Source organism: Rhinoderma darwinii, chromosome 7 (assembly GCF_050947455.1).
Source record: "Rhinoderma darwinii isolate aRhiDar2 chromosome 7, aRhiDar2.hap1, whole genome shotgun sequence".
NCBI lineage: Eukaryota > Metazoa > Chordata > Amphibia > Anura > Rhinodermatidae > Rhinoderma > Rhinoderma darwinii.
In genome coordinates, this window is record NC_134693.1 from 102,311,735 (window position 1) to 102,383,823 (window position 72,089).

A 72,089-nucleotide genomic window follows, 5' to 3' on the forward strand; every position below is an offset into this window, starting at 1 on the left:
ACAAAAAGTAAATTGCTTGGTCATTAGGGCCTAAAATAGGCTGGTCACTAAGCGGTTAAACAAAGTTTTATTGGAAAAAAAAAAAAAGTGTACACAGTAAAAGTGTTTACATTTTTTTATTGGAATTCAGCAACATAAAACAGATTTTTTTTTTCATGAAATCTGCTATTGTGAAAAGTAGTAAAATATAAGAAACTATACAGATTTTTTATTACTGTAATCGCACTGTCCCATAGAATAAAGCTAATACGTCATTAATGCCGTACGTTGAACGGTGTAAATTTAAAACGCTAAAAAAATAAGGGTTTTTTTTTCCCCACCACTCCCCAGAAAGACTTAATAAAAGTGAAGCATTAAAGGGAACCTGTCACCAGTATTTCACCTATTGAACTTTACTTATCCCTCACTGGCCGCTGCTATCAAAAGTTCATTGCCGTTATCCCCGCTCCTAAACTCCTTCGACTATAAATAACGGTCTGCAAACATTTTGCGCCTTTTATCGTAATAATCCGGTGTCCCCTTGTACGCACACATTAGAAGAGGACATCAATGCACAAGTGCGGGATTATGTGGGCTGGGGCGAGGACCTGTCAATCAAAAGTAAGGAGGCGGGGTAAACTCGGAAAGACTTGAGGAATGAAGATTTGACTCTTTTCAAATGAAGATTTGACTCTTATGCTCATTAGCATACGGTGCGGGAACACTAAAAAGCTGAATACTAAAGCTACAGAGCCGACTAAGAAGACAATTATAGGTTATATAGAAATGATTTTTCACCCACTACCACTAGGTAGTGCTGGTTTAGTAGGTGAAATGCAGGTGACAGGTTCCCTTTAAGTTGTATGTACCCCAAAATTTTGCTATAACAAAATACAACTCATCCTGCAAAAAACAAGCCCTCCTACAGCTACGTCAACGGAACGATATAAAAACTTTGGGTCTCGGAAGACAGGCCAAAACTGGCTGTAGCGGGAAGGGGTTAATTACATATTTTAGGTTTGTCTTTTTTTGTTCTTTTCCTTTTTCCTCTGTTGGGATTGGTTACCATTTGTAACGAATGAGCCCTTAAATATTATTTATAATTTGGTTTTATCTAATTTTTCATAACTGACAGCTAGAATTCAGAAAATGATCCTTTATGGTATTTCCCCAACAACTGATACAGTGCAGAATCCTTGCACGAAGTGTATGAGCTTGTGTGGAGATGGTGATCGGTCAAACCATTTTTGAGATGTTCATCTTATTTACAGTGATGTTCTGTTTTCTTCTTCAGGTATGGACTCCATTAGATTACAGCTGGGGAAACAAAAAACAGCGTGCATTGATATCCAAAGTAGTAACCATTTCTCTTTTAGATCAGCAGATGATTAATACAGACAACACAGATTTGCCCATGGTAGTATTTGGCTGTACTATTATAGAATTGAACAACTATTGGCACAAAATTTCTTCGCAGAAAATTGTAAGGAAATTAGCCATGGTGAGTAATCCAGATAATAAAAAAATATTGGAATTGTCATCATATTGTAGTGTGGGGGAATCTTAATATGCATGGCCATTTAAAATATGATCTAACGTTATTGATTTACAATCGAGAACCTCTTTGGATCTCACTAGGCCCAATTGCTCTCCTTCGTCATTGAACAAGTGGCAAACCAATTCCATGTGGTCAATGCTGGTAAGATTACATTGAAAACCCACAGGACACTGCTGCATATAGACACATGAAGGCATTATAAAACATAGCTTACTTACACTCTCTGACAAGTAAAAATAGTTAAGGAAAATAAATACACATTAGTATATTAAAGATTTGTTCTCCCTTAACTTATCATTAAACTTGAAATTTCCTGAGTTGTATGGCGCGAGATGTAAAATGAAGGCTGTGTGTCATCATGATTTTGGTTTACGTTTAGCATGCATGATTGGTACATGTCTGTGATGGATGACTGTGATGGATGCCATCTGTCGGCTGTCAATCGCCCATAGATTCCTATTTTTTAAAAATTATCAGTATACTTTATTTACTAGACGTTTCCATAGGGCTCTATTGTCAGATGTCACCAAAAGAGTGCCTGAATGGTGTATACGGAGAAAAAATAAAAATAAATTAGGATTCTTGCTAAAAAGTCCATGCGTCTTATAGTCAGCAGTCAAGGGACCCGGCAGCGCCAGGCCCCCTGACCGCTTCTTACTTAACCCCTTCCCGACCCATCATGTGCCAGCACATCATGGGGAGGTCATGATGTTTGCGCTGAGCCTGCTTCATACACTGCAGGGGTCATCTGTATTTTAGAGCTGACACGCTGCTCTAACAGCCAGGAACTGCTATCATCTCTAGAACGGGGCCACCTAAACTCCGTTCTATCTTGGAGAGAAAGAAGGTATGATCCAGCGTAGTTTGATGATAAAAAGGAAATCGATGTTCCCACTTTTATTAACATAGAAAATTAGGTGGTCTCAGAGTCGCATGTGTCAAAAGCCTACGCGTTTCGAACACTGTCTGTGTGCTTATTCTCTTATTCATCGCAGGTGTTTTATCTTACTCGGCTTCGTGTCTCCCGGCCACTTCCTGGTTAGGTGGTCGGGAGTTATGGAAACAGCCGAGCGCTCGCTGAGCTACACTGTTTCCGTAACTCAAATAGAAGTAAATGGGACTTACGGAAACAGCGTAGCACCGCGAGCTACGCGGTTTCCATAACTCGGTAGCTACGAAAACGCTGAGCTACGCTGTTTTCGTAACTCCCATAGCACTTAATAGTAGTTACGGAAACTGCGTACATGGTCGAGTTATGGGAACAGCGTATCAGTGAACTAATGATCGTTGATTCAAGTCCCCTAGGGGAACTAATAAAATGTGTATAAAAAAAAAAAGTTAGATCAATTTTCAGGAGTGTAAAAAAATATTAAAAAGTAAAAAAACAAAAACAAACAAAACCTTTTCCCATTTTTCCCCAAGCACAATGTAAAAAATTGGTATCGCTGCATCCGTTAAAGTCCGAACTATTACAATATAGCATTATTTGACTCGCACGGTCAACGCCGTAAAAAAAACAAACCCCCAGAATCGTTTTTTTTGGTCACCTTAGCGCTAAAAAGAATGAAGTAAAGACTGATAAAAAAAAAATTGTATGTACCAAAAAATGGCTCCAATAAAAACTACAGCTCGTCCCACAAAAAATAAGCCCTTACACCGCTCAAACGATGAAAAAAAAAAATAAGTTATGGCTCTCAGAATGTGGTGAAACAGAACAAATTATTCTGACCAGTTTTTTCTTTGTAAAAGTAGTAAAATATGATTTTTTTTCCTATTTTCTGTTGTCTAAAACCTCGCTGCGTCTTATAGTCAGGTGTGTCTTATAGTCCGAAAAATACGGTACATCATAAGCTTTTAAATCGCTTTTCATGACAAATCCATTAAACAGATACATCTTGAAAATGGACATGAGAGTTTATGACGTATCTGTTAAATGGATGCCATAATAGCCGATGTGTGACGGCCTATACATCAAATGTAGGACGAAAAAAGTGATGTGAACACAGCCAAATATGTAAAAAATAAAAGGAAACCCCTGATGGATGCCTATAATGGATGCCACCCGTCAGTTATTTGATGCCTACAGGCTTCTATGTTAAAAAACATGTTTAACGTTTTTTACTGGATGTCTGTGATGGATGACTGATGGATGCCATCTGTCGGCTGTCAGTCGCCCATATATTCCTATTTTGTTTTTTTAAATATCAGTTTCACGTATACTTTATTTACTGGAAGGCGTGAGCTTGTATCGAATTGGTATCGTAAGAAATGATAGAACACCATTGGTGTCGCTAGGTATTTAGAACCGGGGCTTGTGCCCCAGATAAAAAGTCGGGTGCCACGAACCTCTGGCAAGCACCTTAAAAAATAATAATAATAATATAACTATATATTTTCCTCTAACACACTACTGCTTACGGTTTGTCGCAGCGCAGCAGTGCGTAGTGGGTACCTCCTCTCAGACGCGGCGCTCGAGGAGCGGTTGAGAGGAGGGTAGTGTCACGTGGTGTCAGCCAGTCATCACCATCATCTAATGGCGGGCCAGTGGCTCACCGCATAAGACGCAGGCAGGAGGCAGCAGTGATAGGAACAAGTGTCCACTCCAGCCACAGGCAGCATCTTTCTTGAAAAGGCCAGTACTACTTGCCTGGTAGGTTAGATTAAATTATTTTTTTTTTTTTTGAGTCCCTGCCCATGCACAGCTAATTAAAATGAGGGCATAATAAATGTTCATGAGCTAGTTACTGGTTAATTAAAAAAATAATTTAGTCATATGAAACTGAATATGAAAGGGGTTATCCAGTCCCTAAAAATTGATGGCCTATCCTCAGTATAGGCCATCAATAGCTGATGGGTCGTGGTCCCACTGCCGGGACCCCCACCGATCAACTGTTTTGAAGGGGGTGCAGCGCTCATTTCTAGTTGCTCACTGTAAACAGTCGACACACATGTAGCAGGGATTCACAGTATTACAGCCTTCTCCCATTGAAGTGACTGGGAGAAGGCTGTAATACTGTAAATCGCCACTACATCCGTTTTGATGATTCACAGCGAGCAGCTAGAAAAGAAGGGGAAGCAGCGCTCAAGCAAGCGCTGCACCCCCTTCAAAACAGCTGGTCGGTGGGGGTCCCGGGAGTCAGAGCCCAACCCATCAGCTGTTGATGGTCTATCCTGAGGATAGGGCATACATTTTTAGGGACTGGACAATCCCTTTCATATTCAGTATGCCTCATTTTTTATATTCTAAACAGAATTAATTTAGGTACATCTTAGTGTGAGCCTCCTAACTTATATGGCCCAAGAAAAAACATATTACTGGAGTTGTCCACGACCAGACAACTGATGACCTAGCCACAGTATAGGTCATCAGTATATGATCGGTGTGGGTTTGACACCCGGACCCGCTCTGATCAGCTGTTCTGGCTGCCTCTGGGCACCGGATGTCCATGCCGGAAGTAGATGGAATAGCGGCCAAGGTATTCACGGAATATCGGCCTAGCTGCAGTATTGCAGCTCTGCTCCTGTTCAAGTAAATAGGAGCATAGCTGCAGTTCTGCAGCACGGCCGCTATGCAGAGTACGGAGCCATCTCCGGAGCCGGCTCTGTACACTGCATACTGTGCAATAACATCCTGTGCCTGCAGGCAGCCGGAGCAGCGGATCAGTGTGGGGTCCGGGTGTCGGACCCACACGATCATATCCTGTGGATAGGTCACCAGTTGTCCGTTCGTGGACAATCCCTTTAAAGGTTATCCCCTAGCCACAGGATAGGTGATAACATGCTGATCGGTGGGGGTCCAACGGCTGGCACCCCACTGATCACAAAGGTCAGTTTCTCCGAATGGAGTGGCAGTCGAACATGCGCCCTGCTCTTCCATTCTCTATCGCTCCAGTCTCTATCGATTCCGCTATCTCAAGCAGTTCCATAGAGAGTGAATGGAGCTGCAGTGTGCGTGCTAGACCGCTGCTCTATTCGGAGTCACATAGCTGAAGCCCTGCTCATTTGCTGTGGTCAATGGTTGCACGATTTTGCCTGGTTTTACTGTCAAAAACATGGTGCCATTGACAACAGCAAGCGAACAGGGCTTCGGCTGCATGGAGACTCCGCTATGTGGGACCGTGCCATTAGGGCAGGGGCGGACATACCGCATGTGCAGCCGGTGCAGCTGCACAAGGGCCCCGCGTGGGAAGGGGGCCCGTTCCTCTGCTGGCCGACTCAGTTCTCAGCTGCGCGATGCTGAGGACTGAGACAGAGGCCCGTGGACCACTGGCGTAGCTATAGGGGTCGCAGCGGTCGCAATTGCGACCGGGCCCCGAAGCCAGGGGGGCCCACGGCCCCCCGCACCACATCAATAAAAAGTTACTATAGTAACTCGGGCCGCGGGCCCCTGTTACTATAGTAACATACTTTACTTACCTTCCTGGTTCCGGATCGCAGCGGAGGTCCTGACGTCAGGCGCTGTGCGCAGCACATGACGTCACAGCGCTATGCGCCGCGCACAGCATCGAGACGACAGAACTCCCGCCGCGGCCGAAGAGGAAGGTAAGATAGCCCTGACTGGCGGGGTCCGACTCCTGGGACCCGCCAATCAGCTGTTTTGAAGGGGCCGCAGCACTCGTACGAGAGCTGCTCCCCTTCATTCCTGTCACTTCATTCCGGTCACACTGTGAATCGGTTTCGGCGATTCACAGTGTGGGCGAGTAGTGAAATGAAGGGGAAGCAGCTCTCGTACGAGTGCTGCGGCCCCTTCAAAACAGCTGATTTGCGGGTCCCGGGCGACACATCAGCTATTGATGGCCTATCCTGAGGATAGGCCATCAATGTTTAGGGACTGCACAACCCCTAAGCCTACGATGTAGCAGGCTTAGGGGGCCCATGAGACAGGATCACAGATTGTGTGATGCTGTCTGCTGGGCCCTGTATCTAAGCCAATCACATGGTAGGCTTAGATACATGGCCCATGCGTGATCCTGTCTGCTGGGCCCTGTATCTAAGCCTACCACACTGTAGGTTTAGATACAGGGCCCCAGCACACAGTAATCTTATACTGTATAAGATTACTGTCTGCTGGACCCTGTATCTAAGCCTACCTTGTGGTAGGCTTAGATACAGGGTCCCACAGACAGTATCACACATGGGCCCTGTATCTAAGCCTTAGGGTATGTGCACAGACACTAATTACGTCCGTAAGTGACGGATGTATTTCGGCCGCAAGTACCGGACCGAACACACTGCAGGGAGCCGGGCTCCTAGCGTCGTACTTATGTACGACGCTAGGAGTCCCTGCCTCGCTGTGGGACAACTGTCCTGTACTGTAATCATGTTTTCAGTACCGGACAGTTGTCCGGCAGCGAGGCAGGGACTCCTAGCGTCGTACATAACTATGATGCTAGGAGCCCGGCTCCCTGCAGTGTGTTCGGTCCGGTACTTGCGGCCGAAATACGTCCGTCAATTCCGGACGTAATTAGTGTGTGTGCACATACCCTAACACATGTGTTACTAATCATTTTTTGTGTGTTTTCTTACAGGTTCGGTCGTTGGACTACGGCGGATTCCAGGACTACTTCGATGACAGCTTTTTTTTTTATTAATAAAATGGTTAATGAGGGTTGTGTTTTTTTTTTTTATTTCAATAAAATATTTTTTCTATGTCTTTGTGGTTTTTTTTAAACTATATTACTACCGCCTTAGTAATGGCCGCCGGCTGATTGACAGCATCCATTGCTAAGGCAGGGCTTAGTGTTAGCCGGTGCAGAGGCTAACACTAACCCCCTTTATTACCCCGGTACCCACCGCCACCAGGGGTGCTGGGAAGAGCCGGGTACGATCCAGTACCTGACCATCTGTAGTGATGGTCGGCCACTGGGGTGGCCGCAGGCTGGTATTATCAGGAGGGGAAAGGCCAGATACAGTGGCCCTTCCTACCCTGGTGATGCTAGGCTGCTGCTGCTTTATTGTATCTGGCTGGTTATGAAAATGGGGGGGACGCCACGTCATTTAAAAAATAATTGGAAAGAACGATGTCGGGTCCCCCCCAATTTTCATAACCAGCCAGATACAACACAGCAGCAGCAGGCAGCATTACAAGGGTGGGAAGGGCCACTGTTTTTGGCCTTCCCCAGCCTAATACTACCAGCCTGCGGCCACCCCGGTGCCTGCCCGTCACTACAGCTGGTCGGGTACTGGTTTGTACCCGGCTCTTCCCAGTACCCCTGGTGGCGGTGGGTACCGGGGTAATAATGGGGGTTAGTGTAGACTCTGCACCGGCTAACATTAAGCCTCGCCTTAGTAATGGAGGTTGTCAATCAGCCAGCGGCCATTACTAAGGCGGTGATAATAAAGTTTAAAAAGATACAAGCACATAGAAATTTTTTTTATTGAAATAAAAACACAACCCTCATTAACCATTTTATTGAGAATAAAAAAAACGCCGTCATTGAAGTCCTCGTATCCGAAGTCCAACAACCGAACCTGTAAAAAAAACACAAACACACAAAAATAATCAGTAACACATAAAGAAGCAAAATTATTATTCTTACCTTTCCTGGGTCCAGCGCTGGAGCCGCAATGTCAGCGAGCTGGGCCCTGTATCTAATCCTATCATGTGTGATACAGTCTGCTGAGCTGTGTATCTAATCCAATCATGTATGATACTGTGCTGGGCCCTATATCTAATCCGATCATGTGTGATACTGTCTGCTGAGCCACTGTATCTAATCCTATCATGTGTGATACTGTCTGCTGAGCCACTGTATCTAATCCTATAATGTGTGGTACTGTCTGCTGAGCCACTGTATCTAATCCTATCATGTGTGATACTGTCTGCTGAGCCACTGTATCTAATCCTATCATGTGTGGTACTGTCTGCTGAGCCACTGTATCTAATCCTATCATGTGTGGTACTGTCTGCTGAGCCACTGTATCTAATCCTATCATGTGTGATACTGTCTGCTGGGCCACTGTATCTAATCCTATCATGTGTGATACTGTCTGCTGAGCTGTGTATCTAATCCTATCATGTGTGATACTGCCTTCTGAGCCACTGTATCTAATCCTATCATGTGTGATACTGTCTGCTCAGCCACTGTATCTAATCCTATCCATAGTTTATAGGGTCGTAGTGCTATAGATATGCTATGCTGTCTCCTATACACACACTTTTTTTTGGGGCGGACACATATGTATTGGGGCTATTTCCCGGACATTTTAAGCCCTGAGGGTATGTTCACACGGCAGCGTCTGTTACGGCTGAAATTACTGTGCTGTTTTCAGGAGAAAACAGCACCGTAATTTCAGCCGTAATGGCATGTGCAGGCGTCTTTTGCTGCGTCCACTACGGAAGTAATTGAAGCTGGTTTTCCATGGAGTCCATGGAAAACGGCTCCATTTACATCTGAAGAAGTGACAGGCAGTTTTTTACGCGCCGCCTTTCGACAGCGGCGCGTAAAAAAAAATGACCATCGGCACAGAACATCGTAAGACCCATTCAAATGAATGGGCAGATGTTTTCCGACGCTTTTGAGCCGCATTTTCGGATGTAATTCAATGCTAAAACGCCCAAATTACGTCCGTAAATAGTGTGTGTGTGAACCCAGCCTTAGTGACGCCCCGGCTGCTAGTGCTGCATTGTTGGGTCACTTAGGAGACCCAGCGATGCAGCTGAAAGCGGACCGTCGGCCATGAGAAGTTTGCGGGGTGGGGGGGGGGGCCCTGGCACATTATCTGCACAGGGGCCTTTTGCAGTCTGTGTCCGCCACTGCATTAGGGTACCCACACAAGTAGCAGATTTGTTGCGGATTTCAACCCTTTTACATTGAAAAGGGTGTTACATCCGTAACAGAATAAGCAAATCCGCATCATGCTCTGCTTTATGTGCAGAAAATGTTCAGGAACATGTGGAGGAAGTTTTTCAAATCTCCTGGCCTGCAACAGTCTTTCACTGAGGATTTTCAACTTGCAAATCCAGACGAAAAATACGTAACAAACATGTGCAGGGGACATTACTGCTTCTGAGGTAATACAGCGGCGTAATACAGCGGCACGTAAAAAAAATTACCGACTGCACAGTCCATCGTAAAACCCATTCAAATGAATGGGCAGATGTTTGCCGACGCTTTCAAGCAGTATTTTCGGCCGTATTTCCAGGCGTAAAACGCCCGAATTACCTCCGTAAATAGTGCGTGTGAACATACCCTTATTCTTGCCGTCGAGCAAAATCAGATACATGATGGAACATTACATGTTAAAGGGGTTGTCCAGTCCCTCAAAATTGATGGCGTAGCCTCAAGATAGGCCATCCATAGCTGATGGGTTGGGGTCCAACACCCGGGACCCCCTCCGATCAGCTGTTTTGAAGGGGGTATGAGCGAGGCTTCCCCTTCTTGCTCACTGTGAATCTTCAACACGTATTTACCTGCGATTCACAGATATGCTGCCTTTTTTCCCATTGAAGTGACTGGGAGAAGGCTGCAATATCTGTGAAGCGCTGCTACATCTGTGTCGACGATTCACAGTGAGCAACTAGAAATGAAGGGGAAACAATGCTAGTACGAGCGCTGCAACCCCTTTTTTAACAGATTGAATAATGCAGCATGCTACACTACACAAAAACCTGAAGGAAAAGAGCTAATGCACATGTGAACAGAGGCAAAGGCTCTGTTCACACTTAAAGAGGCTCTGTCAACACATAAGTGGCCTATATTGTACATGATGTGATCGGCACTGTAATGTAGATTACAGAAGTTTTTTTTATTTACAAAAACGATCATTTTTGACGGAGTTACGACCTATATTAGCTTTAGGCCAGATTCACACGAGCGTGTGCTTTTTGCGCGCGCAAAAAAACCTGCATTTTGCGAGCGCAAAAGGCACTTGACAGCTCCATGTGTCAGCATCATATGGTGCGCAGCTGCGTGCTTTTCGCATTACTGCAGAGAAACTCATTAGCAAAAAGCGAATATAGGTCATAACTCCGTCAAAAATAATCATTTTTCTAAATAAAAAACACTGCTGTAATCTACATTACAGCGCTGATCACATCATGTACAATATAGGCCACTTATAATGTGGTGATAGAGCCTCTCTAAGGTATGCATACAAGCCAAAGTAAAAATGGCTGTAAAATACTATAAAATTCTCTTGAAAATAGACTGATTTTCAGCCGTTTTTAAAACTTCAAGCGGTTTTTTTTTATGCCTTTTTTGGAGCTGTTTTTCTATTGACACAATGAAAAACGGATCCAAACACTGCTCAAGAAGTGACATGCACTTCTTTTTACGAGCTGTATTTTATGTGCCGTTTCTGAACGAAACACAGTTTTTCCCATTGAAATCAATGGGCAGATCTTTGGAGGCGTTCAGCTTCCGTTTTTCAGGCGTTTACACCCCGAAAAACGCCTGAGAACACTGCGTGTGAACATACCCTAACACATGTCCTTTTTTTTTTTTTTTATCAGAAAAACCTGTTGGACCAATTATGCAATAGGGGGAGAAAGACGAATAATAATGGCTATCTAATGTATCCTGTAAAGATACAGAAGTCATGATGCCAGTGTGAACAGAGCTTAATTCATTTATACTAGTGTATATCACAGTGCTAATAGAATGGGCATACTCTAACCTATAAAAGTGACCTTTAGGCATAATTTACACGAGCGTAATATACGCGCGTGCGACGTGCGTGCTTTTCACGTGTGTCGTACGCACCTATATTAGGCTATGGGGCAGTGCAGACAGTGCGTGAGTTTTGCGCAGCGCGAGTGCGTTGCGTAAAACTCACGACATGTCCTTTTTTTGTGCGCTGTTCGCGCATCACGCACCCATCGAAGTCAATGGGTGCGTGAAAACCACGCAGGTCGCAAGGAAGCACTTTTCCGTGCGAACTGCGTGGTTCGCGTAACAGCTGTCAAACTCGGAATGTAAACAGAAAAGCACCACGTGCTTTTCTGTTTACAAACATTCAAACGGAGTGTCATAATGATGGCGGCTGCGCGAAAATCTCGCTGCCGCGCATCATACACTGATGACACACGCAGCTGTTAAGTGCCTTTTGCCCACGCAAAACGCTGCGTTTTTTTGCGTGCGCAAAACACACACGCTCGTTTAAATCAGGCCTTAAAGCGGATTTGTCAGCTCCTTTTGCTACCCTGTCTTAGAGCAGCAGAAAGTAGTGACAGACAGTTATTCGTTAATGTGCAGGAGTTTGTGAGAACTTTTTTTAGGTTTGCAGTCTGCTCCGTCAGATTGTCTGATGATTTTTTTTAATATAGTGTGAAAATATTTTTTTATGTTTTGCATAGTATTTTAGATGTTTAATGTATGTATTAAAAGTGCGATTATAATATTTAATGGAAATTGGCTAGAATAGATCTGAAATCAGTACCTCCTTTCTTTTCATTCAGTCAGCGGAAACCGCTTATTGCGACAACGTATATTAGACGGTTTTTTCTGGTAAAGACACAGCCAGAAGCAACCTACCCTGAGAGGAAGGAAGACAGAATGTACAACAGCAAAACAACTCCACCTCCGAATTCGAGGCAGTGGAGATAGAGGAAACTGTTGCCTCAACGCTTGATACAGAACAACCATGCAGTTCCAAAGCAATGCCCAGCACAGTCATGCCTTCAGATCTAGGACAACGTGAAAATGGTCCTGTGTAACCAAAACTAGCACAGTTTCCATATGAACGTTATGGCATAAGTGAACGAGCTTTCCAGTACCAGTGGTTTGAGAAGTATAACTGGCTTGAATACTCTATTCAGGAAAATGCTGCATTTTGTTTTCAATGTAAGCACTTTGGAAATCAGCAAAAACGGTATAACAAGGATGATTTATTCAGTTCTGGTGGATTCAAGAATTGGAAATGAGCATTGGATTCCTTTAACCACTTCCGGACCGCCCGTTGACTATAAACGTCCAGGCGGTCCTTAATTAACTCTGCAGGGCCGTTCCAGGACATCCTGCAGAGATAGCCCGTTTGCCGTTCTGAAGCGGCATTTAGCTCCGTGATACACCTGTCTCTAGATGTATTCAGTTATGGCAGATGAGGCCAGGGATGGTCGACAGAAACTATTAGCTTTATGTGTAAGATTTGTCACTACTGAAAATTGCACAGTTGCTGAACATTTTCTGGGATTCAAAGAGCTTAGAGAATTTGATGCAAAAGCTAAAATCAGAGATTCCATTGAAAACAGCCTTCGAGAACATGGATTAGACAAAATTATCTGTGTTGCTCAAACCTATGATGGGGCCGCAGTTATGAGTGGGGCAAGTGGTGGTGTACAAGCAAAATTCCAAGAGAATCACCCTGAAGCCATATATGTGCATTACTAGGCCCGTGAGCTAAATCTAGTCCTTTGTTACACCTGCAAGGCAGTACAGGATGAGCTTTCTTAATGCCCAAGTGGGCGTACTTTTACTTTCGACCAAGTGGGCGTTGTACAGAGGAGTGCATGACGCTGACCAATCGGCATCATGCACTCCTCTCCATTCATTTACACTGCACTAGCGATATAGATATATCGCTATGTGCAGCCTCATACACAAGCCCTAACATTACTAGTGTCCTGATAATGAATACACATGACCATCCAGCCTGGACGTCATGTGTACTCAGAATCCTGACACTTCTGACTTTTTTGTGAGATTCCGGCAAGTGAAACCAAATCTCGCGAGATCACGGAGCTAAACGAGATTTGGTTTCACTTGCCGGAATCTCACAAAAAAAGATTCAGAAGTGTCAGGATTCTGAGTACACATGATGTCCAGGCTGGATTTCATGTGTATTCATTATCAGGACACTGTAGTAATGTTAGGGCTTGTGTATGTAGCTGCAGATAGTGATATAACTATATCGCTAGTGCAGTGTAAATGAATGGAGAGGAGTGCATGATGCCGATTGGTCAGCGTCATGCACTCCTCTGTACAACGCCCACTTGGTCGAAAGTAAAAGTACGCCCACTTGGGCATTAAGAAAGCTCATTAGCATAAACCAAAATCGCTCCTAACGTTGTGAAAAAAGATCGTTTTCTTAAATAAAAAGAATTACTGTCACCTACATTACAGTGCCCATCTCCTTATATAGGAGACAGGGCACTTATAATGTGGTGACAGAGCCTCTTTAAGGGAAAGCCAACTTGTACAACTTTCAGACACTCGCTGGGCTTGTCATATCCGCTCTGTCAATGCAGTTGTTTCCAATTACTCGCCAATAATTCAATGTCTCTCAGAAATTAGATCCCCTGTGGCCACTGGTTTACTAATCAGCTTGGAAAAGTTCTCTACAGTTTTCAAACTTTTTGTGTTTCAATCTCTACTTTCTACAACTGAAGTTTTCCATAGATTTCTGCAGAAAGAAGATCTGGATTTAGCAAGAGCCATAAATTGTAAAGAGGCAGTGTACAATACTTTAAAAAACATATGAGAACTCCTGAAAAGGGAATTGAAATATATGACAAGTCAGTACTGTGCTTTGTGTCAACAATATACACATTCCAGAAGCTGAGACACCAAGGAGGAAACGGAAAAAACTGGCCGACTTTGTGGTTGAAACACGCTGTGGCATGAGGGAAGAGCTTTGTGCCCCAGATGGACTAACAAAGAAGTTGCTTTACCCATGCTTAGACAGGATGTTGTGAGAACTGGACAAAAGATTTTCCAGCATAGAACCAGCGCTCCTAAATGGGATACAAGCCTGTAATCCACAGTCCCAACATTTTCTGCCATCTGATTTACAAGCATTATCCAAATATTATAAAATGTGAAGAAGTGCTCGTTCACATTTTATAAGTTTATAATATTTGGATAAGTGTTCCCATCTTCAACCCCTTAACGACATGTCACGTACTGGTACACAACAGCCGTTAAGGGGGACATATGGAGCGCGCTCATGGGCTGAGCTCGCTCCATACACAGCGGGTGACGGCTGTGTTATACAGCCGACATCTCACTGCAACGGCGGGATCAAAGATCACTTTGATTCCGCCTGTTTAAGACCTTAAATGCCGCGGTCAATCACGACCGCTGCATTTAAATTGTTAGAATCAGGAGGGTGCCCCATCAAACATGCCATCGCACCACACCCCCCCCCCCCCCACCCCACAGTGGTTGTTATGGCAGGCTGGGGGGCTAATAAAGGCCCCCAGGTCTGCCATCTTTGTATTCCTTCAAAGGAGATAGTCAGAATTACGATATACTGCAGTACATGAGTAAACAGGGGGAAGTGCTACCGACCCAATAATAATGTATGGGGACGAGCGATCGTAGTAACGAGTGCTCGTCCCCATACATAGCTCCTTGTGACAGGAGCAAACAAGCGCCATTCAACGATCTTCAGTTCTGTTGATTTTGTGAAGATATGTGCATGACAACATAAGCAAATGTGGCATGTATGAACTCTGCACATCTTCATCTTGTATTATTAGAAAGTGCTGTGTGTTTAATGTTCTACTTGAGTTAGACTTTTTATTACAAACATGAACTTTTTTGTATTTTTGGACAAAAAAAATAATTTACACTTTGACGCATAAAGAGGTCTGTGTATGTACACCGTGCAGAGCTGTATTTTGACACTAAATAACATGGCTGGTTTCTTGCATAAACAGAACCACTTTTGTCCGTAAGCTGCAATACTACACATGGACAAGAGTAAAACCCTTTCTAGAAGAAAATCAGCCATGTTTTTATTTTTTATCGTATACAATTCCTGTAAGTGCACAACTAGATACAATAATGTATTACTATATTTTGATTTTAAAATGTTCTTTGTTTTTCAGATGCATTACTTACAGTTAGATGCGCAGAATTGGCAAGCTAAACAGCAACATTTACAGAAACAAGCGACGATACCACCGACAATCAATAGTAAGGCAACGAGGCTTCCTCCAATGATGACATAAAGGCTGTTGAAGAAATAGAGATAAGTATGTTTGCAATCAATCAGCAGCGTGGGCTTAATTTACATAAACTGCAGACAAACAGCGGAGACAGTGCTTGTGGCACCCAATCAAATTTAGGCTACACACACCACACACACACGGCGGATTTGCTGAGCAGTTCCCATCTTCTATAAACCAATGGGTAAAATATACTTGTCTTAAAGAGGCTCTGTCACCAGATTTTGCAACCCCTATCTCCTATTGCAGCAGATCGGCGCTGCAATGTAGATAAGAGTACCGCTTTTTTTTTTTTTTTTTTTAAATGAGCATTTTTGGCCAAGTTATGACCATTTTTATATTTATGCAAATGAGGCTTTCTTAAGTACAACTGGGCGTGTTTAAAGTTATGTACAAGTGGGCGTGTATTGTGTGTGTACATCTGGGCGTTTTTACTTCTTTTACTAGCTGGGCGTTGTGAATAGAAGTGTATGATGCTGACGAATCAGCATCATCCACTTCTCTTCGTTAACACCCAGCTTCTGGCAGTGCACATACACACAGCGTGTTCTCGAGAGATCACGCTGTGACGTCACTTCCTGCCCCAGGTCCTGCATCGTGTCGGACGAGCGAAGACACATCAGCACCAGGCGACAGAGGCTACAGTTGATTCTGCAGCAGCATCAGTGTTTGCAGGTAAGTCGATGTAGCCTCTGTCGCCTGGTGCCGATGTGTCCTCGCTCGTCCGACACGATGCAGGACCTGGGGCAGGAAGTGACGTCACAGCGTGATCTCTCGAGAACACGCTGTGTGTCTGTGCACTGCCAGAAGCTGGGTGTTAACGAAGAGAAGTGGATGATGCTGATTCGTCAGCATCATACACTTCTATTCACAACGCCCAGATAGAAAAACAAGTAAAAACGCCCAGATGTACACACAATACACGCCCACTTGTACATAACTTTAAACACGCCCAGTTGTACTTAAGAAAGCCTCATTTGCATAAATATAAAAATGGTCATAACTTGGCCAAAAATGATCATTTTTGAAAAAAATAAAAAACGTTACTCTTATCTACATTGCAGCGCCGATCTGCTGCAATAGGAGATAGGGGTTGCAAAATCTGGTGACAGAGCCTCTTTAAGTTGTAAACTGTACCATATATTGGGACTCTATTCTTTATGTTAAATGGCATTGATATTAAGTGCCAGAGACTGACATTATTCATCTAATATTTTCATCTGTTCAGCCTCTCCCATTGCCTGGCATCCATTCCATCACATTGTGGTAATCATCCCTGTTTTATACAGTATATGTGCTTTTATCCTTGTATCTAATAAAATTTGTACGTTTTATATTCAATATTGGTGGAATGTAGACTCTTCTTCTTTGTAGGTTGTTTATTTTTTGTTTGTATGTTTTTTAATCCATGTTTATGTCCGGTGTCGGTTTAATCCTAGGGCTCGTCCACACGCTCCGGAATTGCTGCGTTTTTTCTGGCCGGAATTTCAGCCAGAAAAGAATGCAGTAGAGTACAGTAGCAACATAGTGGATGAGATTTAACAAATCTCATCCACATTCTGCATAAAATTTCCAAGCTGAAATTGACCTGTGGTGCATATTTTTCAAACAGCAGCATGTCAATTCCGGTTATGGAAAGTGTGCAGAATTGTTGCGTTTTATCATAGGAGATGTCTCCATTTCTGCAGTAATTCCGTTGTGTGTGGATAAGCCCTTAATCACTCTGCGCTTTTCAATATTGACAAGGTCTTAGCTTTTGCGTCTTTGCAGATAATCTCTCGAATTGTCACGGACTTAAAAGGGATTACCCTGGTCTAATTGTATGTATGTATGTATGTATGTATATATATATATATACACACATACATACATACACACACAACTAGGATTTAATGTTGAATTAATATCTCTGATTGGCTGTGTTTAAAAGTATTGCTGGTCTCTCCTGCAGACATGTAAATTTTAGGACCGTGGCTCAGCCTGTATTTTACCTTCTGCTGGTACATAATGCAGAACACACTTTATGATTACAGTGCCTATTCTATTGGAGGATGTGACAAAGTGAAGTAGCCACTGTACGGTAAGAAATTTTGGTAAGTCTCCCCTATTGTCGCAATGCCAAACTAATTCTTCCATTGCATCCCCTAGCAAATGTTATATTAAAATTTTTTCCTATGGGATATAAAAAAGAAAAAGGATGACTTTATTTCTCGTTGCTTATATAGTGGCAACATATTCTGCAACTCTGTTGTTGGAGATAGTCCTCATCTCCAATAGAGCTGAAAATGTAATTTAATTTCCTTATCTCAGACATACTTGGTCCAATTTCATAGGAAGCCAGTAAAGCTATTAGTATGTTATTGGAGCATGGGAGGATACAGGGGTACCTGAAGGCAGAGGTTTTCCTTGGTCAGATTTGAATCCAGGACCCCAGTGCTGCAAGGCAATGGTGTTAACCACGGTGTCGCCATGGTATGCTTTCCTACTTACTTGTTCACAAGACACCCAATCTGGGTTTGATCCAAATTTCCTAACAACATGCAGAATCTGTACGTGCAAGTTCCAGAGCAGGATAATATTCCACAGTCTTGATATGGGACTAGCTTATAATTCGCATCCACATAAGGTGCACAGTCCTCAGCTAGCACTAAAAATAAATAAATCGTGAAAAAAGGTAATTTGATTATTGGTGTAAATGTCCTCTTATACATACTAGAGAAAGCAGTCAGTATACATGCAAACTCAAAAACGTCTCAAAATACGGAGCGGTTATCAAGGGATTTTTATGGCCGTTTTTGGAGCTTTTTTCACTAGAGTCTATGGAAAACGTCCCAAGAAGTGACCTGCACTTCTTTTTCGCGGCCGTTTTTTTAACGCGTAAAAAAACGCCGCAAAAAACGCTCCGTCGAAACAGAACGCCGTTTTGCCATTGAAATCAATGGGCAGATGTTTGGAGATTCTGATCTGCTTCCAATTTTTCGGCCATTTTTCGGGCGTGTATGGCCGAAAATAGGCAGTTTGAACATACCCTTAGCCTTTAGGCTGGGTTCACACGACTTATTTTCAGACGTAAACGAGGCGTATTATGCCTCGTTTCACGTCTGAAAATAAGGCTACAATACGTCGGCAAACATCTGCCGGGGTTTGCCGACGTACTGTGCAGACAGCTGTCAAACGACGACGCGTAAAAATACAGCCTCGTCAAAAGAAGTGCAGGACACTTCTTTCAGACGTAATTTGAGCCGTTCTTCATTGAACTCAATGAAGCACAGCTCAAAATTTACGGCTGTCAGAGAAGCCTCGCAAAATTCAAGGAGAAGCATTTACGTCTGAAACGAGGCAGCTGTTTTCTCCTGAAAACAGTCTGTCATTTCAGACGTAAAAGCCTGCTATCGTGTGCACATACCCTTACATAGAAGCTGCTGGGACGATTAATATGAGCTGATATAATAAGAAATTGTAACAAACAAGTATCAATTGCAAATACATTTCCACCTTCGGTATTTCTCCTGTGCCTCTCCCTCTTACAGACAAAATGGGTATTTACTATACATGTATCCCCGCCCCCCCCCCCCCCAAAAAAAAAAAAAAAAGCTGTTATGGGACCAGTAAACACTCTAGCCAGCAATATTTGAAGAATTATTATTTTTTTTTTAAATAGGCCCATCATTAACAGTGCACTTCCCCCCTCCAAGAAGGATAGTAAGCCCTGTCTCTGGATGTAGGGATGTGATTGTGTTAACAAGCACCATAAGTGGGTTTTCAATTAGGTTGTCCATACAAGGCCCCTAACTGTTAGGGTATGTGCACACACACTATTTACGTCCGTAATATACGGACGTATTTCGGCCGCAAGTTCCGGACCGAACTCAGTGCAGGGAGCCGGGCTCCTAGCATCATAGTTATGTACGACGCTAGGAGTCCCTGCCTCGCTGCAGGACAGCTGTCCCGTACTGTAATCATGTTTTCAGTACGTGACAGTTGTCCTGCAGCGAGGCAGGGACTCCTAGCATCGTACATAAGTATGATGCTTGGAGCCCGGCTCCCTGCACTGTGTTCGGTCCGGTACTTGCGGCCGAAATACGTCCGTATATTACGGACGTAATTAGTGTGTGTGCACATACCCTTATGTATCTCCCTACCTCCAGAGCATTCAGTGAAAGCCTCCCCTTTTTCCTTCATACATTATGATGGTCAACCATGATAAAAAAAAGCCAGGTTAGGGCCTGTTCACATCAGCATTGGTTTCCGTGCATGGGTTCCGTTGCAGATTTCCGTCGGAGGAAGTCATGAACGGAAAAGGAGAAGTGAAACCATAGCTTTGATTTGCATTACCATTGATTTCAATGGTAATGCTTCAGTTGCACATGATTTCAGTTTGTCTCCGTTCCGTAAGGTTTCCTTTTTTTGTGGAAATAATAGCGTAGTCGACTACGGTATTAATTTAGTCAAAACAACAGAACCCTTACATAGCGGTGTCAAACAGAAACCGTTTGCAACAGATCCGTTACCATCAATGGTGAAAGAAACGCAAACCTATGGATTCCGTTTGGATTCTATTTATGGGTTCCCCTGATGGAAAGGTCCTACGAAACCCATTAACGGAGCCCTGACGCCGATGTGAACGAAGCCTTACCCAGTCGCTGCTTGGTGGTATTATTATTTATGTTAGTAAATAAAATTACGTTTTTTTTGTTTGTTTTTTTTATAATCCAGTTACATTAAATTGCCTACTGCACCTGCTGGGCTCAGATAAACTGTTGGTTTCACTTTTTATTAAACCCTCAGCAGTGGCCAGTGGGACTGCAGGTACTAGGATTGGGAAGGACAGAAGAGCGTAAATAAGTTTACATAGGAGCCAGTGCTACTCTTAGGCAATTCAGCAGTTGTTGCTTTAGAATTCTGTAGAGTCAGGCCCCATGCACACGAACGTAAAAATGCCCGAAATTATGGGCCGTAATTACGGCACGTTTTTACGGGCCCATGGACTTCTATTGGCCACGGGTACCTCCCCGTATGCTTACGGGAAGGTGCCCGTGCCGTTGAAAAATATAGAACATGTCCTATTTCAGGCCGCAATTACGGCACGGGCAGGCCCATAGAAGTCTATGGGGCTCCCGTAATTACGTGAGCGTTGCTACGCGACGTCAGTAAATAGTCACTGTCCAGGGTGCTGAAAGAGTTAAACGATCGGCAGTAACTCTTTCAGCACCCTGGACAGAAACTACCGATCACAATATAGATCAACCTGTAAAAAAAAAAAAAGCGGTTCATACTTACCCAGAACTCCCTGCTTCTTCCTCCAGTCCGGCCTCCTGGGATGACGTTTCAGCCCATGTGACTGCTGCAGCCAATCACAGGCTGCAGCGGTCTCATGGACTGCCGCGTCATCCAGGGAGGTCGGGCTGGATGTCGAAAGAGGGACGCGTCACCAAGACAACGGCCGGGTAAGTATGAATTTATTTTACTTTTACTACGGAAAGGGCTGTCCCTTCTCTTTATCCTGCACTGATAGAGAGAAGGGCTGCCGATTACTGCAGTGCAATTTTGCAGCGAAAACGTGCCTGTAAATACTGGTGCAATACGTGTGACCAAGGACCCGTATTTACGCAAGTATTTACGGGAGGGAAAAATACGTTCGTGTGCATGAGGCCTCACTGACCAAGATGCAGGTAACAAACTCAAAGTCATAAATAAGTTTTGACTTTTTATTTTGGATTTTACACTTTACTGACTAGTTTATTATCCATTTCTAAAAAGGGATATGGCCAAATAGGTATTTTAAAAAATATATTTTTATAAAAAAAATAAAAATAGGTTATTTATTTTAATAATAGTTGCATAAATAAACTGTGGGGGTGTGTATCAATATTGTGACTCATACACATTTAAAAAAAAACTGTCAGTTTTGTTATACGGCCACTTTCACACCGTAGCATTTTGTTCACTATTTTGCATCAGTATTTTAAAGACAAAATCAGGAATGGAAAAAATTATAATGGAAAGATTTGTACCTTTTCCAAGTGTTGGATCCACTCCTGGTTTTCAAAATACTGTCGTGTGAAAGTTAGTCTGTGTGTCATGTATCTCTTTAGTACACACGAAGTATTACATGGGAGTAGCCACTCACTTTCCAAAGACAAGAATTAATAATGGGGTACTGAAAGGCGTAACATGTATAAAAAAAAAATAGCATTCCATACATGCCAATTGTTGTCGGACTTCTGCCCTTTTGAAAGGTCATTGCTTACCCCCCTATGAAATGCAAAATTTATTCTCAGATATCTGTAGTGTCGCTTTCAAATACAGCGACTTATGTTTGCATTTATTGATTCAGCAAAAACGAACCATCAGATGTCCAATTAACATATTTCTTCAGCAAAGTATTTAATACTTTATTGATCATTTGATTGATAAGTATTAATCACTAGACGAATATTTTAAAATATCCCTAAACATAAGAAATCACATCATATCTCAACAAGAAAAGACTGGTTTAGGGTAAGTTCAAGTAAAGTACACAGCATAACCGCTCTGACGGTCGCAGGGAATCGAGACCGAGAAAATGCACCAAATCGGCTGGAATGTACGATGCGCAAAATAGAATAAAAAATTTAAAAAAACGGGTATACTTGCCCTCAGAAATCCTGCAGACTGGCCTCCTGGGATGAAAAGTCATCCCAGGAGGCCGGCCTGTACGAAGACGCAGAGTTCTGTGTAAGTATAAGATTCTTTTTTTTTCCCCGAGTTGTGATTTTTGCAGCGGAATCGCAGATTTTCCACCGCAAAAATCACAGCATCTGCTATTTGTTGCAAGTTTTACCTCACAATTGAATTCAATGGGGAAGACCTGCAACACAAAAGCAGCAATTCCGCAAATACAATTGACATGCTGCGAATTAAAAAACCGTCATGCAGGTCAATTTCGGAGCATTTTTTCCGCTTATCATTTATGCACCTTGTGGATGATATTTGTACAAATCTCATCCACTCTGCTGCTACTGTATTATGCTGTGGACTTTCTGCAACTAAATCCATTGCGGAAAATTCGCAGTATTTACACTACGTGTGAACCCGGCCTTAACCCCATCCCGATCACCCCACGTAGATTAACAGGCTGTAGCGCTGGTCCTTGTGCCTACAGCCCGTTCATCTACGTGTTCCCCTAACGGAGTGCACAGGCATTGCCCTCAGCCCGGCATCTCTCAGTACTGGCTGCTACTAACAGCCTTAGTACTGAGGGTAGACATTGGGTCGGATCACAGTAGGGATCCCCGCAGATTAATAGCGGTCAATAGTGACCACCGCATTTAAGGAGTTACAACAACATCAGCATCCCGCGAAGGCGATTGCGGAGTGCCGATGGTGGCTATGGCAACCAGAAGCCTATTAAGGGTATGGTCACACGCAGGGACTAAAAAAGTCTGAAAATACGGAGCTATTTTCAGGCGAAAACAGCTCCTGATTTTCAGACGTTTTTCTAGCAACTCGCGTTTTTCATGGCATATTTTAAGGCCGTTTTTGGAGCTGTTTTTCAATGGCGTCAATGAAAAACGCCTCCAAAAACATCCCAAGAAGTGTCCTGCACTTCTTTTGATGGGCCGTCATTTTACGCACCGTATTTTTACAGCGACTCGTATAATTAAGGCTCGTGGGAACAGAACACCGTAAAACCCATTGAAAGCAGTTTGTAGGCATATTAGGGGCGTTTTTTCAGGCGTAATTAGAGGCGTAAAACGCCCGAATTACATCTGAAAACACTGCGTGTGAACATACCCTAACAAAGACCTCCGGGTCTGCCATCTACGAAAGGCGATTAGGTCCTGCTAGAGGCAGAACCTAATACGCTGCCTGTCTGTGTGAAACTGAGTATTGCAGGGTATTACTACAACGATCCGACAGTTGGATCTTCAAGTCCCAAGTGGGACTAAAAAAAAAAAAAACGAAGTAAAAAAACAAATTTTTTTGCTTATTTGAATACTATGAACTCTACGATTAAGTTTACTATGTCTTATTCCACTTTGTCAATAGAATTTTTAGATACATGTATTTCAGTTTCTGAGACTGGCTTGGTCTCTGATCTCTACACAAAAAAAAAAAAACAGATAGAGACAACTTTTTACATTACACTAGTGGCCATCCAAGGACAATGCTGAAACCTTTGCTGTTCAGCCAATTGATCAGAGTCAAGAGGGTAGTAAGCCAAGAGGACAAACTATCCTTACGGCTTGACCAAATGTGTCTGAAATGTATGGATAGGGGTACCCTAAAAATATCCTTGAGATGAACAAACAAAAAGCTCTGGTGAAAGGAAAGTCCTCAAATGGAAATGTGATTAAGAAAAAGAAGATTCGTATTCCCTTTGTCTCTACCTTTTCTATGATGAGCCCACAAATTAGTGACATCTTGAGGAAAGATTGGAACGTATTGAGCAGAGCATTCCCTAACACTGTTGAGTTTCAGGAGAGACCTATGATGGCTTAAAGAAAGGCTAAGACAATTAAGAATAGTGTAGTCAAGGCGGACACTGGATCCAGTCGTAAGGGACAGACTTTTTTGGCTCCTCCAAAACAGGGCTGCTATACTTGTTTAGGATGCAATATCTGTAATAATATGATTAAGGCTTTATTCAGACGAACGGGAAAAACGTCCGTGCAACGCGCGTGATTTGCACGCGCGTTGCACGGACCTATATGTGTCTATGGGGCCGTGCAGACATGTCCGTGCTTTTTCATCAGCGTGAGTCCGCTGAAAAAAAGTCACGACATGTCCGTTCTTTCGGTGTTTTGCACGCATCACGCACCCATTGAAGTCAATGGGTGCGTGAAAACCACGCATGCCGCACGGAAGCACTTCCGTGCGAACTGCGTGATTCGCGCAAGAGCTGTCAAAAGGATGAATGTAAACAGAAAAGCACCACGTGCTTTTCTGTTTACAAACATCCAAACGGAGTGTCTTTGAGATGGGCGAACCCGGACAACCGAACCCGGCAAAAAAAATTCCGATACGCGACGTCAGGAGATAGTCACTGTCCAGGGTGCTGAAAGAGTTAAACTGTTTCAGCACCCTGGACAGTGACTACCGATCCCAATAAACATGTAAAAAAAAAAAGAAGTTCTGACTTACCGATAACTCCCGGCTTCTTGCTCCAGTCTGACCTCCCGGGATGACAATTCTGTCCAAGTGACAGCTCCAGCCAATTACAGGCCAAGCACAGGCTGCAGCGGTCACATGGACTGCCGCGTCATCCAGGGAGGTGGGGCCAGATGTCAAGAGAGGCGCGTCACCAAGCACCCTGGACAGTGACTGACGTCGACTAGACTCATCTCTATGATGGCGGCTGCGCGAAAATTACGCAGCCGCGCATCATACACGGATGACACACGGAGCTGTCAAGTGGTTTTTGCGCACGCAAAACGCAGTGTTTTTGCGTCCGCAAAAACGCCACGTTCGTGTGAATCCAGCCTAAGGGTAACACGTTTAACCATCCCCAAACTAGCAAACTAATGAACATCAGGTTTTTTTTTTTACTTGCCAGACATCATTTGCCATCTACCTATTAAGTTGGCCTTGACTATGTTGAGGAGACCACCACGGAGGTGACCTTGAGAATGAGGAATCATAAATCCAATATTAACACCTTCCCGACCGCCCACTGTCTTTTGACGTCAGGCAGTGCAGGTGCTTAGTCTACAGAGACGTCTTTTGGCGTCGCTGTAGATTAGGCTGATGAGCGCTCGTGTGAGCGCTCATCCTCTAAGCAGGAGCTGTTACTAACAGCTCCTGATCTTAGAGCAGCCTCCTGAACACAGCTGGGATCGGCACACATTCGGACCCCAGCTGTTTAACCCTTTGATTACCGCGGTCCGTGACCGCGGCAAGATCAAAGGGAATTCCCCTCTTTGATCGCATCATGGGGATTCCAGTGATGCGATCAAACAATGGGGAATCCCTCTGCAGTCAGCCCTGGGGACCTACAAAGGACCCCAGGGCTGTCTGCTCCATGTGCCTGCTGTTCGGGCACACTATGTGCTGCCGGATCAGCAGCCTGTGTCATAGTGACACAGTGTAATGTATTAGCGTACAGAAGTATGCTAATACATTACAAGTAAAAAATAAAGTTACAAATAAAGTTATCCCTTGATGGGATTAAAAAAAAACAACAAAAAAAACAAACAAATAAATAAATAAATAAAAAAAGTCCCAAAAAGAGTCTTTATTTTGCATTAAATACATTTTATTGCCCCTACACTAAATAAAAACAAAAAACCTACGCATATTAGGTATCTACACGACCGTAATAACCTGAAGAATTAATCTAATGGGTTATTTAGCGTAAAACGTGAACGGGATAAAAAATAAACAAAAAAAACTATTCCGAGAATCGCTTTTTCCTATATTCACGCCATCAAAAAAATATTTTTTTACCCCCAAACTGTGGGGAAAAAAAAATACTATTTCTCTCGCATAAAACAAGGCCTCATACAGCCACGTCAATGAAAAAATAAAAAAAGTTATGGCTGCTGAAACGCAGAGAGGCAAAAACAGAAAAATTGAGCTGGTCATTAAGGTCTTTTCAGGCCCGGTCATTAAGGGGTTAACACTAAAAGACGGGATTTACCAGTTTCTAGACATTTCTTGGAAAATAAACATGGGGTCTCACAACTTAAATTTAGAATTATAGATTCAGTACCCCCAATGAGACGAGGTGGAGATAGGGAGCGGGCCCTTAAAAGAAAGATGACGTTGCAGGCCATGTGACGCTGCAGCCTGTGATTGGCTGCAGCGGTCACATGGGCTGAAACACCATCCCAGCAGGCCGGACTGCAGGAAGAAGGAAAGTTTACTGGGTAAGTATGATTTGTTTATTTTTTCCTGAGTTGTGATTTTTGCAGCAGAATCACAGCTTTCTGTTGCGGATTTTGCATCCCCATTGAATTCAATGGGGAAAACCTGCGACAGAAAATCAACGACAACGCAGCATACACTGACATGCTGCGGAATGAAATTCTACACCGCAGGTCAATTTATTAACCCCTTCCCGACATTTGACGTACATGTACGTCATGGAAAGCATTAACTTCCCGCAAAATGCCGTACATGTACGTCAAATGTTTGTCACCGGCTCAGAAACTGAGTCGGTGCCATCATCACCGGATCTCAGCTGTATCTTACAGCTGACATCCGACTGTAACGGCGGGGACCGAAATTAGCTTCGATCCCCGCCATTAACCCCTTAAGTGCAGCGCTCAAACGCGATCGCTGCACTTAAGGTGTTTGCAGCTCATCGGAGCCCCAGCAATGAAATTGCCGGGGTTCCGGTGGCTGCAATGGCAACCGGAGGCCTAATACTGGCCTCCCGGTCTGCCTAGCACCGAAGCCGGTCAACATCCGCCCGGCGGCGGAGCCTGATCGGCTTCCGTAGCTGCCGGCAAGATGGCGCCGGGTCAGGAGCTGATCCGGCGTCATCAGCGGTGGAAGTCAGCTGTACTGTACAGCTGACATCCACCTGTAACGGCAGGAACCGGAGCTAGCTCCGATCCCTGCCATTAACCCCTTCGATGCAGCAATCGAAAGCGATTGCTGCATCGTAGCGGTTACTAGCAGATCGCCAGCCCTGACAGGCAATCGGGACTGGCGACTGCTGTTATGGCAACAGGAGACACAATGGTCTCCTGCTCTGCCATTACGGAAGCCTATTAGGCCCCGCCGGGAGGCGAAGCCTAATCGGCTTGCTGTCAGTGAATGACTGACAGATCTAATACATTGCACTACATAGGTAGTGCAATGTATTAGAAAAAAAAAAATCTGACCGTTGGACCTTCAAGTCCCCTAGTGGGACTTGAAGAAAAGTGTAAAAAAAGTGTAAAAAAAGTGTAAAAAAGTGTAAAAAAAAGTGCAAAAAATAAAAGTTTGAAAACAATAAAAGTTTCAAGTAATCAAATAAAACACAATCCCCCTTTTACTCTTATCAAGTCCTTTATTATTGAAAAATAATAAACCATATGTATTTGGTATCGCTACGACCGTAACGACCTGAGGTATCAAAATATTGTATTATTTATTGCACGCGGTGAACAGCGTAAAAAAAAAACGTAAAAAACGTTACCAGAATTTCTGTTTTTTAGTCACTTTGCCCTACAAATATTAGAATAAAAAGTGATCAAAAAGTCGCACGTATCCAAAAATGGTACCTATAAAAACTAAAGCTCGTCCCGCAAAAAACAAGCCCTCATACACCTCCGTCGACAAAAAAATTAAAACGTTATGGTTCTCACAACTTTGCGACAGAAAAAAAATACATTCTTTTTACAAAAGTAATTTTATTGTGAAAAAAGTTGTAAAACATAAAAAAGTGCTATAAATTAGGTATCGCCAGAATCGTACTGACCCACAGAATAAAGTTAACATGTAGTTTATAACGCATGGTGAACGCTGTATAAAAAAACCGAAAAAAGCTGTGCCAGAATTGCATTTTTTTGTTTACCTGGCATCCCAAAAAATAGGATAAAAGGTGATCAAAAAGTCACATGTACCCCAAAATGGTACCAATAATAACTACAGCTCATCCCGCAACAAACCAGCCCTCATACCGCTACGTCTATGAAAAATAAAATTAGTTATGGCTCCAATAAGTCAGGAAATAAAAAAATATGCAGTTGTGCCCGAGGGGAACATTTCTTCTGTTTGAAGAGGCGATTTATCAAGGACCTAAAATTAGGGAACCAGGAAAGGGAGGGCCCAAACATATCCGCTGGAAGCGACGGTGCCCGTATTATACCAGGACAACACTTCCCAGCAAAATTCCTCAAACTAAAAAAGGTGCAGAGTGTGGACCAAAAGGGGGATAAGAAATGACACCATTTATCAGTGCGACACTGGCCTGTGCGGAAAGGATTGCTTCAAAGCGTAACACACATCTATGGATTATTACATTTTTTTCATACCACCTGACTATGCCCCTTATATACTCCGCCCCGCTTACATGTACCCCCACATTATAAAACACCAGCAATACTCAAACAAATTTAGTACCAAGCAAAATCCGCTCTCCAAAAGCCAAATGGTGCTCCCTCGGCTCTGAACCCTACAGCGTGCCCAAACAGCAGTTTCCTTCAACATATATGGCATCGTCATACCCGGGAGAACCCTTTTAACAATTTTTGGGGTGTGTGTCTCCAGTGTCATAAGCTTGGCATGACATATTTGCCACTGAATGGCATATCTAGGGAAAAATATAAATTTTTAATTTGCACCATCCGCAGTGCATTCATTTATGGAAAAGACCTGTTGGGTGAAAATCCTCACTACACCTCTTAATAAATGCCTTGAGGGGTGCAGTTTCCATAATGGGGTCACTTCTCAGGGGTTTCTTTTTATTATTTCACATCTGAGCCTCTGCAGTTGTGAACCAATACTTTGTAAATCGCCAAATTAGGCCTCCACTCCGCATGGTACTCTTCACTTCTGAGCCCTGTCATATGTCCAGGCAAAAGATTAGGGCCACATGTAGGGTGTTTCTAAAACCGGGAAACACCGCATAATAATTAGAGGGCTGTCTTGTTATGGTGGCACAAGCCGGGCACCACATATTGGCATATCTATGGAAGAAAATCCCATTTTCACTCTGCAACATTGAGTTAACACTAATTTCTACAAAACACCTGCAGGGTTAAAATGCTTACTACACCCCTTGGTAAATGCATTAAGGGGTGTCGTTTCCAAAATGGGGTCACTTCTGGGGGGTTTCCACTGTTTTGGGCCCACAGGCGCCCAGAAACCAATCCAGCAACATCTGCACTCCAAATGGCGGTCCTTTCCTTCTGAGCCCTGCCGTTTGCCCAAACAGCAGTTTATGACCACATATGGGGTATTGCCGTACTCGGGAGAAATTGCTTTACAAATTTTGGGTTCTTTTTTTCCTTTATTTGTTGAGAAAATGAAAAAATTTGCGCTAAAGCTACGTCTTATTGAAGAAAAAGGACTGTTTTTATTTTCACTGCCTAATTCTAATAAATTCTATGAAACGTCTGTGGGGTCAAAATGCTTACTACACCCCTAGATGAATTCCTCAAGAGGTGTAGTTTCCTAAATGGAGTCCCTTTTTGGGCGTTTTCATTGTTTTGTCCCCTCAGGGGCTTTGCAAATGTGACATGGCCTCCGCAAACCATTCCTGCTAAATGTGATCTCAAAAAGCCAAATAGTGCTGTTTCCCTTCTAAGCCCTGCCGTGTGTCCAAACAGCCGTTTATTACCATATGTGGGGTATTGTTTTACTCGGGAGAAATTGCTTTACAAATTTTGTGGTGCTTTTTCTCCTTCAGTCCTTCTGGAAATGAGAAAAAATTAGCTAAACCTACATTTTTTTTGAAATAATGTAGATTATTATTTTCAGGGCCTACTTCCAATATTTTCTGCAAAAAAACTGTGCGGTCAAATCGCTCACTATACCCCTAGATAATTTCCTCAATGGGTGTAGTCTCCAAAATGGGGTCACTTGTGGGGGGTTTCCACTGTTTTGTCCCCTCAGGGGCTTCGTAAATGTGTCATGGCCTCCGCAAACCATTCCTGCTAAATGTGGACTCCAAAAGCCAAATGGCGCTCTTTCCCTTCTAAGCCCTGCCGTGTGTCCAAACAACCGTTTATTACCACATGTGGGGTATTGTTTTACTCGGGAGAAATTGCTTTACAAATTTTACGGTGCTTTTTCTCCTTCAGTCCTTGTGGAAATGAGAATAAATTAGCTAAACCTACATTTTCTTTGAAAAAATTTAGATTATCATTTTCACAGCCTACTTCCAATAATTTATGCAAAAAACCTGTGGGGTCAAAACGCTCACTATACCCCTAGATAATTTCCTCAATGGGTGTAGTTTCCGAAATGGGGTCACTTGTGGGGGGTTTCCACTGTTTTGTCCCCTCAGGGGCTTTGTAAATGTGACATCGCCTCTCAAACCATTCCTGCTAAATTTGAGCTCCAAAAGCCAAACGGCGCTCTTTCCCTTCTAAGCCCTGCCGTGTTTCCAAATATCCATTTATTACCACATGTGGGGTAGTGTTTTACTCGGGAGAAATTGCTTTACAAATTTTGCGATGCTTTTTCTCCTTTAGTCCTTGTGGAAATGAGAAAAAAAATCGCTAAACCTACATTTTCTTTGAAGAAATGTTGATTTTAATTTTCACGGCCTACTTCCAATAATTTCTGTAAAAAACCTGTGCGGTCAAAATGCTCACTACACCCCTAGATAATTTCCTTGAGGTGTCTAGTTTCCCAGATGGGGTCACTTTTGGGGGATTTTCACTGTTTTGGCACCGCAAGAGCCCTTCAAACCGGACATGGTGCCTAAAATATATTCTAACAAAAATAAGGCCCCAAAATCCACTAGGTGCTCCTTTGCTTCTGAGGCCGGTGCTTCAGTCCAGTAGCACGCTACGGCCACATGTGGGATATTTCCTAAAACTGCAGAAACTGGGCAACAAATATTGAGTTGCATTTCTCTGGTAAAACCTTCTGTGTTATAAAAAAAAATTGTATTAAAAATTTATTTCTGCAAAAAAATATGAAATTTGTAAATTTCACCTCTACTTTGCTTTAATTCCTGTGAAATGTGTAAAGGGTTAAGACATTTTCTAAATGCTGTTTTGAATACTTTGAGGGGTGAAGTTTTTAAAATGGGGTGACTTTTTGGGGGTTTCTAATATATAAGGCCCTCAAAACCACTTCACAACTGAACTGGCCCCTGTAAAAATAGCCTTTTGAAATTTTATTGAAAATGTGAGAAATTGCTGCTAAAGTTCTAAGCCTTGTGAGGTCATAGAAAAATAAAAGGATGTTCAAAAAACGATGCCAATCTAAAGTAGACATATGGGGGATGTTAATTAGCAACAATTTTGTGTGGTATAACTGCCTGTCTTACAAGCAGATACATTTAAATTGAGAAAAATGCTAATTTTTGCAATTTTTCACTATATTTTCGTGTTTTTCACAATTAAATACTGAATGTATCGACCAAATTTTACCACTATCTTAAAGTCCAATGTGTCACGAGAAAACAATCTCAGAATCGCCCGGATAGGTGAAAGCATTTCAACGTTATTACCACATAAAGTGAAACATGTCAGATTTGAAAAATGAGGCTCTGTCAGGAAGGTCAAAAGTGGCTAAAGAGGGAAGGGGTTAATGTTTATGCTGCATTTTTTTCTGCAGCGTGGGATTTACAAAATCTCATCCACTTTGCTGCTTGTAAATGCTGCGGAATTTCCAAACAGAATTTGGTATCAGAAATACCGCAGCCTTTACACTATGTGGGAAACCGGTCTGAGGTTGAGTTTTCCCGGCGCTGTCAGGACACATTTTCGACTGACGTGTGAACTCAGAGTTATAGAACAGCAGACAGAGCAGAGCATATTCATGAGGCTGGGTTCACATGCCACACCATTTTGTTGTGATTTTCCAGCTTTGCCACCTTTTTTGGAAGATCACGGCAAAATGGTGTGCTTTTGCCGCGATTTTCGGTAGAAAAAGCATTTTGACCATGGCATGTGAAACCAGCATTGTAAATGGCGCAAATTTTTTAACATTTTCTTCTCACCCGCCCCAGCACATTAAATATAATCAGACATTTCCCTCCAACATTACTCTTACTTTTAGCAGCATGCTGCAGCCTCGGCTTTTTCACGGTCTCCTGTCATTTGCCTGCATTAACTTGCAGGGCCGCCCTCTCATCATGGCTCCACCCACTGTCAGTCCATTGGTTCTCCTATAGCTGCAATAGGACCTGCTGATTGGATGAATGCCTGCCAGCTTGGGAGACGGACAGGCTCTCATCCAATCAGCAATTCCAAGTGGCACAGTGTGCTGCGTGCAGGTGAGCCGGCAGCTGGAGGTATGGGGGCGGCCCACTGACTGACCGGCCCACCAGGAACCTTCCCGGTAGTTTACATTGCCAATCCGCCCCGGTTTATGTACTAAGCTTAGTTCTAGGGCTGTATGTATGTACTGAACTTGGTTAGTGTAGGAAACTGTTTGCTGACCCTAACTACCTACTTGGGTTTGCCCCGCCTGCAACATTAGGCTACTTTTAGATTTTCTTCCAGTGCCGCTTTAAGTTCCCAATTCGCCCCTGGTAGTGGAGTTTGGGAAATGATCATGTGAACACTTTATGATCATTCTAATGTCTACCTGACCTGTGCTGCATAATTAAAGAACATATTTACTGGCAGCACTTTAACAAGGAACTCATCCGATTGGAAGATCAGGAAAATGCACTTAAAGAGGCTCTGTCACCACATTATAAGTGCCCTATCTCCTACATAAGGAGATCGGCGCTATAATGTAGGTGACAGCAGTGCTTTTTATTTTAAAAAAACTATCTATTTTTACCACTTTATTAGCGATTTTAGATTTATGCTAATGAGTTGCTTAATGCCCAAATGGGCGTATTTTTACTTTAGACCAAGTGGGCGTTGTACAGGGGAGTGTATGACGCTGACCAATCAGCGTCATGCACTCCATTCATTTAGGCAACGCATAGGGATCCTGCTAGATCCTTATGTGCCGTCTTATACTAACACATTAACAATACTGAAGTGTTTAGACAGTGAATAGACATTCCACGGGATGTCTATTCACAATCCCTGCACTTCGTTACTCTGTCTGTGGTAGTTACAGCAGAGGAAGCGAGATCTCGCTGTAAATGACAGGTTACTGTAATGGCAGGAAGGAGGTGAAGGGAACAAGTGAGCGCTAATCTACCCACCGCCCTGTCCCTGCCTACTTGCAACGACCCGCCCTAGGCGACGGGGTACAACTTGGCGGCGGTCCCTACGCTGTCTAAGTGCAAGGGAGTACAAACAGGGAACACGCAAGGGAAGGGGCAGTAGCCCACGGAACGCCGCGAGGAAACGGAGCGGTGAATGAGTCAGTCAGGATCAGGATGTAGTGGAGTATACCAACGAGAGCACGGAGCAGGAAGCAAGCCAGGGGCAAAGCGAAGCAGGATAAGCGGAACTGAAGCAAGGCAGAAGCACGGCAGAAGCAGGCTGGAGCAAGGCAGCAGTGGGGCCAGGAATCCAAGAAGAATAACAAGCACTGAGGAAGAGAACACGGCAAGTATAAATGGACAGGGGGCGGAGCTAACTCCGACTGACCGGGCCGCGATAGGCTCTCCCACTGCTGAGCCTGCCACCCTGGTTGGTGGGAGCCGGTGTCAGTCTAAGAGGTCTGGCCTCAGGTGTCGACTGATTAATCCCGGGAGTATACACAGACGTAGTACCTGGCAGATCCTTTACAGGTTACAATGAGATCACGCTTCCTCTGCTGTAACTACCATAGAAACAGTAACGAAGTGCACAGATAATGAATAGACATCCCGTGGAATGTCTAAACACTTGTGCCCCCCCCTCCAAAAGAAAATAACGCTTACAACATTAATAATACGACCAGAGCAAGCACCTGTGTATTAAAATAGAATGAAATCACATACATAGCTCATAGGCAAGAGTGGTGTACTTGTACCTTTATACACGTTTTGTTTCATTTTGCTGGAATGTGCTGATCAAACTTTCTAGAAGGGGCTGGACGGAGCCTGCAGGGCTGAAGGGGAAGCCTCCATGACCTCCCTGGTAGGAAAAGGGTTAACAGGTGAGGGAGAGTTGGAGGGAGTTGGAGGGGGTCAGGGAGGAGTCAGGGGGCCGTTGCTGCTCTTCCCGCTGTTTTCGGCATTGAGCCGGAAGCAGCGGAAGGAGTAACACAGTAAGGACAAGCTCCCCGTTGCCCGCGCTCGTACAGCATGTCAGAGGCAGTTTTGTTAGAGCAGCTGCGTGCTGCTGCTGTGCACCACGGTCCCGGATGGCTGGAGGAGACCGTGGCTGCATTAGCGAGGATCCCGGACGCCGTGTTGCCACGTCAGGCCCGGCGTTCGGGGTCTGTTGCAGGGGACAGGCTCCCCTCCCCCGGCCCCCTTCCTAGCATGGCGGCGGGGGGGGAGTCGGCAACAACTGCTCCTGTCCGGAGCAGGCAGAGAGCGTTGCCGGGGGTGACGGCGACGCAGGCCGGGTCGACCCGTCCCTCCCGGCGGTCTCGACCTCCAGAGCGCCTCAGTCCTGAGACAGTCCCGCGGACACGGCGTCGCAGAGGGAGCCCGATCTCGGACGCTGCAGGCCAGGCAGCTGGGGGGACCGCCCCTTCCCAGGCCCTGCGTCCTGGCAGGAATCCCAAGCCGCGACGGGGTCCGGCGGGGAGCAGGGAGTCGCAGGCCGGGCTCCCTGTCACCCCTCCACCATCGGATGGAAGATCTGGAGGACGAGGTACGGCCGCCCCGCCTGGTGATGTTCCGGCCAGGGGGCAGGCCTCTTCAGGATCATCGAGACGGACGCCTAGATCTGCAGCGACGTTGAGGCAACAGGTCCAGTCGGAAGTCTGGGTTCCATCGGTCGGGCGGCAGGTTGCCGGCCCATCAGTCAGCGCTTCATCATCTCCGATCCGAAGATGTCGGTGGGATGGCCAGTCGTCTGCGAGAGAGGAGCTGGAGGAAGGTGAACTGGACGTGTATCGTCGAGGTCAGGATGGTCCGGCTGACGGGAACACAGCGCCTGTGCGGCCCGGTGAGTGTGTAACTCCATCATTGTCATATCCAGCGATTTTTATGTCGGGTGTCGGTGGGGGGGCTGCTAGCGTCGCATCGGTTGCCGGTAGTGGCGCGGGCGGGCGCGATGGCGCGGGTCTGGCAGATTTAGTGGGTTGCTTGAGGGAGCTGGTCAGGCGCCTAGATAGGGCGGCGGCGCCGTTAGTTACGGAAGTGTCCCCGGCGGTAGTGTGGGAGGGCCCCAGGGACTTGGGTTGGTACAGGCGCGGCCCGTGCTGGCGGTTAGGGAGGCGGTCGCGGTGTCGGTACAGACCGAGGCACAAAAGGATGGCGATCGGGTGCATATTGATGACCGTGGTCCGTTGGGGGCGCATTTAAAGCAGGAGGTGCGCGAGCGGATCTGGAAGGACGAATATGTTGAGATTTTTTCTCTCTTGCCGCTCGCTAAATTTAATTTGGATAAGAGCAAGCGGGACGAGAGTAAAAAGGACGAGGAGGAACGGCGGCGGTATAGGCTTATCCCGCAGACGTTCGTTAATTGGTCGCAGGCGTTCGCCATATTGGCTAGTGTGATAGGGGAAAAGGCGCCGGAAAATTGTTCGGCGTTGTTTTGTTATTTTGATGCCATTGGGGAGGCTCATAGGGCGTATGGGGGTCAGGCGTGGCTGCGATACGATGAGCAATTCCGTCAGCGGAAAGCGGTTCGGCCGGCGATTCGGTGGGACCAGAAGGATATTGCTCTCTGGTTACGGGTTACGGCTCCGGTTAGGCAGTCCTTTCCCGGGAGCGCCGGCCAGGGAGGCCAGTCTAGTCAGGTTGGACAAAGCGGCGGGGGAAAGGCGGGTTTTTGCTGGCAATTTAATGAAGGCCAGTGTAAGTTCGGGGCCACGTGCAAGTTCAAGCACGTGTGTTCCGAGTGTAATGGTGCATCACACGGGGCGGCAAAATGTCTGCGAAAAAAGAGGTCAGGGAACCAGTACTCCGCGGCTGGTCAAGGGGGTGTCGCCGGTGAGGGTGGAAAAGATGGCCCCTTATCTAAATGAGTATCCGGATAGGGCGGCGGCGAAGTTGCTTTCCGAAGGGTTTCGTGTTGGTTTTGTTATTCCTCCGCCTCCTTATGAGGTTCCGGTTACGCGGAGGAATTTAAAATCGGCTTACTTGCATGCAAAAGTCGTGTCGGAAAAGTTGTTGAAAGAAGTTTCGTTGGGCCGCATGTCGGGGCCGTTTGTTGAGTCGCCTGTAAAAGATTTAGTTGTGTCCCCGTTGGGTATTGTCCCTAAACGCGAGCCCGGAAAATTTCGTTTGATTCAACATTTATCGTATCCCAAGGGTTCGTCGGTAAATGACGGGATTGATCACGAGTTGTGCTCCGTAGTCTATACCTCGTTCGATAAGGCGGTGGGGTTAGTGCGGGCTGCGGGTCCAGGTGCGCTGCTAGCAAAAACCGACATCGAGGCGGCGTTCAGGTTGTTGCCTGTTCATCCAGAAAGCCAACGGCTGTTGGGTTGTTTTTGGGATGGGGCTTTTTACGTGGATCGGTGCCTTCCGATGGGGTGTTCCCTTTCTTGTGCATACTTCGAGGCGTTTAGTAGCTTCGTAGAGTGGGTAACGAGGGGAGTATCCGGGGTCGACTCGTTGATCCATTACTTAGATGATTTTTTGTGCGTTGGCCCGGGGGGTTCGCCGGTTTGCGGTAATTTGCTTCATGCACTACAGAAGGTGGCAAGGGATTTCGGTATTCCTTTGGCGCCAGGAAAAAACGGAGGGCCCGGTAGCGACGATTTGTTTTTTGGGAATTGAAATAGACTCGGTGGAAATGGAGTGTCGTCTCCCTGCGGATAAGTTGGGTGCTTTGAGGCTGGAGGTACGGCGGGCTTGTAGACTGACGAAAATGACGCTGCGGGAGCTTCAGTCGCTGCTGGGGAAGTTGAATTTCGCCTGCCGGATTATGCCGATGGGGAGGGTGTTTGGTAGGTGGTTGGCGGCGGCAACGGCGGGAGTGCGTGCGCCGCATCATTTTGTGCGGCTCAAGGAGGAGCACCGAGCTGATCTTCAGGTTTGGGATGACTTCTTGGGCCAGTTCAATGGTCGCTCACTATGGATGGCCCCAGCGCAGGATACGAGTGATTTGAATATTTTTACGGATGCGGCTGGGGCGGGCGGTTTTGGAGCTTACGGGGGAGGTCCGTGGTGCGCGGGTCAATGGCCGGCTAGTTGGGTGTCCAGTGGACTCACGCGGAATCTGGCCCTGCTCGAGCTGTTTCCCATCGTGGTGGCGGCTACCATTTGGGGGGACAGGCTCAGGTTTAAGAAGGTCCGTTTTTACTGCGACAACATGGGGGTGGTGCTGGCCATTAATAATATCACGGCGTCCTCTCCTCCGGTAGTTCAATTGTTGCGACATTTAGTGTTGGTGTGTTTGTCGTTGAACACGTGGGTGGTGGCGGTGCATGTCCCGGGTGTACGGAATTGTATCGCTGATGCTCTTTCTCGCTCGCAGTGGGACCGGTTTCGGCAATTGGCACCGGGAGCGGAACGTCTCGGTTTGGCTTGTCCGGAGCATCTTTGGGATCTGGTATCGGTCCCGTAGAACAACTGTTACAAAGGTCTTTGGCGCGCACGACGTGGAGTGCTTATGCTGCTTGTTGGAGGCAGTGGGAGGAGTGGGTAAGAGAGTTGGGTGACGTCAATACGGATAGACAGGTTGGTGGCACTTTTGTACTGGTTAGGGGACGCCTGGGAGGCGGGGTTTTCAGTGGCGAAGGTGAACCGGTTCATATCTGCGGTGGCGTTTGGGTTTAAGTTGCGGGGCTTTCAGGATGTATCGAAGGAATTTCTGGTATCGCAGGCTTTGAGGGGGTTGCGCCGAGGTAGGGTGGAGGCGGATAGTAGAAGGCCTGTGTCGTTTGCTTTGCTTAGCTCGTTGGGCGGTTCATTAGCATCGGTCTGTCGTTCTTCAGACGAAATGGATTTGTTTCGGTTAGCTTTTTCGTTAGCGTTCTTTGGGGCATTTAGAATAGGTGAGTTGGTGTCGCCAAGTACTAAACAGGCAGGGGGGCTGAGATCTGGGGAGGTGAGCCTCTTCGCAGATCGGCTGGAGGTATGGTTGCGTCGGTCAAAAACTGATCAAGTGGGGAAGGGTAAACTGATAGTTTTGTTCGCCCTCCCGGGGTCGGTTATGTGCCCAGTAGAGTGCATGCGGGGTTTTACGCCAAAAAGGGGGTCTCCAGATTTGCCTTTGTTACGTCATGTGGACGGGTCGTTTTTGTCCAGGTTTCAGTTTGGAGCTGTATTTAAAAAATGTTTGACGGCGGTTGGTGTTGCGGCAGGCTCATATTCATCTCACTCCTTCAGGATTGGCGCAGCAACAGAAGCGGGCGCTGGGGGTTGGATGATGAGGGGGTGCGGCGTATTGGTCGTTGGGAGTCCAACAGGTTTAAGTCCTATGTCCGCCCCCATATGTTATGAGGTTTGTTGTTAACGCTTTAAAAATGTTATATGGTGGTGCCTAACTGTTTTTTCCGTTTCAGATTCGCCTCCGTGTTTGGTGTGGTTGATGGGTCATTCTTACGTGCACTGGGGGGCTTTGAGGGCGGACGTCCGCCCGGATGGTCGCCAGTTGCGCATTCCGCGACAGGATGCGGTTGTGCATTGGCTGGGATTTAGAGGTATGTCGTGGAGCAGGGTGTTGGCGGAATTCCAGACATATGCTCGGCTTGATAGGGTTCCGGAGGTCTTAGTGTTGCACGTGGGTGGGAATGACTTAGGAGTCCGCCCCTTTCGTGAGTTGGTGCGGGATATCAAACACGATATGTTGTGTTTGTGGGTATCTTATCCCAAGTTGGTGATAGTGTGGTCGGACATAGTCCCAAGAAAACATTGGCGGTTGGCTAGATCGGTGGAGAGAGTCAATAAGGCTCGCATTAAAGTTAATCGGGCGGTGTCCCGTTTTGTGGCAAAGAACGGGGGCATTTGCGTGAGGCATAGGGATTTGGAGTCAGGAGTGGGGAATTTCTGGAGGAGTGACGGGGTTCATCTGACCGAGGTTGGCATTGATCTTTGGAGCTTGGCGATAGCAGAAGGCATAGAAAGGGCGGTGGTGGTGTGGAGGAACTCACAGGCTTAAGGTGGTCAAGGCCTGTTTCGCTGTGGCGGGGGGAGTCCTTGAGGCCAGTCAGTACAAAATGGTGGGGGGGTCGCATCGGGGGTATGCGTCCCCCAAAAAAGGTACATGGTTGAAGACTTCATCGGGTGTTATCCCTTTGAAGTGGTCTTCTGGTAGAAGGTATATCACTTGAAGGCTTCATCGGGTGTTATCCCTTTGAAGTGGACTTCTAGTGGTCGGTATATCACTTGAGGGCTTCATCGGGTGTTATCCCCTTGAAGTGGACTTCTAGTGGTTGGAGCCATCTGCAGAGGTGAACGGTGCTTCCGAGCTGGTTTACGGCTGGAGGTAATTAGTGGTTTGCAGATGGCTAACTCGGTGTGTTCTTAAAAAAGGAATATCTGAAAGGGCTTCAAGGACTTCCTCTGCTCGGGTTAATGTTAACGTTAAATTGTTATTTACGTTTCTGACCCATGTTGGGTCATGTGAATTATTAGAAGGAATTCTCTGGTGGATTCCTAACTAGTTATCCGAAGGTTTCGGATTTAAATTGTTTTTATAAAACTGTAAAATTAATAAACGGCTGCTGTGGCCATTTCACATCCAACCTCGGTGTCACGTGTCTTTCCTAAAGGTGGGGGTGGGGGGATAGGATGGGGTAAGGGAAGGTTCGTTAACACACGACTCTACTTAGGCAGGTCATGTATCTTATGTATTGCATATATATGGGGTTAGTGAGTGCCTCCATTTTTTGATCTTGCACTCCTCCCGTTCTGCACTGGGTGATCGGACTTAGTTTAATGCTGGTTCCTACCATCCCCAGGTATATGTAGGCTTAGTCCCAGTTCTGGGTGTATGGGCAGCGTTAGGGACCCACCTCATAGAGGTAGTCTTGTCGTGACAGGTGGGCTCACACAATTTGATCAATATGTGCGCTAAGAACCTCACTATTGATTCAGCAGCAAGGCATATTTATCTATTTATAGTGTTTAGGTAGCATTAGTGTTCGCAGAGTGCTTTTGCCATTTCCTTGTGTACTGTAAAAAAAATATTATATATATATATATATACACACACACACACACACACACACACACACACACACATACATACATACACACAGCACCAGAACAAAGCTCAGTGTACACACACACACACACACACCACCAGAACAAAGCTCAGTGTGTACACACACACACAGCAAATTCAGTGTAACCCCTGCCATATAGGTTTGTACGGCGTAAAACTATAGCTCCCAGCATGGCCCGAACAGTGGTGAGGAGTTGCGGGTTTAAAAAAAATAAATAAATACCACCCATCGTGATGATGATAGTGAGGTCATCGCGCCACCTGCTTCATTGAAATGCGCTGAATGGTAGGGCCATATAGAAAAAAAAACATATATATGAGATTATATATATATATATATATATATATATATATATATATATATGGGGTAGTGCCATCTAGAAGGTGGACCCAATTATGGAGTTTTTATACCAAACGGAGTGCAAATAAAAGTCCTCAGCAGCCAATCAATTCATCTTCTAACATGTACTGGACAAATAGCAGCTGGAATAAGGGTGGTCATGGGCATTTGCTTTACTTTTTGTGTTGTGTTTACGTGGGGGCATATAAATAATTATATATATATATATATATATATATATATATATATATATATATATATATATATATATATATATATTTACACCTTTCAACATTAAAATTGGAACACCAAGAAGGAAAAGTTTTGGTATTGTGGAAATCACAGGATCTTGCTGTGCACCATGATTGCCTTTGGGAGCGGTGGCGTGTGGTCAATGGAAAACCTGTAGCTGGACGTCTGGCTCGTAGCACAATGTCGTGCAAACGCCTTCTGATGGTTTGAGTCTACACTGGTTGCTACCCTAGTTGATGTGACATCCAATTTCACTTACAGTACAGAATGGATCACTACGCGCCATTCTTTCAAATCAGACAGTCCATCAGTGCAGTGGTTCGCCTCAAGCACCTCTTGCGGTCATTCCCGTTCATTGTTGTTCTCCCAACCTACGGGACACGCAACGTTGAACAGTGCTGATATCTTGGCCTAGGTAGATTGGAGCTCGGTGCTTGTGAATTTGATCATTTACAGATCTTGGCGACACCTGCTACTTCCTCGATTTACATAACCTTACAGTAACTCTGCTTGGTGTTGCAATTTCAATGTTGAGGAGTATACATATACAGTATATGTCTTTTAAGACTATGACCATGAATGTAATAATAACAGTGAGTGAAGCTAGCAGATTGACACCATACATGTTACAAAACATACAGTTTAGTCAATTCCTACATGTGAGCATGTACACTGGTCTGGAAATGATTACAAGGACCCCACAGAGGCTCCATCTCAAGCTGATGATTTCAGACTTGCCAATACTCAATTAGGAACTAATGTTCTTCAATCACACATGTAACGATGTCCCAGCGAACATGCAAAAAATGCGGTTTTCACTGCACTTGGCAGCTAGTAAAGAAAAGTCTGCTGTGGTACAATTTACAGTGAACACTCAGTGCTAGAAGGTGAGAGAAGACAATTATGTAGCAAAAAATGCCAGTGATTACATGTCAAAAGCATTCACTGGCCAAGCTGTTAGGGTATGTTCACAGAAAACATCTGCCCATTGATTTCAATGGGAAAACGGCGTTCTGTTCCGACGGAGCGTTTTTCGTGGCGACAATTCTTGGAGCCGTTTTCCATAGACTATTGAAAAAAGCTCCAAAAACGGACGTAAAAAACATCTGAAAATCAGGAGCTGTTTTCTCTTGAAAAGAGCTCCGTATTTTGAGACGTTTTTGACTCTGCGTGTGAACATACCCTTATAATCAGGCATCAGGACTGTCTTGCCAAGTTGTCATGAGGCCAAAACATTATGAAAAGGCTTCACAACTGCTTTGGCCAAGTTAATATGATAGGGCTTCAATACTGCCCTAGCCAAGCTAGTATAATAGGGCTTCAGTAATACCCTGGCCAAGTAGGTATGATAGGACTTCAGGTGTAATAATACTGACAAAAAGCAAGCAGTCCAGCAAAAGCGCACCTACTACCAGATTAGTTGCAAGCTGCTAGATACGGCAAGAGGTGGCGATCCAGCCCTGTCATGACCCTTAAGGAACTAGGGCCATGCCTAAAGCAGATAAGGGCGAACCCATTAACCGGAACCTAACTAGCAGACCTGGATTGAATCCTGTTGGTGGAAAAGATAATCTTGCTTTCACGAAGCAGCTGCCGGCTGGTGGAGCGGATAGGTAGAGAAATCAGGTAGCGAAGGTCAGAAACAGAGCGGTAACGCAGTACAAAGTCAGCAGGCAAAAGAGAAATCAGCACAGTTCAGCTCATACACCGTTAATTTACCAAATCAGCAGGCAAAGAAATCATGCACAGTAGCAATAAGTATAATTCAAAGAGGGGTAAACAGGAATACTCACAAGCAATGAGCTGAAGAACCAGGTAAAAAAGTGATAACTGGCAAGAATCCCAAAGTCAGGAGGGTTTATATAGAACTGATCTAATAGATTGATTAAGAGACTAGAGCAGCTTAACTCCCAGACTTAAACATTGCCTACCTTTCTGTCTAGCTTCAGGAGCAGAGCCAGGACTGCCCTGGCCTGCGCTAGTGTGACGCATCACCAACCAGTGTCGCGGTCATGTGCGTTCCGGATTTCCATAAAAACTGCCCTGTCGTGCCTGCGACAGGCCTTCTTTAGGCCTGGGGAGCAGACAATGCAGTTGCTTTTATTAAAAAAAAAATCCAGGGAGCCTCTACTTCGAGCACCCTTGTAGCTGAAAAAAGTGCAGAGGCAGCACCCTGGTTCCACTACACCCCTGTATTAGACATGTAGTGTACCAATAGCACTTAAAGGCGAATTTTTTTTTTTACTAAAACAATGTTCATAACTAATCTGATCGATAACAGGTGGCCCGGTGCCATCAAAGCCATCTGTCCTGACGGATTCAGGTTTCAGCGCAAGATACAGCTTCTATGTATCCAAGATACATAGAAAATGTACAGTATCTCAAAAAGTAAAAAAAAATAATTATAAAAACCAAATTACAAAGTTGCATTAAACACTATAAGGGTATGTTCACACGTACACGTCCGATACGCCTGAAATTACGGAGCTGTTTTCAGGCGAAAACAGCTCCTGAATTTCAGACGTAATGGCATGTGCAGGCGTTTTTCGCAGCGTCCATTACGGACGTAATTGGAGCGGTTTTTCTATGGAGTCAATGGAAAACGGCTCCAATTACATCCCAAGAAGTGACATGCACTTCTTTGACGCGGGCATATTTTAAAAAAAATGATCGTCTGCATAGTACTTCGTAAAACCCATTCAAATGAATGGGCAGATGTTTGCCGACGCTTTCAAGCAGTATTTTCGGCCGTAATTCCAGGCGTAAAACGCCTGAATTACGTCCGTAAATAGTGCGTGTGAACATACCCTAATACATTGTTTTAGTAAACAAAAATAAAAGTCTTCAAAGGTTTACATAGCCTTTAAGTGTTAGGGCACGTTCACACGTGGCGGAATTGCTGTGGAATTCCGCTGCGGACAGTCCGCACTGGAAATCCGCAGCAGACCGTCTGTCCATTGGTTTTCACACCTTTTTAGTTATCTTCGTGCAGACGTTGCGGACAACTCCGCTGCGGACCTTAGGCAGCGGTGCGGAATTTGGTGTCCACAGCATACACTGGCTGTTGCGGACTTGATGTGTACTTGTGGCGGAATTGCTCCATTGACTTCAATGGAGTTGCAAAATTACGCAATGAAATTCGCAGATGTTATGTGTGTTGCGTTGCGGATTGCTTTCATAAACAGATTATTTCATCATTCTGGCTGGACCTATGTGTTTTGAGGTCTATAGCCAGACTGAGATGAAATGTTTTAAAAGAGAGCAGAATGTACTCTTCACCTGAATCCGCAACGACTAATCCGCAGCATTTTACTTCACATTTTAGGCAAAGGCGCAACGGAATCTGCAACGCATATTATGTGCGGCATTGATGCGGACAGTGTCTGCAGAATTCCGCCACGTCTGAACATGCCCTTAAAGGTACACTACATGTCTGATACTATTAGGCCCTGTTCACACTGATTTTTTTTACGCGGAAACCGTGTCGGAAAACGCGCCAAAAAGCATCTGAAAATGCCTCCCATTGATTTCAATGGGAGGTGGAGGCGTTTTTTCCCCGCAAGCGGTAAAAAACACTCGCGGGAAAAAGAGGCAACATGCCCTATCTTCGGGCGTTTACGCCTCTGACCGCCTGCAGAAAACACAGTGTGAACTCAGCCTTAAAGAGGCTCTGTCACCACACTAACGTTACTGAAGTGTCTTGACCGTTAATAGACATCGCTACCAGCCAGGAAGTGATATCTATTCACAATCCCGACACTTCGGTAACGTTTGTGTGTGACTTACAGCACAGCAAGCATAATCTCGCTGTAAAATGTCACGTACAGCGTAATCTTGAGAGATTACACTTGCTTTGCTGTAAATCACACACAAACGTTACCGAAGTGTGAGGATTCTGAATAGACATCACGTCCTGGCTTTCAGCGATGTCTATTCACTGTCAAGACACTTCAGTAACGTTAGTGTGTGAGTATGTGGCTGCACATAGTGATCTAGCTAGATCACTAGGTGCTGTGTAAATGAATTGGGAGAAAAGTGTATGATGCCGATTGGTCAGCGTCATACACTTCTCTCCACAACGCCCACTTGGTCAAAAAGTAAAACACGCCCAGTTGTCTATTAGTAGGGATGCACGATGCATCGAAACTTCGATACGGTTTCGATACTCTTCATCCCGAAACGGTTCAATACCGTTATTTCATGTATTTTGATACTTAGCTGTGCGGGTGCACAGCTCAGTATAGTAACACATCAATGTATGAGACAGGGGCTGCGGCCGTGTAATACAGCAATTGCCGCGCTCCTGAGTCCTGATAACAAGTGCGCGGGGTCAGGATGATGCGATGCGGCCAGCGCTGCTCTAATGAGCGGCGGCACTGAAGACAGAACATGACGGGCGCACTACAATCTCCTCATGCTGACCGCGCACGCACTTCCTGTCAGGAGCGGTGCAATGGCTGTATTACACAGCCGCAGCCCCGCTCTATAACGGCGGAGATCAGAGAAACCTCGTCTCTCCGCCGTTATTCCCCTGAATGCTGCAATCACAGCGGACTGCAGCATTCAGGGGAAAAAGAGAAGGGGGGATGCCCCTTGGATCGTGTCACAGGGAATTCCTGTGACGCGATTGAGGGACATAGCATATATGGGCAGACAGCCCACAGTCCATTGAAGGACCCCAGGGCTGTCCTACCATATTTCCTGTTAGGGCATACTTAGGTATGACCTAACAACTGCCTGTGTACGATCAGTATATAGATATATGCCGGTACATTAAAACCCCTTAGTGACCAACAATACGCCTTTTAACGTTCGTCACTAAGGGGCCTTAGGCTAGGCTGACGCCTTTTCACGTGAGCCTAGTCTAAGTCCTGCACGGGTCTCCCGTGCAGGCTGGAGCCGGGCTCAGCTGTCTGATGACAGCTGGGCTCCTGCTCCAACGCCCGCGATCGAAGTTTACTTCGATCGCGGCCTTTTAACCCATTAAATGCCGCCGTCAATAGCGACCGCGGCATTTATCTTTGTTTACAGAGGGAGTGAGCTCCCTCTTTCACCCATCGGCGGTCCGCGAATGCAATCGCGCGTCTCTGATGGGTTGTCATAACAGCCAGGGGCTTGATAAAAGCCCCCAGGTCTGCCCTGGACATATGCCTGTTAGGACGTGCCTCCGGCGCGTCCTAATAGATTGTCTGTCAGATTTACACTGACAGGCAATAATGCTCTGGTATACGAAGTATACAAAAGCATTATAGCAGCGATCTGAAGATCGCACAGTAAAGTCCCCTAGTGGGACTAATGAAAGAAGTAATCAATGTGAAATAAAGATTATTAATAAAAATTACAGTAAAAAAATAAATAAAACCATTTTTTTCCATAAAAAGTGGATTTAATAAAAGTGTAAAAAATAAATAAAAGTACACATATATGGTATCGCCGCGACCGTAATGACTCCATTAATAAAGTTAATATGTAATTTAAACCGCAAGGTGAACACCGTAAAAAAAAACGCAAAAAACAATGGCGAAATTGCTATTTTTTTCCATTGCCCCCTAAAAAAGTCATAATAAAAATGAATCAATAAGTCCCATGCACCCCAAAACAGTACCAATCAAAACTACGTCTCGTCCCGCAGAAAACAAGCCCAAAAAATCACTGCAATGATGAGACATCAAGCGCTCTGTCCAGGAGTGGAATCCCCGAAAACACAGGGATTCCGCTCCTTCAAGGAGCTAAAGTGGGGCTAGCACATAGCAGAGCAGGGAGATACCTCCCTGCTCTGCTATAGTGGCGTCGCTACAGTAGTAGCAGCCGCAGCAGCTGCTAGCGGCGCCATGGAAGGTGTCGCCGGGCCAGGGCGCTTTTAACAAGCAGGGGAAGGGAGCCAGCGCAGCGCTCCCTCCACCTGCTGTATACCCCGGCCCTGCCACACAGTGTACAGCGTAGCCATTCGTCCGAATGGCATCAACTCCTCCTCCTCACATGCACTCTGCGCTGTGAGCAGGAGGAGATAGAGCGCAAGCCACGGAAAACCCGGCCATCACTCGGGACACATTCCGGTGATGGCCGTGTATTACCCGGCCCCATAGACTTCTATGGGAGCCGGGCGGCCGGGTACCCGGCCAAAAATAGAGCATGTCCTATTTTTTGACGCCCGGTTTTCCCGGCCGTCAAAAAATCGGTCATGTGAATAGCCCCATTAGGGGTCTATTATTCCTAATGCAGCCGGGTGCCGGCCGATTTATGAACGGCCGGCACCCGGACGGGAAACCCTGTCGTGTGAATGAGGCCTTATTGTGGGGCATGAGGTGTGATGAATTTAACCTCCATGTGCCTCACATTAATCGTAATTAACCCCATCATGTACCTTACATATTAACCCATTATGACTGATAAACATCATGGGGTTAATTACTATAAGGCCTCGTTTACACGAGCGTGATATACGTGTGTGTGACGCGCGTGCTTTTCACGCGTGTCGTACGCACCTATAGAAGTCTATGGGGGCATGCAGACAGTCCGTGAGTTTTTCTCAGCGTGAGTCCGCTGAAAAAAACTCACGACATGTCCTATCTTTGTGGGCTGTTCGCGCATCACGCACCCTTTAAAGTCAATGGGTACGTGAAAATCACGCGCACCGCACGGAAGCACTTCCATGGGACGCGCGTGATTCGTGCAACAGCTGTCAAACTCTCAATGTAAACAGAAAAGTACCACGTGCCACGCTCGTATAAATGAGGCCTTAATGTGAGGCACGTGGAGGTTAAATTCATCATCACACCACGCGCCTCACATCAGAAAATGGAAGAACTTTTTATTACTGTTGGCAAAGTATTGGATTGGTATAGAAATTGCAATACTAAACGAAGTATCGGTATCGAAGTCCAAATTCTGGTATCGTGACATACCTAGTCATTAGCATAAAGCTAAAATAGGTCATAACTCCGTCAAAAATGATCGTTTTTCTAAATAAAAAACACTGCTGTAATCTACATTATAGCGCCGATGACATTATGTAGAAGATAGGCCACTTATAATGCGGTGACAGAGCCTCTTTCACTGTCCCTGTTCTGCTCCCGCCACTACTCTTCCCTCTGACATAGAAGATACATCTGAGCAGTCACTAGAGGGCACTCACATACAAGAGATACTTCTAAGCCCTACACGGCTATGATCGGTGCAGGGAAGGGAGATTGGAGCTGCTGTCTAATGACAATGCTCAGTTCTCAGAAGGATGCAGTTTTCTTTTGACTTCTGTATTGCAATGTATTATACCTGTCTGACAGACAAAGCATTAGGGTATGTGCACACGATAAGTGGCTTTTACGTCTGAAAAGACAGACTGTTTTCAGGAGAAAACAGCTGCGTCGTTTCGACGTAAGGGTATGTTCACACGGCCTATTTACGGACGTAATTCGGGCGTTTTTGCCCTGAATTACGTCCGCAAATAGCGCCTCAATAGCGCTGACAAACATCTGCCCATTGAAAGCAATGGGCAGACGTTTGTCTGTTCACACGAGGCGTATATTTACGCGCCGCTGTCAAATGACGGCGCGTAAATAGACGCCCGCGTCAAAGAAGTGACCTGTCACTTCTTTGGCCGTAATTGGAGCCGTTATTCATTGACTCCAATGAATAGCAGCGCTAATTACGGCCGTAATGGACGCGGCGTTCAAGCGCCTGCACATGCCGGTACGGCTGAAATTACGGGGATGTTTTCAGGCTGAAACATCCCCGTAATTTCAGCCGTAACGGACGCCCTCGTGTGAACATACCCTAAAAGCTCCTCCTCGCATTTTGCGAGGCGTCTTTGACGCCCGTAATCTTGAGCTGTTCTTCATTGACTTCAATGAAAAACGGCTCAAATTACGTTTCAAAGAAGTGTCCTGCACTTCTTTGACGAGGCAGTCATTTTACGCGTCGTCGTTTGACAGCTGTGAAACTGCCGACGCGTAAATAACAGGTCGTCGGCACAGTACGTCGGCAAACCCATTCAAATGAATGGGCAGAGGTTTGCCGACGTATTGGAGCCGTATTTTCAGGCGTAAATCGAGGCATAATACGCCTCGTTTACGTCTGAAAATAGGTCGTGTGAACCCAGCCTCAGGCTGGGTTCACACGACCATGTTACGTCCGTAATGTACGGAACGTATTTCGGCCGGAAGACCCGGACGGAACACAGTGCAGGGAGCCGGGCTCCTAGCATCATAGTGATGTACGATGCTAGGAGTCCCTGCCTCGCTGCAGGACAGCTGTCCCGTACTGTAATCATGATTACAGTACGGGACAGTAGTTCCACGCAGAGGCAGGGGCTCCTAGCATCGTACATCACTATGATGCTAGGAGCCCGGCTCCCTGCACTGTGTGAACATACCCTAATACGTTTTTAAAGAAATTATAAAAATATAGTGCTATTCAAAAATACAACTCATCCGACAAGAAACAAGCTCTCATATGGCTACATCAACAGAAACATTTATATTAGTTATGGCTCCCAGAATGCAGCGATGCAAAATTGAAGAAAATCGGTGTCCTCTATGCCCAAAGTAGCTGCCTCTTCAAGGGGTTAAAATATGCAATAAAAGGGATGCAACTGTATGCCAATTCTACTTTTTATCCACAGATCCATCAAGAAACGTGTACAGCTGGCATCCATTACACGGATCTTTTTTTTTCATATATTTATGTGAATACTGATATCCAAACAACAAAAACAAAGAAAATATTACTTAACTTTTTCTATCGTTTTTATCTGAAATGTCTAAAAGCAGAAATTCTGAAAATGCGACGTCAATATTTGTCATCATAATAGATCACGTTTTAACATTTTCCATAACTCATTACATCAAACATAGAAGGACAAGTATTTAATATTAGGGCAGAACTGTATTCTACCCCCCCCCCCCCCCCCACTGTGCCCAGCGGGGGTTAACAACCTAGTTTCCTTATGTCAAACAACTACAGTGTCCATCCATCTGTCCTATAGGGACTTATGACCAGCTCTGACCTCCATTAGAGGTTTAGTGAACATTATAACAAAGTAGAAGCTTTTCCATCGACTTGTAATGAACTGAAAGAATAATGGAAACACAAGTTGCTCATAGAACTGTAAATGAACCCACCTTCTGACATGCACATCAGGCATAATACAGCAAACCGCGAGATAACCAGTGCTCGAGCCATAGCCAGGCAGAACTGTGATCTGGAGATTGTTTCCACCCCAGTCTAGTTAGAAACAATGATGCCTCACTTCTGCACTGCCGCGCCTCTTTTTCGACGTAGCAAGATGTTAGGTTTTGTTTTCCTAGAATTCCCCTGATTTATTTGAAATTCCCTTAACCCCTTAACGACCGCCGTATAGTGTGTTTTTATGGCGGCCGCTCAGGGTAGTTCTTCTGAAGCGCCGCATTTTATCGGCGGCACTAAAGAAGATCTTTTCCCGAATCGGGCGCTCTGCTCCTGAAGCCCAGGCTGTTGCTAACTGCCTCACGCTTTAGGGTATGTTCACACGGCCTATTTACGGACGTAAATCGGGCGTTCTTGCCCCGAATTACGCCCGAAAATAGCGCCTCAATAGCGCTGACAAACATCTGCCCATTGAAAGCAATGGGCAGACGTTTGTCTGTTCACACGAGGCGTATATTTACGCGCCGCTGTCAAATGACGGCGCGTAAATAGACGCCCGCGTCAAAGAAGTGACCTGTCACTTCTTTGGCCGTAATTGGAGCCGTTCTTCATTCACTCCAATGAATAGCAGCGCCAATTACGGCCGTAATTGACGCGGCGTTCAAGCGCCTGCACATGCCGGTACGGCTGAAATTACGGGGATGTTTTCAGGCTGAAACATCCCCGTAATTTCAGCCGTTACGGACCCCCGCCGTGTGAACATACCCTTAGGGCAACGATCGGAGACCAATAGCAGTAGTCTCCGGTCATGTTTAACCTCTCAGATGCGGCGGTCAATAGGGACCACCGCATCTCAGTGGTTTTAGAGGCAGGGAGCACCCTCTCCCACCCCATTGACACCCCGCGATGCGATTGCGGGGTGCTGATGGTTTTTATGGCTGATGGGGCCTAACAAAGGCTCCTAGGCATGCCTTTAGTGAATGTCTGTGAGGGTATGTTCACACGGCCTATTTTCGGCCGTTTTTCGTAAAAGCCCGAAAAATGGCCAAAAAAACGGGAGCAGAACGTTTCCAAACATCTGCCCATTGATTTCAATGGGAAAAACGGTTTTCTGTTCCGATGGGCGGCGAAAATGAAGTGCAGGATACTTCTTGGGATGTTTTTGGAGCCGTTTTTCATAGACTCTATTGAAAACAGCTCCAAAAACGTCTGTAAAAAACGCCGCAAAAATCGCGAGTGGCTTAAAAAACGTCTGAAAATCAGGAGCTGTTTTCCCTTGAAAACAGCTCCGTATTTTCAGAAGTTTTTGACTCAGCGTGTAAACATACCCTGAGGCTATGCCAGAGGCATGGCCTAACAGATGCCTTTCAGTTTAAGGCTGGGTTCACACGACCATGTTACGTCTGTAAAGGACGGAACGTATTTCGGCCGCAAGTCCCGGACCGAACACAGTGCAGGGAGCCGGGCTCCTAGCATCATAGTTATGTACGATGCTAGGAGTCCCTGCCTCGCTGCCGGACAACTGTCCCGTACTGTAATCATGTTTTAAGTACAGGACAGTAGTTCCACGGAGAGGCAGGGACTCCTAGCGTCGTACATAACTATGATGCTAGGAGCCCGGCTCCCTGCAGTGTGTTCGGTCCGGGACTTGCGGCCGAAATACGTTCTGTCCATTACGGACGTAACATGCTCGTGTGAACCCAGCCTAAGGGTATGTGCACACGATAACTGCAATTACGTCTGAAATTACGGAGCTGTTTTCAAGAGAAAACAGCTGATGAATTTCAGACGTAATTGCATGTACTCACGTTTTGCTGGGCATCTTTTACGGACGTAATTTGGAGCTGTTCTTCATTGGAGTCAATGAAAAACTGCTCCAAAAACGTCCCAAGAAGTGACATGCACTTCTTTTTCGCAGGCGTCTTTTTACGCGCCGTATTTTGACAGTGACGCATAAAATTACACCTCGTGGGAACAGAACACCATAAAACCCATTGCAAGCAATGGGCAGCTGTTTGTAGGCGTATTAGGGGCGTTTTTTTCAGGCGCAATTTGAGGCGTAAAACGCCCGAATTGCGTCTGAAAGCACTGCGTGTGAACATACCCTTAGGGTATGTTCATACGCTAGACTAGAAACGTCTGAAAATACAGAGCTGCGCCTGATTTTCAGGCGTTTTTTATTCAAACTCGTATTTTTTGCTGCCTTTTTTACGGCCGTTTTTGGAGCTGTTTTTCAATGGAGTTAGTGAAAAACGGCTCCAAAAACGTCTCAAGAAGTGACATGCACTTCTTTTTCTCGGGCGTATTTTTAAAAAATACTATACTATTACTAATACTATTTTTCCCATTGAAATCAATGGGCAGATGTTTGGAGGCGTTCTGCTTCCGATTTTTCGGTCATTTTTTGGCCGCTTACGGCCTGAAAAACGGCCGAAAATAGGCCGTGTGAACATACCCTTAGGCCTTATTCACACGGATGTGTCCGTTTTGCGTGCGCAAAAAATGCTGTGTTTTGCGCACGCAAAAGGTCAGTGTGGCATCAGCATATGATGCGCGGCTGCGTGATTTTCGCGCTGCCGGCATCATTATGACACTCTGTTCTTATGTTTGTAAACAGAAAAGCACGTGGTGCTTTTCTGTTTTCATTCATTCTTATTACTACTGTTGCGCGAATCACACGCCACACCCGGAAGTGCTTCCGTGTGCCGTGCGCGATTTGCACGCACCCATTGACTTCAATGGGTGTGTGCTGCGCGAAACACGGGCAAGGATAGGACATGTCGTGAGTTTTACGCAGCGCACATACGCTGCGTGAAAATCACTGACAGTCTGAACAGCCCCATTCACTTACATAGGTCCGTGCGACGCGCGTGAAAATCACGTGCGTAGCACGGACGTATAAGGGCATGACCACACATGGCGGAATTCCTCCGCAACTGTCCGCATCAATGCCGCACAGAATCTGCGTTGCAGATTCTGCAGCGGATCTGCACAAAATGTGCAGAAAATTGATGCGGACTGGCTGCTGCGGACTGCAGGAAAAGTGCTTCCCTTCTCCCTATCAGTGCAGGATAGAGAGAAGGGACAGCACTTTCCCTAGTGAAAGTCAAAGAAATTCATACTTACCGCCCGTTGTCTTGGTGACGCGTCCCTCTTTCGGCATCCGGCCCGACCTCCCTGGATGACGCTCCAGTCCATGTGACCGCTGCAGCCTGTGCTTGGCCTGTGATTGGCTGCAGCCGTCACTTACACTGAAACGTCATCCTGGGAGGCCGGACTGGAGACAGACGCAGGGAGTTCTCGGTAAGTATGAACTTATATTTTTTTTTACAGATACATGTATATTGAGATCGGTAGTCACTGTCCCGGGTGCAGAAACAGTTACTGCCGATCGCGTAACTCTTTCAGCACCCTGGACAGTGACTATTTACAGACGTCTCCTAGCAACGCTCCCGTCATTACGGGAGCCCCATTGACTTCCTCAGTCTGGCTGTAGACCTAGAAATACATAGGTCCAGCCAGAATGAAGAAATGTCATGGTAGTAAAAACAATACGCTCCGCAGCACACATAAGATCTGCGGACTTCATTGCGGAATTTTGACTCTCCATTGAAGTCAATGGAGAAATTCCGCCATGAGTCCGCAACCAGTCCGCCACTGCTCCGCAACAGACAGAGCATGCTGCGGACACCAAATTCCGCTCCGCAGCCTATGCTCCGCAGCGGAATTGTACGCATCGTGTAAACGAACACTGCTAAATTAAAGTGAAAGTCAATGGAGAAACGGCTCCGCTGCGGATTAACGCTGCGGAGTGTCCGCAGCGGAATTTAAGTGAAATTCCGCCATGTGTGAACCCGCCCTAACACGTTCGTGTGAATAAGACCTTACACTCACAGGCAATAATACACTTAAATACAGAAGTATTGGACCCTGTTCACACAGAGGTTTTTTTTACGCCGAAAGCGTGTCAGGAAAACGCCACAAAAAACTGATGCTTTTTTTGCTGTGAGCGGTAGAACCAGAGTCAGAGACAGCGTTTTTCGCTGCATTTTGCCCGAGGCGCTCAGTGGCCGCGGGCAAAAAATGCCGCAAAAATGGTGATGAAATCCGCGGCAAACGGAGTGCAGGCAGATCAAAATCAGAATTTTCTGCCTGCAGAAAACTCTGTGTGAACAGGGCTTTGCAGTGTATTATAAAAGTAATTAAATGATCGCATAGTAAAGTCCTTTAGTAGGACTAAAAAAAGTTTAGAAAAAGTTTAATAAAGTTTGTAATAAATAAATAAAAATCCCAAGTTAAAAAAATGAAAAACCCACCTTTTACCCTTACAAAATACTTTATTATGAAAAATGTTACACATATTTGGTATCGCCGCATCCGTAATGACCCCAACTATGAAACGATTACATTATTTAACCCGCACCATGAACGCCGTAAAAAAAAACAAAAAAATCGATTTTCTGTTCATCATGCATTCAAAAAAATATGATAAAAACTGATCAAAAAGTCGCATATACTTGAAAATGTTACCAATAAAAACTTAAAGTCGTCTCGCAAAAAAAGAGCCCTCATACAGCTATGTCAGCAGAAAAATAAAAAAGTTATGGCTCTTTAAAATGGCTACACAAAAACAAATTAAAAAAAAAAAGTTTTTTACTGTGTAAAAATAGTAAAACATAAAAAAAACCCTATAAATTTGGTATCGCCACAATCTTAACGACCCGCTGAATAAAGTTATTATGTTATTTATAACACACGGTAAACGGCGTAAATTTAAGACGCAAAAAAATATGGCGAAATTTCCGTTTTTTTTTTCTATTACCCCACCAAAAAAGTTAATAAAAATTAATCAATAGATTCTATGCACCCCAATATGGTGCTATTAAAAAATACAACTTGTCCCGTAAAAAAACAAGTCTTAGCTCTTTGAATGCGACGATGGCAAAACGTAAAAAATTGCTTGGTCAATGAAGTTTAAAATACCTTTGGTATTTGGGGTATGTTCACACGGCCAAATTTCAGACGTATACGAGGCGTATTATGCCTCGTTTTACGTCTGAAAATAGGGCTACAATACGTCGGCAAACATCTGCCTATTCATTTGAATGGGTTTGCCGACGTACTGTGCAGACGACCTGTTATTTACGCGTCGTCGTTTGACAGCTGTCAAACGACGACGCGTAAAAATACAGCCTCGGCAAAAGAAGTGCAGGACACTTCTTTTGACGTTTTTGGAGCTGTTTTCTCATAGACTCCAATGAAAACAGCTCCAAAAACGGACGTAAAAAACGCCGCGAAAACGGCGTGAAAACGCCGCGAAAAATGCGAGTTGGTAAAAAAATGTCTGAAAAGCAGGGTCTGTTTTCCCTTGAAAACAGCTCTGGATTTTCAGACGTTTTTGTTGACTACGTGTGAACATACCCTAAGGGCTTAAAGAGGACCTGTCATGTTCCCAGAAAAGGGAATCTGCCTCCATACCTGTACTGCTGCACCTGCATTCCTTGTATGAGCAGAGATCGCATCACAGGCAACGCCTTGGATGCTCACAGAAGAGCATCTTCACTTTGATTTACCTCTTCTATGCCGCGGTCAGCATTGACAGGATAGAGGGAGTTAAACAGCGGAGATCGGAAGTTTCTCTGTCCCTGCCGTTAGAGTCGGAGTGAGGGTATGATTGGCAGCCGCACTCCCACTCCTGATCATATGGGCAACTTGTGGGGGAACTTACTCTCACGGGCGCCGTTCCATTATGGCGCTACATGCCAACAGGTACAAATCCTCCACTCATGATCTTGTTCTATCTCGTATTGCAATCATAACTATGAGAAGTATAGAAATAATTCTTCTATATGTGTCCCAAGAGATCATCCATTTCCCCAACCCCTTCTCACAAATCTGTCTCTGGCTGTTAGATTACAGTTTTCAGAAGAAACCTTCCCCCACTACTATGTCAGCAATAGGAGGCCAGGAAAGCAAACTAAAATCTATACTGAAGTGTCCTCTTGTGATGGATGGTCAATTTGCTTACATTCTCTGTATTAAATTACATTGTGAATTATCAAGCAGGATGCCAAATCATGCAGAGATGTTTTTTGGATTCCACCTGTAATGACCTTCCCCCCCCCCCCCTTCTAATTTCAGTTTTATTTGTGTATTATATGTTTATTGTATGTATGTTGTATTTATATGTGTAATGTTTGAATGTTTCTCCTGTAACCTTGCAATTAGTAGCCCGGCTGAACGCCCAGACATAAAGCTATCAGAATTGCAATTATTTCTCTTTATCGCAACGTTCCTTATGTACGGTATTTGAATAAAACTCCCTAGGCCATAAGCCCATAGCATAAGTTGACTTTTCGCTCCCCAATAAAAAACACAACACATATTTATCTTTTGATGGACAGGCTCGGTCACAGCTTTTATTAATATATTTCCAAATTTATAAAATCTCCACATAACCATTCTCTCATAATATAAACAAGAAGATCCGAAACGGTATGCCTGCCACCGGACTCCTAGCAGGCAAGTCCGCCTTCAGCTCCACCATCATCACCATCTCAGACCGCCAGCTGTGACTTGGTTGCATAATATAAAATATATTTACATATCATGAACAAGATATGAAAAACAGTATAAAGTGCAAATGGCATTCAAGTGAGCAGGAAACTCGACTCACGAAGAGTCACCCTCCAGCACGTAGGAAAGAAAAAAACCCTTGTGGGGTAACCGCTAGGGAAACCAGGGCTGTAGGATAGCCCTTCCTCTGGGCTTAGAAGGTAATAAGCTAGTTGTTGTTTTATTTATATTTTTTTCGTTTGTAATTTAATATTTTTTTATGTATATACAGTATATATTTTTATTTTTGGTAAAATATGAGATATAAGGTAACAATGGAGAAATTACAAAATAGGGGCGGGCAACTCCTGGAAAAAGGCAGCCGGAAAGAGGAAGAACAGCTAATTTCCTCTGAATATGAGACAATGGGAGAAACAATTATCAGCATACCAAGAGGGAGAGGGAATACCCTTAACTCCTTAATGACCGGGCATGTTTGTACCTTAATGACCAAGCCAGATTTGTCAAATCTGGTATGTCTGACTTTATCAGAGAATAACTCTGTGAAAGTTTTGAATATCCAAGTAATTCTGACATTGTTTTTTCGTCACATGTTGTACTTTATTTTAGTGGTAAAAGTAGACTGATACAATTTGCGGAAATTAATTAAAAAATAGAAAAATGGAAGAAATTTTGTAAAAATTACCATTTTCTCCTATTTTTAACTGCAATATGTCACATATGTACACACATACAGTACAATTTTTTTAATTAAATATATATTTCTATCTCTTTACTCTATTTTGGCAGCACTTTTGAAAAAATAAAATACATTTTCAGCAATTTAGAGGACTTACAAATTGAATAATCATTTTATAAATTTTGAAGTACATTTTGTTTTCCTGTACCAAGCCAGGTTTTCAGAGGCTCATAGGTCTCAGAGTGATGGAAACCCCCACAAATGACCCCATTTAGAAAACTAGACCCCTTAAGGTATTTACCTAGGGGTATAGTAAGTATTTTGACCCCACAGTTTTTTGCTAAATTGAATACATAGCAGGTGGAAAAAATAATAATTTCACTTTTTTTCATAAATGTATCAGTTTGAAGACCAATTTCTTTGTAAAGCGACCATGAAAATGAAGAAACACACCCCAAAATCTATCACTCTGTTTCTCCTGTTTTCAAAAATACCCACATTGAGGCCCTAATGCGCTGCCTGGACACACGGCAGGGCCCAAAAGGAAGGGAGCAACCGGAGGCTTTCAGGACTCATATTTTGCTTGAAAATGTTTTAGGCCCCAATGTACATTTGGAGAGGCTTTGAGCTGCCAGAACGATAGAAACTCCCCATAAACTACCCCATTTCGAAAACTAGACCCCATAACGTAATTATTTAGGTGTATAGTAATTATTTTGACCCCACAGTTCTTTGCTAAATTTAATGCATATCAGGTGAAAAAAAAAAAAAAATCACTTTTTTCATAAAAGTATTTGTTTGAAGACCGATTTCTTTGTAAAGCGAACATGAAAATGAAGAAACACACCCCAAAATCTATCACCCTCTTTCTCCTGTTTTCAAAAATACCCACATTGTGGCCCTAATGCGTTGTTTGGACACACGGCAGGGCCCCAAAGGAAGGGAGCACCCGGAGGCTTTCAGGACTCATATTTTGCTTGAAAATGTTTTAGGCCCCACTGTACATTTGGAGAAGCTTTGAGCTGCCAGAACGATAGAAACTCCCCATAAATGACCCCATTTCGAAAACTAGACCCCTTAAGGTATTTATCTAGGGGTATAGTTAGCATTTTGACCACACAGGTTTTTCGCTAAATATATTGGAATTAGTCTGTAAAAATTAAAATGTACTTTTTTTCTGAAACAACATAGAAATTTTTATTATTTACAAGGAATAACGAAGAAAATGCACCCCAACATTTGTAAAGCAATGTCTCCCGATTACGACAATACCCCATATGTGGTAATAAACTGCTGTTTGGACCCACAGCAGGGCTCAGAAGGGAAGGAGCGCCATTTGGATTTTTGATTTTGCTGGAATGGTTTTCGGTGCCATGTCGCATTTGCAATGCACTGGAGGGACCAAAACAGTGGAAACCCCCCAAAAGTGACCCCATTTTGGAAAAACCTTCAAGGAATTTTTCTAGGGGTATAGTGAGCATTTACACCCCACAGGTCTTTTGCAGAGTTTATTAGAATTAGGGCGCGAAAATTAATATCAACATTTTTTCCACTAAAATGTTGAATTTTCTAATTTTCACAAGGGATAAAGAAGGAAAAAAACAACCATTTTTTATAAAGCAATGTCTCCCGAGTACGGAAATACCCCACATGGGGTCATACGTTTTTTCATTAGAAATGAATTAACCCTTTCAGGACTGATCCATTTTTGCTTTCATATCTTAGATTTTCACTCCCCGCTTTCCAAGAGCCATAACTTTTTCATTTTTCCATCAATAGAGCGGTGTGAGGGCTTATTTCTTGCGGGAGGAGCTGCAGTTTTTATTGGTACCATTTTTTGGTACATAAAAAGTGATTCAAAAGTTGTATTACATTTTTTTTTTAGAGCGAAGGTGAAAAAAAAAAAACAGCAATTTTGGCGGTTTCAATTATTAAATTTTTTTAAGGTGTGCACTGTGCAAATTAAATAATGGTATATTGTAATAGTTCGGACTTTTACGGACGTAGTGATACCAATTTTGTTAATTTTTTTACATTACTTTAGAAGAAAAATGCGAAAAGGTGTTTGGTTTTTTTAACTTTAAAAAAAAAAATTCTCACTACTAATAACTATAATTCTTCTACACATTTTATTAATCAATCCCCTTAGGATCGCTGGTACAATATACTGCAATACTAATGTATTGCAGTATATTGTTATTCTTACAGGCTTCTGTAACAGAGCGATCGCTGTACCTGTCCGTTAGTACCGAGGGGGCCTGCTGTAATACACAGCCGACACCCGCAGCGTATGGAGCGGGCACAGCACGTGAGCCGGCTCCATACATCAACCGCCGCACCATGACGGGCAATTAAGTCATAGTGCGCAAAGGGGTTAATGCACAGCGGATGGTTCAAAGTGAAAATTGCAATTTTCCACCGATATGCCATTTTAGTGCATAATATGTCGTGCCAAGTTTGTGCCACAGAAGACAAATACCTCATAAAACGTTAAGCGGGTTCTCTCGGGTATGGCGACGCCATGTGTGGGCGCAAACTGCTGCTTGGGGGCACGCTGCAGGGCTCAGAAGGGAGGGAACGCCATTTTGCTTTTGGAGCGCAGATTTTGCTTGGTAGTTTTTCTGTTTTGGGTTTTGCTGGTATTTCAGTTTATAATGTGGGGGCGTATGTAAGCTGTGCGGAGAACATCAGGGCATAATAAGAGGGTATAAAAATGTGGTAAATAAATAATAATCCACAGATATGTGGCCGGTGTCGCACTGATAAATGGTGCCCAATCTTATCCACTTTTGGACACTCTGCACATTTTGCATCGCCATATTCTGAAAGCCAGAACTTTTTTATTTTTTCACCACCGGAGCCGTGTGAGGGCTTATTTGTTGCGGGACAATCTGTAGTTCTCATTGGTACCATTTTGGGGTACGTGTGATTTTTTTTTTTATCACTTCTTGGTCAATTTTTTTGCAATCCTGAGCAAAAAACAGGAATTCTGACACCGTTTTTTAGGTTTTCTTTATGCGGCGCTCACCGTACGCTATAAATTAAATTTTTACTTTATTCTGCGGGTCGGTACGATTACGGCGATACCAGATGTATATAGGTTTGGTCCTTTTTTTAGCGTTTGCACAATAAAATGACTTATTTATAAAAAAATACAATTTCTGTGTCACCATATTCTGAGAGCCATAATTTTTTTATTTTTTAGTCAAAAAAGCTGTGTAAGGGCTTGTTTTTTGCGGGACGGATAGAAGTTTTTATTGGTACTATTTTCGGGTACATGCGACTTTTTGATCACTTTTTATTCTTTATTTAGGGAGTGGTGGTGACCAAAAAAATTGTGATTCTGTCGTCGTTTTTTATTGATTTTTTTTGGGGTGTTCATCGTGCGGGGAAAATAACATTATAGTTTTAGAGTTTGGGTCGTTACGAACGCGGTGATACAAAATATGTGTACTTTTTTAACGTGTTCATTTTTTTTCTATAATAAAAGACTTATTATAGGAAAAAAAGCATTTTGTGTTTATAGAACTTATAACTTTTATTTTTACACTTTTTTTAAAACATTTTTATTACTTTTTTTTTACTTTTTTTACTTGTCCCACTAGGGGACACTTAGTCTTGCAGCTTTGATCGCTGCTAGAGTACATTACACTACATATGTAGTGTAATGTACTCCAACTGTCATTGTGACGTGACTGTCACACTGACAGGAAGCAGAGGAGGAACGGCCGGAGGCTGTTCCTCCGAGGCTTCCGTACATGGCAACCCGGAGGTCATTATCTGACCTCCGATTGCCGTGACAAGCATCGGTAGCCCCCACGATCACTTCGTGGGGGCTGCCGATGTGCTTCAAACCACTTAAATGCGGCGACGGCAATCCGTCGCCGCACTTAAGGGGTTAACTGGCGAAAGCAGCGGCGATGGTCCGCTGTCCGGCGAGACTGATGTCTCAGCTGTCTAGGACAGCTGTCAGCGCGCGCCTGTCACTCTGTGTTTACACAGAGTGACAGTTTGAAATGCGGACGAAAATGCACGTCCTGGAGCGAGAACTAGCAGCCGACCAGGACGTGCATTTTCGTCCTTGGTCGTGAAAGGGTTAATTAACAAAAGCAGGGTGTATAGATTACATGTACGCTTGGTACATCCCTTTGGGAGAATAACACTGGGTGGATCTAAATCAACCAGAGCCACAAGGAATTTAACCCCTTAACCATGTAAAACCTGACATCTTCAGTCAAGGGCATCTTCCTTAAACAGTATGATGCCCCACAAAACACCCACATATCTAGAACAGCTCATAAGGATGCTATTGTGTTCTTGTCTCCGGGTGCAATTCTGACGTAAGCATCTAATGAAGAATTATAACATGACATTTGAAATGTAATGTATGTCTGTGATTGGCTGAATATGAAATATTCTCATTGTACAGATGTAGACGCCTTTATCTTGACTTTTAACGCATTAAGTACACCGTGGCTTTTCAATGGCTTTTGTTGTGTGATATCAGTGCAGCAAGTTATCAGAGTCAAGCTAAAGATGGCTACCTCCGTATGCTATTGACTGAATCCGAGTTATCGTCGCATTGCCACTGATTGGTTATCCTCAAGTCTACACCCTTTTGAATGATATTATTGTAATTGCACTGATAGCGCCATAGAGTGAGTTAAACAGCGGAGATCAGAAGTTTCTCTGTCTCTGCTGTTAGAGTGGGAGTGAGGCTATGATTGGCAGCTGCACTCCCACTCCTGATAAGTGGGCAAGGATTCTTTGCCCATGCTATGTCAGCATCGTAATAGAACGGCAGTGTGGGGGAACCGACTCTCACAGGCGCCGTTATATTATGGCGCTACATGACAACAGGTACCAATCCTCTACTCATGATCCTGTTCTATTGTTCTATCTCGTATTGCAATCAGAACTCTGAGAAGTATAAAAATAATTCTTCTATTTGTGTCCCAAGAGATGATCCATTTCCCCAACCCCTTCTCACAAATCTATCTCTGGATATGAGATAACATAGAGACAGGCCACTCTTTTAGGTGAGGAGGGACAGAAGTCAGAGTAAGCGGCTCTTGGTGGGGTCAGACAGTCGTAGGGGTACTATGGGGAACAGAAAGTGGCAGGGGGGTCTCATGGGGTGCAGGGGGCACTGAAGAGTATTTTGAACTTTATTTGTGGTGGGGGGACTGATGGTAGCAGAGGCTCTATGGGAGGAGGGGGAGAGGGGCATAGAAGGAGGCAGAGGTTACATAGTACGGTTGGAAAAAGACACATGTCCATCAAGTTTAACCAAGGAATGGGAAAAGGGAAGGGAAAAATTTCTACACATAGGAGCTAATATTTTTTTGTTCTAGGAAAATATCTAAGCCTTTTTTAAAGCCGTCTACTGTATCTACTGTGACCAGCTCCTGCGGTGACTATTCCATAGAGTCACAGTTCTCACAGTAAAGAAGGCTTGTCGTCTCTGCAGAGTGAACCTTTTTTTCTCCAGACGGATGGAGTGCCCCTTTGTTTTTTGAGGGGGTTTTACATGGAACAGGATTTCACCATATTTTTTGTATGTGCCATTTATATATTTATATTAGTTAATCATGTCGCCGCTTAGTCGTCTCTTTTCAAGGCTAAATAGGTTTAGTTCTTTTAATCTTTCCTCATCACTTAGATTCTCCATGCCCCTTATTAGCTTCGTTGCTCTTCTTTGTATTTTTCCAACTCCAGGGCATCCTTTCTGCAAACTGGAGCCCAGAACTGAACTGCATATTCTAGATGAGGCCTCACTAATGCTTTGTAAAGTGATAATATTATATCCCTGTCCCGCAAGTCCATGCCTCTTTTAATACACGACAATATCTTGCTGGCCTTTGAAGCAGCTGATTGACATTGCATGCTGTTATTTAGTTTGTGATCTACAAGTACACCCAGATCCTTCTCAACAAGTGACTCTCCCAGTATAGCTCCCCCTAGGACATATGATGCATGCAGAGTGTTGGTACCCAAATGCATAACTTTACATTTATCTACATTAAACTTAATTTGCCAAGTGGATGCCCAAACACATAGTGTGTTCAAATCAGCTTGCAATTTACAAACATCTTCCATAGACTGAACAATACTACATAGCTTGGTGTCATCTGCAAAAATAGAAATAGTGCTATTAATCCCATCCTCTATATCATTAATAAATAAGATGAATAATAGTGGCCCAAGCACGAAACACTGGGCTACAAGACTTATAACTGGGGATCATTCAGAGTAGGAATCATTGACCACAACTCTCTGGATACGGTCCTTGAGCCAACTCTCAATCCAATTACAAACTATACTTTCTAAACCTAAGTCCTTAATTTACCCATTAGACGTCTAGGATGGACAGTGTCAAATGCCTTTGCAAAGTCCAAAAACACTATATGCACAGCGGCCCCAGGAGGAGAGTGTAGGTGAAAGCAGGGCCGTATTTAGAGTTGATGCTGCCCATGGCAATTTTAGTGCTAACGCCCCTATAACTCCTGAAGTTACGGAAACAGGGTAGCTCGCTGACATTGCAGCTCAAGTGCTAGACCCAGGAAAGGCATGTGTTACAAATTTTTTTTTTTACAGGTAGTAATAGTTGGGCCGTAATAAAAAGTAGTCCTTGAATCCAAAGTAGCCTGACAATTGAACCTGTAAAAAAAAACACAAATAAACACAAAAAAAGCAAAACAATTATTATACTTCCCTTTCCTGTGTCCAGGGCTGGAGCGATGGGAAACTCCTGATGTCACTGCCCATATATGGATAGTGACGTCAGGTGCAGTGCTGGACTACCCCGGGCAGAGCTCTAGTAGAGGCTCTGCTATGGGACTACGGTCAGGGGTAAACCTAGCCCGTCTGCCACCTGAGGTGAACTATAAAAAGGCGCCCCCCCCCCCCCAAATCTATCGGACATCAATGGGAGGCAGAGAAAGGGTATTTCGCTGAGTTTTTTGCCAGTAGCACTCAATGGCCGCGAGCGAAAAACGCGGTGAAAATCGCGGCAAACGACGTGCAGGAAGGACAAAATCTGCCTCAAAATCCCAAACAGAATTTTGAGGCAGAATTTTCCTCCTGCAAAAAACTCAGTGTGAACATAGCCTTATTAAAGTGCTGTTTGAAGTATGGAAAATATTTAAAGAATTATTCTTACTGCCAATCAGTGCAGTGCAAATAGTACTGTCTGCACTGCACTGCCCCATATCTCTCCTCAGCAGCCAGTCTCATTTGCGGCGTCACTTTCTGCAGTTACATTCAGGCCAGTCCAGGACGGATCGCGCTTAGCGCTGTTTTGAAGCGGCACATCCGGGGATGGTTTCTTTGCTCTACCTGCTATATTGTTGTGGTCTGCCTGTGCTGGCTTGATGACAGTGGTGGATTAATATGATCTTAGGCCCTGGGCTGTACACAAGTTATGGGCCCACACTCTTCACGTAAGTATCACCTACATGTCAAAGTACATCACATGCAGACTGTCCCTTAGCCTGATCATCTGCTGCCACACTCACACTTCCACACAACCCACATCACTGTAATTTATATAGATTGTAAGACCAACATTACCAATAATACCCCATACTGTTACTGAATAATACCCCATACTGTTACTGAATAATACCCCCATACTGATATTGAATAATACTGCCACACCATAACCACAGTGACTGAATAATATCCACATAATGTTACTGAATAATACCTCCATACTGTTACTGAATAATACCTCCATACTGTTACTGAATAATACCCCATACTGTTACTGAATAATACCCCCATACAGTTACTGAATGATACCCCCATACTGTTACTGAATAATACCCCCATACTGTTACTGAATAATACCTCCATACTGTTACTGAATAATACCCCCATACTGTTACTGAATAATACCCCCATACTGTTACTGAATAATACCACCATACAGTTACTGAATAATACAACCATACTGTTATTGAATAATACTCCCATACTGTTACTGAATAATACCCCCATACAGTTACTGAATAATACCTCCATACTGTTACTGAATAATACCCCCATACTGTTACTGAATAATACCCCCATACTGTTACTGAATAATACCCCCATACTGTTACTGAATAATACCTCCATACTGTTACTGAATAATACCTCCATACTGTTACTGAATAATACCCCCATACTGTTACTGAATAATACCTCCATACTGTTACTGAATAATACTTCCATACTGTTACTGAATAATACCCCAATACTGTTACTGAATAATACCTCCATACTGTTACTGAATAATACCCCCATACTGTTACTGAATAATACCTCCATACTGTTACTGAATAATACCCCCATACTGTTACTGAATAATACCCCCATACTGTTACTGAATAATACCCCCATACTGTTACTGAATAGTACCTCCATACTGTTACTGAATAATACCCCCATACTGTTACTGAATAATACCCCCATACAGTTACTAAATAATACATTTATACTGTTACTGAATAATACCTCCATACTGTTACTGAATAATACCTCCATACTGTTACTGAATAAAACTACCAAACCATGATCACATATTACTACAACATAGTGTCAGAAAAAAAACACCATACTGTTAGTGAATAAATCACACTATATATAGACCAATATTACCACCATATAGTGACCTTATAGAGGTAGATGCCAGTTACACACAAGATATCTGCAGACCATATAAGTGATTACAGTATAGTTATATCGAGTGACTACTGTGGCAAATGTAAGTTTTTAACATTTTTATACTGCTTTTTTTTGGTAGGTACCACTGGAGCGTTTGGACTACGTCGTAGATTCATTGGACTACTCCGATGATCTACTTTAAAAAAAAAAAAAAATGGTGAAAGAGGATTGCATGGGGGAGTTTAGATTTCAATAAAAGTTTTTCTTATGTCTGTTTTTTTTAATACTTTATTATGGCCTTAGTAATGGCTGCTGTCTGATTGAGAGCGTCCATTACTAAGAAGGGGCTTAGTGTTAGCCAGTAAAAAGGCTATCACTAACCCCTATTATTGCCCCGGTTCTCACTGCCGCGAGGGGAGTACGATCCAGTACTCGACCATCTGAAGCGACGGTAAGGCAGCAGGGCGGCCACAGGCTGGTTTTACCAGGTTGGGAAGGGATAAAAAAACGTGGCCCTTCCCACGCTGGTGATGCTAGGCTGCAGCTGCTTTATTGTATCTGGCTGGTTGTGAAAAATAGCGGGAACCCCACGTCTTTTAAAAAAATAAATAATAGAAAAAAAATTTACTTGAGATCCCCTCCATTTTTCATAACCAGCCAGATACAATAAAGCAGCAGCAGCAGCCTAGCATTACCAGGGTGGGAAGGGCCATTCCTAGCCTGATAGTACCAGCTTGCGGCCACCCCAGTACCCGCCCTTCTCTTCAGACGGTCGGGTGCTGGATCGTACCCAGCTCTTCCCGGTACTCCTGGTGGCGGTGGGTACCGGGGTAATAATAGGGGTTAGTGCTAGCCTTATTACTGGCTAACACTAAGCCCCTCCTTAGTAATGGACGCTCTCAGTCAGACAGCTGCCATTGCTAAGGCGGTAATGAAGTATTAAAAAACAGAGACAAAGAAATTTATTTTATTGAAATGACAACACTTCCACACAATCCACTTTAACCATTTTATTTAAAAAAAAAGAAATAAAGCTTAAATCAGCGAAGTAGTCCAACGAATCTACGACGTAGTCCAAATGGTCCAGCAGAACCTGCAAAACAAAAATTAGCAGTATGAAAAATAAAAATAAAGTTGGCTGCCCCCACCCACAGACGTACAAACATAAGAATAAATAGCTACCTTCAGAAACATATTTAAATAATTAGAAAAATTAGGCCCATAAAATAAAACATATCAAATAAAAAAAATAATAATTATAACACCTTTCTTTTAAAGAGAACCTTTCACCTCCCCATACATGTGCAGCTGAGTGCAGCATGTAATGGGGAGGGCTGCACAAACTCTGGGGCACTTTAGATTTTTTTCTAAGGCTGGGTTCACACGAGCACATTTACGTCCGTAATGGACGGACGTATTTCGGCCGGAAGTCCCGGACCGAACTCAGTGCAGGGAGCCGGGCTTCTAGCATCATAGTTATGTACGATGCTAGGAGTCCCTGCCTCTCTGCAGGACAACTGTCCCGTACTGTAATCATGTTTTCAGTACGGGACAGTAGTTCGACGGAGAGGCAGGGACTCCTAGCGTCGTACATAACTACGATGCTAGGAGCCTGGCTCCCTGCACTGAGTTCGGTCCGGGACTTCTGGCCGAAATACGTCCGTCCATTACGGACGTTAATGTGCTCGTGTGAATCCAGCCTTAGCCTCCTTCGTTATTTAGATATCAGTGCTGTAATATTTGGTGCCTGATATTTAAATAACCCCATGAACTGTCAATGGGGAGGTAATTGGCAAGGGGGCGTGTAATATCGCTGTGACACTGTCCAATCAGCTACGGTCAGTGTTACAGCAAGAGCTGGAGAGAGAGCGCGTGCACGCGCAGCTCCGCCACCACTAAGGAACACAAGAGGAGAAGAAGAGTGTGAATTTTTCTTCTTCTGTTCCATGGCATCGGAGCTGTGCGCGCACGCACTCTCTCACTCTTTAGCTCTCGGCAGACAAGGACGACAAGACTGATCTCTCACCTGAGATCACAGTCTTGTACTTGCCTGCCGAGAGCTGAAGAGTGAGAGCGTGCGTGCGCACATGATCTCCTCTCTCCAGCTCATGCTGTTGACATTGTCCATAGCGGATTGGGCAGTGTCACAGCGATGTTACACTTCCCCTTGCCAATTACCGCCCCATTGGCAGTTCATGGGGTTATTTAAATATCGGGCGCCAAATATTACAGCACCGATATCTAAGTAAGGAAAGAGGGTAGGAAAAAATATATAAAGTGCCCCAGAGTTTGTGCAGCCCTCCCCATTACATGCTGCACTCAAATGCAAATCTGTGGGCAGGTGAAAGATTCTCTTTAAAGTGTAACAACTTTTTAAGAACTTTTGACATGCCAGAAGTTTTGATCAGTGGGGTCCGAACACTGAGATCCCCCACTAGTCGCTAAAACGAAGCAACAGAAGTGCTCGGGATAAGGGTGTGCCGCTTCAATTCTGTTTGGCTTTCCTTGGAGCAGTGTACGGGCTCAATAGAAAGTCTAGGAGTCCGTACACCGCTCACTCGGCTGAAAGTCGATCATAAATGAAGCGGCACAGCGCTCACCCGAGCACTTCTGCTGCTTCATTTTAGCGATCGGTGGGGGCCTCAGTGCTCAGTCCCCCACCGATGAAAACTTCTGACATATCAGGATGATATATAAAGATATCTATTAGGGTATTTTCACACGGCCTATTTACGGACGTAATTCGGGCGTTTTAACCCCCGAATTACGTCCGAAATTACGGCTTGAAAGCGTTGACAAACATCTGCCCATTGAAAGCAATGGGCTGACGTTTGTCTGTTCACACGAGGCGTATATTTACGCGTCGCTGTCAAAAGACGGCGCGTAAATAGACGCCCGAGCCAAAGTGTCATGTCACTTCTTCAGATGTAAATGGAGCCGTTTTCCATGGACTCCATGGAAAACCAGCTCCAGTTACGTCCGTAATGGATACGGCGTTCAAGCGCCTGCACATGCCTTTACGGCTGAAATGACGGGGCTGTTTTCTCCTGGAAACAGCCCCGTAATTTCGGCCGTTACGGACGCTGCCGTGTGAACATACCCTTAATGCGATTGGTGCAAGTTTTAATTACTTTTTATTGAAAATGATTTGCACTTTTTGACATACAGCTGCTTTGTATCCTGTATACAGAGCAGCTGTATATAGCGCTGAGACCTGAATCCATTAGGTCGCCCATTACCGATCAGTTATGAACTTAGATGTGATCGGTAACAGCTCGATCCTGCAGGACTCGCTGACACTGAATCAGTCAGTCCCGCTCACCTGACGGATACAGGATACAGCTCTATATGCATTATATAATATATTTATTTTAATTAGCGGGGGCAGGTTTATGGGGAAGAATTAGGGCCTGTTCACATCAGCGTTGGCTTTCCGTTCCGGGGTTCCGTGGGAGGTTTCCGTCGGGTGAACCCCGCAACGGAAAGTCAAACTGAAACCACAGCTTCCGTTTCAGTCACCATTGAAATCAATGGTGACGGAAACATTGCTAATGGTTTCCGTTCGTCACCATTCCGGCAGGTTTCCGTTTTTGTGACGCAATCAATAGCGCAGTCGACTGCGCTAATGGTGACGGAAACGGAAGCTGTGGTTTCAGTTTGACTTTCCGTTGCGGGGTTACCTCCGACGGAACCCCAGAACGGAAAGCCAACATTGATGTGAACAGGCCCTAAGGCTTCTTTCACACTAGCATTAATATACGTTTACTGCTCTTCCGTCAGAGGAAGAGAGGATCGATATGTTAAACGAAAAGCAACGGTACCATTAGAATTACCATTGCTTTCAATGGTAATTCTTTTGTATCAGTTGCTTTCCGTTTGTCTCCGTTCGCTAAGTTTCCGTTTTTTTTAAAGGAAACAAAAGTGCAGTCTGCCGAACTTTTATTTCCGTTAAAAGAACGGAAACCTAGCGAACGGAGACAAACGGAAAGCAACTGATACAAAAGAATTACCATTGAAAGCAATAGTAATTCTAATGGAGCCGTTGCTTTCCGTTTAACGTATCGATCCTCTCTGCCTCTGACGGAAGAGAGGTAAACGTATATTAATGCTAGTGTGAACAAAGCCCAATACAAGTAAGATATTGCGTGTGGGTGGTGACTGGTCAGAGACTCACAGTCAGACTGGCTGCCACACCTGCCACATGCAGTGTGCACTGGGAGTGACTGTGAGACTCACCAGTCACAGCCCCGCTTGTAGCTTTCCCAGGCTAATTAAGCACAGGAAAGCTACAAAGCCCTTATACGGCGCTCAGCTTCCTGCCCCTGCCAGGAGTATACTGCAAGGGGGGGGGGTCTGGGTGTTTTACTGACAGCAGATGGCTCTATAGGGGGGAATTATCCCCCCACCATAGAGCCCTGACTAGTTACTATACTGAAAGGTTAGGGCGGTCTGAGCATCTGACTGACTGCTCTAAAGGAAGGGGGCAAAATCCCCCCCTATAGAGCTCTCTACAGTAAGTCAGACAGTCAGACCCTCCCCCACCCACACTAATCCTTCCATTATAGTGATGTGAGGGCTCTATGGGGTGGATTATTCCAGCCCCATAGAGCCATTTGCTGTCGGTAAAATGCCCAGACCCCCCCCCCCCTTGCAGTATACTCACGTCACGGGTCCCGGTCCCAGCAAGGCAGGAACTTACCTTGTGCTTCTCGTCGCTCGACCGCTCCTCCTGCAGACTTGCTCCTCTCTGGCTGCATGTGCTGTGTACAGCGTCACAGAGGAGGAGGAGTGTTTCAGACGTTCGGCACGTCTGCTATGTGCGTCTGCATGGCCCCTCCCCCCGGTCCAGTCCGTCCCGGGCTGAAAATGCCGCCCCCCAAGTTTGGGTAGGTGGTGCCGCCTGAGGCTGTCGGCTCACCTGGCCTCATGGCAGGTGCGGCACTGACTACGGTCCATGGAAAGCTCCTGAAGTAACTGTCCAAATATGGACCGTGATATCAGAAGCAGTGCTGCAGTGACTACGGTCCAGGGAGAGCTACCATATATGGACAGTGATGTCAGAGGCTTCCCCAGAGTCAGGGTCCCAGGGCAGGGCGACTGCATGCCCCAGTTCTGGACTGGAACTCTGGAGAGGTTCTCCAGTGGGGCCCTGAGTGTCAAGGTCATTGCCTGGTGCGGATTCGTTCGGCTCAGCCTTTGCTGCCTCGGTCTTTGGCCGGATTGCCGAGTCATTATGCTGCATTTTCGGACGTCTTCAGCAAGAGGGAGGCAGAGACATTGCCCCCACATCGGGCATATGGTACGGCCCAGTGGGTACACGAACCCTACGTGACAGTGTCTGATATACAAAGCATTGATGATCGTACAGATTACTTGGAATCTAAGATGACTGAACTAACTGGGTCGCACAACGATCTTATTGATAAAGTAAGCAGTATGGAGCATGAGCTGAAGAGGCAGGTGTCACGAACAAATACACAGTAAACAGTGGTGTCCCTGTTCTTCCCAAACCTCTGTCCCTACCTACTTGTACGACCCGACCTAAACGACGCCGCACAACTGGGCGGCGTTCCCTATATTAGTACAAGTGAAACTGACAAACAGATAAGACAGAGACAGTACAAAATAACAAAGGGTCACCTGGGAAATACACGGAGGGAGAGGCAGGGCAATTGCGCCACGAACAAGTCTGGGCAAAAAAGACGGAGTTAGGCAGGCAGGGTCAAACAGGGAGAGTGCGGAAAAACAAAAAGTCAGAAGGCACAGAAAAGTCAAAAGGCAAAGAAAAGTCAGGAGTCCAGCCGGGGTCAGGGGTCACAAAGGAGTCAAAAAGCATGTCGCTCAGGGAAGTCTGAAACAAGGGAAAGCACCGGGCTAGGTAACTCTAATTACAGGCAAAGGCCTACTACCCAAGGTTGAACTAAATAAGGAGAAGGCGGGAGTTCAGGAACATCAGCCAGGCTTTGATTGGCCTGACGTTCCTGAGCTCCTATTGACTGCAGTCTGCCTCAGTCTGCCAGGCTGGGTGATGCCCGAGCGAGTGACTCTCGACGTCCTGGAGACCGAGGGAGCCGCAGGAAGGGAGTACATGACAGTACCCCCCCCCCCTTTTACGAGGGGCCACTGGACCCTCCACCCCCGAACCAGGTTTATTCTGAAATTTTTTATAAAAGTTTTTTATGAGGGTCCAAGCGTGGATATCTCGAAGTGGGACCCAAGTCCTCTCCTCTGGACCATATCCTTTCCAATGCACTAGGTACTGG